This window comes from Aegilops tauschii, chromosome 1, assembly GCF_002575655.3.
Source record: "Aegilops tauschii subsp. strangulata cultivar AL8/78 chromosome 1, Aet v6.0, whole genome shotgun sequence".
NCBI classification, from domain to species: Eukaryota; Viridiplantae; Streptophyta; class Magnoliopsida; order Poales; family Poaceae; genus Aegilops; species Aegilops tauschii.
In genome coordinates, this window is record NC_053035.3 from 226,421,202 (window position 1) to 226,493,290 (window position 72,089).

The 72,089-nt window shown below is 45.8% G+C and overlaps 2 protein-coding genes and 1 pseudogene across 2 annotated transcripts; 2 read left to right on the forward strand and 1 right to left on the reverse strand.

Annotated features, from left to right (window-relative positions):
- The first annotated feature begins 13,597 nt into the window (after positions 1-13,597).
- LOC109771336 (uncharacterized) lies at positions 13,598-16,438 on the forward strand (annotated as a pseudogene).
- LOC141042548 (uncharacterized) lies at positions 16,428-18,881 on the reverse strand. The gene is made up of 2 exons (XM_073511297.1): positions 17,648-18,881; positions 16,428-17,575 (listed from the first exon to the last, which is right to left on the reverse strand). Exons 1-2 carry the CDS (start codon positions 17,881-17,883, stop codon positions 16,534-16,536), a joined length of 1,278 nt encoding a protein of 425 aa, XP_073367398.1. The 5' UTR covers positions 17,884-18,881; the 3' UTR covers positions 16,428-16,533.
- Positions 18,882-18,953: 72 nt separating this feature from the next.
- On the forward strand, positions 18,954-22,513 carry LOC109771322 (probable cytokinin riboside 5'-monophosphate phosphoribohydrolase LOGL10). Its single transcript, XM_020330008.3, has 7 exons — positions 18,954-19,249; positions 19,717-19,814; positions 19,927-19,957; positions 21,277-21,376; positions 21,749-21,819; positions 21,912-22,055; positions 22,148-22,513. Exons 1-7 carry the CDS (start codon positions 19,148-19,150, stop codon positions 22,226-22,228), a joined length of 627 nt encoding a protein of 208 aa, XP_020185597.1. The 5' UTR covers positions 18,954-19,147; the 3' UTR covers positions 22,229-22,513.
- Positions 22,514-72,089: the final 49,576 nt, after the last annotated feature.

A 72,089-nucleotide genomic window follows, 5' to 3' on the forward strand; every position in this document is an offset into this window, starting at 1 on the left:
ACCACAAGCACAAGCTCGGCACGAAGGAAGAGAGGCAAGAGACAACAAAGACAAAAAACGAGACACAATCTCTCCAAGGAGAGGGCGGTGGCCGGAGCCACCTATGTTTGAGTCAATTGGTATGGCACCGCGAAGAATTATCCTTGGGCCCATGACCAAAACTCGTCTTTGAAGCACAAGTACCATAAAAAATGGCTAATGTGAAAGAGTTGATCACTTTATGCATAATGGGGGGAGGGAGAGTTCATTGAGAGAACAACCCTCCCCCTATGTCCATGCCTACACCTAGATTAGACAACAAGTTGAGTGAGGTGGGGTGTGCAAGGGTTCAAGCAACATTGCTCGAATCAATGATATTTAGCTCATGCCTTAACTCGCGAAATCTTGCTTCATCCAAAGGCTTCGTGAAAATATCTGCAAGGTTATCATGGGTGTTGACGTAGTTGAGCTCGATCTCCCCTCGCCTAATGTGATCCCGGATGAAGTGATACCGAATCTCAATATGCTTCGTCTTGAAGTGTTGCACCGGGTTGAGAGAAATCTTGATGGCACTTTCATTGTCACACCAAAGAGGCACTTTGTCACAAATGACACTGTAATCCTTTAAAGTTTGCCTCATCCATAAGAGTTGTGCACAACAACTACCGGCCGCCACATACTCCGCTTCGGTGGACAAGAGAGACACACAACTTTGCTTCTTGGAGGACCAACTCACCAAAGAGCAACCAAGAAATTGCCACCCTCCGGAAGTGGACTTCCTATCCACTTTGTCTCCCGCCCAATCGGAGTCCGAATATCCTACAAGCTTGAAGTTTGCTCCCCTTGGGTACCATAAGCCAAAGTTTGGGGTATGAGCCAAATATCGAAAGATTCACTTGACCGCCACAAAGTGGCTTTCCTTAGGTGCGGCTTGAAACCGTGCACAAATTCCCACACTCAACATGATATCCGGTCTAGATGCACAAAGGTAAAGCAAGGAGCCAATCATGGAGCGATATACCTTTTGATCCACCGCTTTACCATTAGGATCAATGTCAAGTTGGCACTTGGTGGGCATTGGAGTGGAAGCCGGCTTGACATCACTTAGCTTGAATCTCCTGAACATGTCTTGAGTGTATTTGGCTTGGTTGATGAAGGTTCCTTCTTTTCTTTGCTTCACTTCGAACCCGAGAAAGAACTTCAACTCTCCCATGGAAGACATCTTGAACTTTGAGGTCATGAGAGCGGCAAATTCCTCATTGAGAGCTTTGTTAGGGGAACCAAAGATAATATCATCAGCATATAGTTGGCACACAAACAACTCCCCTTTGACCTTCTTAGTAAAAAGAGTGGGGTCGATTAGCCCAACTTCAAATCCACGGTCTTGTAACAACTCGGTAAGGTGGTCATACCACGCACGTGGGGCTTGTTTAAGGCCATAGAGTGCCTTATCGAGTTGATACACATGATCGGGAAAGTAGGGATCCTCGAACCCGGGGGGTTGCTTGACATATACCAACTCATTAATGGGACCATTAAGAAAAGCACTCTTCACATCCATTTGTTGCAACTTAAAGTTGTGATGAGAAGCATACACAATCAACAAACGAATGTATGCAAGGCGAGCAACAGGAGCAAAGGTTTCACCGTAGTCGATACCCTCGACTTGGGAGTAGCCTTGTGCCACCAATCTTGCCTTGTTGCGGACGATGGTCCCATGAGCATCTTGCTTGTTCTTGAATATCCACTTGGTTCCAATGACATTGTGGTTCCCGGTTGGCCTTGGCACCAATCTCCACACCTTCTTGTACTCGAAGTTGTTGAGTTCTTCATGCATAGCATTAAGCCAATCCGGATCTTCGAGTGCTTCATATACCTTTTGGGGTTCAACACAAGAGAAAAACACGTGATGTTCACAATAGTTTGCCAATTGTCTATGAGTGCTTACCCCCTTTTGAATGCTTCCAAGCACATTTTTCATGAGATGACCCTTGGTGGAGAGCTTGGATGCAATCTTGGCGGCACGACGCTCCAATTCCTCCTCGGTGGTGAGTTGAGGAGCGATCACTTGATCATCTTGAGCGCCGTCTTGAGCTTGTTCTTGATCTTGCACTTGCTCGGAGGAGAGAACTTGACCTTGGGCATCACTTGGTGTGTCAACACCGTCTTGAGCATGATCTTGCCCTTGGTCTTGTTCATGAGGTTGAGGGCGTTCACTTTGTTCTTCGGAAGCGTGTGGGCCTTGGGTTGGAGATGGCTCCACTTGAGTGGAGCATTGTCCTTCTCCTTCGGCCACAAGGGGTTCCTCAATGGGTAGGATAAAACCAACACCCATTCTTCTTATGGCTTGAGGAGGAATTTCATCACCTACATCACAAGTGCCACTTTGCTCCACTTGGGAGCTGTTATTCTCATCAAACTCCATGTTACACGTCTCCTCAATAAGTCCCGTGGATTTATTGAGGACACGGTAAGCATGAGAGTTTGTAGCATAACCAACAAATATGCCCTCATAAGCTCTACCCTCAAACTTAGACAAACGAACACCTTTCTTGAGAATGAAACACTTACACCCGAACACCCGAAAGTACTTGAGGTTGGGCTTGTTACCGGTGAGTATCTCATATGGAGTCTTGTTCAAGCCCTTGCGGAGGTAGAGCCGATTGGATGCATGACACGCGGTGTTGATGGCTTCGGCCCAAAAGTTGTATGGAGACTTGAACTCCGCCATCATGGTCCTTGCCGCATCCATCAACGTCCGGTTCTTCCTCTCCACTACACCATTTTGTTGAGGGGTGTATGGTGCGGAATATTGATACTTTATCCCCTCATCACTAAGAAACTCATCCAAGGTGTAGTTCTTGAACTCGGTGCCGTTGTCGCTTCTTATAGTCAAGATCTTTGCATTGTATTGACGTTGGGCTTCATTTGCAAAGTCAATGACGGTTTGTTGGGTCTCGCTCTTCCTCTTGAAGAAATATACCCATGTGTATCTTGAGTAGTCATCCACAATCACCAAGCAATACTTTCTACCCCCAAGACTATCAAAGGATGGAGGCCCAAAGAGATCCAAGTGAAGGAGCTCCAAAGGCCTCTTCGAGTAAATGATAGTCGTGGGAGGGTGAGCCTTCTCATGTAGCTTTCCTTCGATACAAGCACTGCAAGCACGATCTTTAGCAAAACTAACATTTGCTAGTCCACGAACATGGTCCCCCTTGAGAAGACTTTGCAAAGATCTCATATTGACATGGGCTAAACAGCGATGCCAAAGCCATCCCACGTCAACTTTAGCCATTAGGCATGTCGCGGTCTTAGTGGGTCGCTCCAAAAAGTTAATCACATATGGATCGTTCTCGACATGCCCAACAAAGGCTACTTTAAGAGTCTTGCTCCACAAGAGGGCCGCGGTATCAATATCAAAGAAAGTGGCAAAGCCCATGATTGCAAGTTGATGAACGGAAAGTAAATTGTATGCAAGGGGCTCAACAAGCATGACCTTCTCGATCGTGAGATCATGAGAAATGACAACCTTGCCAAGTCCCAATACCTTAGAAGACGAGGCATCACCCCACTCGACATTGGTGGGCATAGATGGAATTTTTTGCACGTCCACCACCAAGTCCTTGCTTTCGGTCATATGATTTGTAGCTCCACTGTCGAGCAACCATGATCCCCCACCGGAAACAAACACCTACAAGAGATCAATGCTTGGTTTTAGGTGCCCATTTTGTAATGGGTCCTTTGATGTTACTGACAAGGGTCTTAGGGACCCAAATAGACCATTCAATGTACTCATAAGGAGAACCAACAAATTTGGCATAAACATGTCCATCAGTAGCTCGGCACAACACATAAGAAGGGTTAAAGTCGCCGGCTTTGTTGGGAAGGGAAGTGTTGCCCATCTTGGCATCATCACCCTTCACAGTGTTCTTCTTCTTCTCCTTAGTAGCACCCTCTCCTTCCTTCACAAAGGTTTGCTTGAGAGGGGGAGGTCGTTTGGTCTTGTTATTCTTCTTCTTAATCTTGGACTTGGGTGCGTACCCAATCCCTTCCTTGACCACAACTTCCTTTTGATTGCTCAAAAGGTCGTTGAGGTTCTTCTCGCCTTGTATGCAAGACACAAGACCCTTCTCAAGCTGCTCCTTTAACTTAGCATTCTCCTCAACAAGATGCACATGCTCACAACATGGGTTAGTAGCATTTGCATTATCAATTAACACCATATGAGGAAATGTGGCTTTCTCCTTGGTTAGCTTTACTTGAAGTTGATCATGAGACTCCTTGAGGCTAGCATGAGCACCCTTCAAGACTTTGTGAGCCTTGTGGAGAATGTCAAACTCCTCTTTGAGTCTAGCAAGATCAAACCCAAGCTTGGCCTTCTCGGAGTTTAGCACACGAGAAACAACAAGAGCATGATCAAGATCTTTCTTTAACTTAGCATGATCATCGTTGTGTGACTCCTCAAGAGCCAAACGAAGACCACACTCTTCCTCAAGAGCATTAGAAAGATCCGAAATCTCATCGGCATAGTCACGACTATGCCCCTCCATCTTAGAGATGGTATCTTCGTGAGCCTCGATCATGTCATTGGCTTCACCAAGTTGTTCCAAGAGAGCAACGAAGTGCTTCTTAGATTTACCCTTGAGTTTTCCCATAAAGGTCTCAAACTCATTCTCCTCCACATTAGTTCCCTCATGTTCATCAATGCCATCCGTCAAAGAAGGATGATTAATGATGGTAGTTTTGATGTTGGGGGTTACCTTGTTGGTGGCTTTATCCATGAGGCACTTGGCGGTGATGCTCTCATTGGGTGAGTCGAAGAGAGACACCCGTGGAGTCGTCACAATGGCAATGGAGGCCATGGCAACCGACTCACCATCTTCATCATCCTCGTTGTACTCTTCTTGTACCACCAATGCCTTGGGAGGAGTCTTCTTGGTGAAGTTGCTCTTGTTGGGGAAAGACTTGGCCTTGTCCTTTCGGATGAGCTTGCCACCATTGTCTTCCCTCTTCTCATAAGGGCACTCCGCAACAAAGTGGCTCACATTGCCACAATTAAAGCAAGTCCTCACTCATTGCTTGCCCTTTGCGCCACTTGAATTGTTCTTGTTGAAGTTGGGCCTTGAGTTCTTCTTGCTCCAAAATTGCCTTGAAGCAAGAGCCATGTGCTCATGATAGGCATACTTCGTATCTTCAAGGTTGCTCTCCTCTTCTTCCTCTTCATCCTCTTCCTCCATACTAACCTTGGCCTTTAGTGCAAGGTTGGGCTTCTTTACTCTTTGAGAGCGAAGTACCGCATTGTCGGCGGTCTTGTCCAAGATGCTCATAGCAACAAACTGATCCAACACTTCACTTGAGGACAAGGTGTGGAAGCCCGGCCTTTGACGAATGACGGAGGACATGGCTTTGTGGTAGGGCATCATTGCCTTGAGGAATTTGCGCTTGATCCAATTGTCATCCGTGTCCTTACTTCCATGATCTCAGAGAGAAACCGCGAGTTTGGTTACCCTCCGATAAAGCTCACGAGGTTCTTCATCTTCTTTCATTGCAAACTCATCGGCTTCATCTTGCACCACTTCATAGTTGGAGCGTTGAATGCTTGCGCTTCCCCGATAGAGGGAAACCACTTGGTGCCAAGCATCTTTGGCCATGGAGTAGGGCCGGAGATGAGGAAGATCTTCGGGTGGGATTGCTTCTTGGATAATGAAGAGAGCATTCTCATTGAATTGATTATCCACGGCTTCTCTAGGAGTGAAGTTGCTTTGGTCATGCGGATAGAAACCTTCTTCAATGATTCTCCAAAGGTTAGTGTTCACATGGTTTAAATGACGCTTAAAACGATAGACCCAAGAATCAAATTCCACATTCTTCTCAATCTTAGGGGCCGGGCCGGCATGATTCAAATGAGTGGAAGGAAGCGGTCCACAGAAGACAAGTGGAGGTTCCACATGGGCAAAGATGCCGGTGCCATTTTTACCACTAGAAGAAGGAGCTTTCTAGCTAGTAGCTTCCCCCTTGTCGGAGGTAGCATCCGTCACCTTGTTAGCGGGATCACCCACTTTCAACGGTGCGGTGGAATGTTTAAGCCCTTCTATGAATTTATTAAACATGCTTTCGACCTCGGTCGTCATGGAGGTTCTCAATGTGTCCAACGCCACATTGAATTCCTCACGAGAGACCGCGGTTCCCCCATCTCCCGTAGACGAGACCGGATTCGCACCGGAGTGCTCCTCCACACCGTCTACAACGTCAACCATACTCTTCGGACGGTAAAGTCCTTAATCAAGAGACGAGGCTTTGATGCCAATTGAAAGGATCGATATAGTTGACTAGAGGGGGGTGAATAGGCAACTAACAATTTTTAGCTTTTCTTTACCAATTTAAACTTTGCATCAAAGTAGGTTGTCTAGATATGCAACTAGGTGAGCAACCTATATGATGCAACAACAACAAGCACACATGCAAGCAAGAGATATAACACAAATAAGCTTGCACAAGTAAAGGCACGAGATAACCAAGAGTGGAGCCGGTGAAGACGAGGATGTGTTACCGAAGTTCCTTCCCTTTGAGGGGAAGTACGTCTCCGTTGGAGCGGTGTGGAGGCACAATGCTCCCCATGAAGCCACTAGGGCCACCATATTCTCCTCACGCCCTCACACAATGCGAGAAGCCGTGAATCCACTATTGGTGCCCTTGGAGGCGGCGGCCGAACCTTTACAAACAAGGTTGGGGCAATCTCCACAACTTAATTGGAGGCTCCCAACAACACCACGAAGCTTCACCACAATGACTATGGCTCCGCGGTGACCTCAACCGTCTAGGGTGCTCAAACACCCAAGAGTAACAAGATCCACAAAGGATTAGTGGGGGATTCAAATTTCTCTTGGTGGAAGTGTAGATCGGGGCCTTCTCAACCAATCCCTAGAGAATCAACAAGTTTGATTGGCTAGGGAGAGAGATCGGGCGAAAATGGAGCTTGGAGCAACAATGGAGCTTGGAGGTGGAAGAGGTAGTCAACTAGAGGAAGAAGACACCCCTTATATAGTGGAAGAACAAATCCAACCGTTATCCACCAACTCAGCCTGCGTAACGCGGTACTACCGTACCTGAGGCGCGGTACTACCGCAGGGCCCCGCGGTACTACCGCCCACGCAGCAGAGACCAGAACAACCCAAAATGCACTAAAGCAGAGGACGGTAGTACTGCTGGTGCGGTACTACCGCGCCCCCTTGCGGTACTACCACAAGGCAGGGGCTGTCCAGAGATGGGAAGGCACGGATATAAAAAAATACATCCGTGGCTACTTCCGCAGAGTTGGAGTCGATGCAAAAACCCGACGCGGTAGTACTGTAAACCAGCGGCGGTACTACCGCGCGAGGCGCGGATGTAAAAAAATTACATCTGCCCCTTACTGCCGCGTACTTGCGGAACTAAGTCAGATACCACGGTACTACCGCGCCCTGTGCGCGGTACTACCGTGATGGGTGGCACCCACTAGGAAGAGGGTGACAACATCTGGACTACGGCCACAGTACTACCGCTTCCTAGAAGCGGTACTACCGTGGGCACTTGCGGTACTACCGCGCCAGCGGGCGGTACTACCGCAAGGGCCTGCGATACTACCGCTCTATGGAGCAGTACTACCGCACACCCTAGTTCAGCAAGCACGAGCAATATTTGCATAGACAAGGAAAACATAGGATGCTCCAAAGGCTAGAAGAAAAGGAGGTGCAAAGGAAGATGTGTACGTGATGAATCCACCCAACCTTTCCAACGCGGACCCCCTCTTAATAGTACAGCTTCCCTACGACTCAATACCACCGAAAAGAAATGTAGAGAAACGCCGTCTTCCATAGCCTTCGAGGGGAACCAAATCATCTTGTGCCTAGTCAATATATATCCAAAATATTCGATGCACATGATTAGTCCGCAAAAGTATTGTCATCAATCGCCAAAACCAACTAAGGGATAAAAATGCCCTTACAGGATCTTACCGAGCTTTCTGTTGAGTTTTGTGTGGATGAAGTGATTAAATATCGAGGAGGTCTCGATATAAGGAGAAGGAGGAGAGGTAAGAGTTCAAGCTTGGGGATGCCCAAGGCACCACCAGTAAATATCCAAGGAGACTCAAGCATCTAAGCTTGGGGATGCCCCGGAAGGCATCCAATCTTTCTTCAACATGTATCGGTATGTTTTCGTCTTTGTTTCGTTCATGTGATATGTGTAAATCTTGGAGCGTCTTTTTGTGTTTTTACCTTTTCTTTTATGCACCATGCTGGTATGAGATAGTCAATGGTTGATTTATAGAATGCTCATTGCACTTCACTTATATCTTTTGAGTATGGCTTTATAGAATGCTTCATGTGCTTCACTTATATCATTTGAAGTTTGGATTGCCTGTTTCTCTTCATAGAAAACCGTTATTTGTAGAATGCTATTTTGCTTCACTTATATTTGTTAGAGCATGGTCTTTTGTAGAAAGAATTAAACTCTCATGTTTCACTTATATCCATTTAGAGAGTCAACAGGAATTGGTCAATTGCATGGTTAGTCACGAAATCCCACATATTGCTTTTCATACACTAGTGGTAATTTTTCATTATAGAACTTGGCTTGTATATTCCGATGATGGGCTTCCTCAAATGCCCGAGGTCTTCATGAGCAAGCAAGTTGGATGCACACCCACTTAGTTTCCATATTGAGCTTTCATACACTTATAGCTCTTAGTGCATCTGTTGCATAGGAATCCCTACTCCTCGCATTGATATCAATGGATGGGCATCTCCATAGCCCGTTGGTTACCCGCGTCGATGTGAGGCTTTCTTACGTTTTTTGTCTTCTCTATATTTACCCCTATCATCATACTCTATTCCACCCGTAGTGCTATATCCATGGCTCGCGCTGATGTATTGCGTGAGGGTTGAAAAAGCTGAAGCGCGTTAAAAAGTATGAACCAATTGCTCGGCTTGTCATCGGTGGTTGTGCATGATAAATACTTTGTGTTAAGAAGACAAAGCATGAAAAGACTATATGATTTTGTAGGGATGGCTTTCTTTAGCGTTGATATTTTGAAAGACACGATTGTTTGTTGGGATGCCTGAGTATTGATGTCTTTATGTCAAATTATAGACTATTGTTTTGAATCACTTATGTCTTAATATTCGTGCCATGATTAGATATATGATCAAGTTTATGCTAGGTAGCATTCCACATAAAAAATTATCTTTTTTATCATTTACCTACTTGATGACGAGCAGGAATTAAGCTTGGGATACTGATACGCCTCTGTCGTATCTATAATTTTTTATTGTTTCATGCCAATATTATACAACTTTCACATATTTTTGGCAACTTTTTATATGATTTATTGGACTAACCTATTGATCCCGTGCCCAGTGCCAGTTCCTGTTTGTTGCATGTTTTTTATTTCGCAGAAAATCCATATCAAACGAAGTCCAAACGCAATAAAAGTTTACGGAGAATTATTTTACAATATTTATGATTTTGGGAGGTGGAATCAACGGAAACGGGGGCCCATAGCGAGCACAACCCATCAGGGCGCGCCGGGCACCCCCTGGCGCGCCCATGTAGCTTATGCCCTCCTCGAAGGTCGGTTCGGGCCCTTCTTCTGGGGCAAGAAAGATAATTTATGGAAAAAAATCGTGTAAAAGTTTCAGCGCAATCGGAGTTACGAATCTCCGGGAATTTAAGAAATCGTGAAGGGCCAGATTTGGGAAACACGAAACAGAAGAGAACAGAGAGGGAGATCCAATCTCGGAGGGGCTCCCACCCCTCCGCCACCGTGGAGGCTATGGACCAGAGGGGGAACTCTCCTCCCATCTAGGGGGAGGCCAATGAAGAAGAAGAAGGAGGGGGGCTCTCTTCCCCTCTCTCCCGATGGCGTCGGAGTGCCGCCGGGTCTAGGATCGTGACATCGATCTACATCAACAATATTGCTACCGTCAACACCAACTCTCTCCCCCTCTATGCAGCGGTGTAACCTCCCTTCTCCCCGCTGTAATCTCTACTTAAACATGGTGCTCAACTCCATATATTATTTCCCAATGATCTATGGTTATCCTATGATGTTTGAGTAGATCCATTTTGTCCTGTGGGTTAATCGTGATCTTGGTTGGTATGATTGTATATTTTATTTATGGTGCTGTCCTACGGTGCCCTCTGTCTCGCGCAAACGTGAGGGGCCCCCGTTGTAGGGTGTTGCAATATGTTCATGGTTTGCTTATTGTCAGTGTTGCGGGGGATGACAGCAGTCTAAACGCAGATAAGTGGGTTATGGCGTATGGGAGTAAAGAGGACTGGATACTTAATGCTATGGTTGGGTTTCACGACCTTAATGATCTTTTGTAGTTGCGGATGCTTGCTAGGGGTCCAATCATAAGTGCATACGATCCAAGTAGAGAAAGTATGTTAGATCATGCCTCTCCCTCATATAAATTTGCAAGAATGATTACCGGTACTTGTTATCGATTGCCTAGGGACAAATGACTTTCTTGTTGACAAAAGCTATCTACTTTTATTACCTCAACATTTATTCGTAGTTTTATTCTAGCAAAGTACTTCTAGTTTTATTCTTGTTCTAGGTAAAGCAAACGTCAAGTGTGCGTAGAGTTGTATCGGTGGTCGATAGAACTTGAGGGAATAATTGTTCTACCTTTAGCTCCTCGTTGGGTTCGACACTCTTATTTATCTAAGAAGGCTACAAACGATCCCCTATACTTGTGCGTTATCACATATTTCTCAAAGTGTCGATGTATTTCATTCATTTAATCATTTGTCGAAGCATTGATCTATATGTTGTCATCAGTTACCAAAAAGGGGGAGATTGAAAATGCAACCAATCCCCGGGTGGTTTTGGTAATTCATAACAACATATAGCTCATTGAACTAATATCCATTCAAGATAAATATTTCAGGATGTTCAATGATGGCATGGCATGAACTAGAGATGTGGACCCTTCAAAATGCTGAGGACAAGGATTGGCAAAAGCTCAAGACTCTTCTTTGTTTAAGTGTTCCAAGATCACATTGAGTCCATAGGAAAGCCAATACTATTAAAAGTGGATGATGTGTTGCTTAATGGTCTACTTGCTCAAATGCTTAGTGATATTGCTCCAAAACCCTCAGCCACTTTCTCTATCCAAATATGTCCAAAAACTAAACTCCAATTCGGCCCCACCGATAATTCCCATCCAGAGCCACCTAGTTCATCTTAACATAACCACTGCCAAAAACCCTAACGATTCGGTCACACCGATACGGATCTCGGTCCAATCGAGATGACCGTGCCAACTCTCTGTTGCTTTTTGCAATTATTTCGGTCTCACGGAGAATTGTAATCGGTCTCACCGAGATGGCTTGACTGATTCTCTGTTGCTCATTGCATTCACTTCGGTCTCACTGAGATGATGCAATCAGTGCCACCGAGATGAAGTTTGCCCTAAGCCCTAGCACATCGGTCCCACCGAGTTGATCCAGCCGGTCCCATCGAGATTCCCAACGTCCATATTTTTGCACAGATCAGTACCACCGAGTTCACAAACGTGCCACCGAGATTGGTCAAAAGTGTGTAACAGTTGGATTTTCTTTGGAGGCTATATATACCCCTCCACCCCTTCTTCATTAGTAGAGAGAGCCATCAGAACGTGCTTACACTTCCACCATTCATTTTCTGAGAGAGACCTACTCATGTGTTGAGATCAATAGATTCCATTCCTACCATTTGAACCTTGATTTCTAGCCTTCCCCAAGTTGCTTTCCACTCAAATCCTTCTTCCACCATAGGCAAATCTGTGTGTGTGTGTGAGAGAGAGATGAGTGTTGGTGAGACTGTCATTTGAAGCACAAGAGCAAGGAGTTAATCATTAACACACTGTCTATTACCTTTTGGAGAGTGGTGTCTCCTAGATTGGTTAGGTGTCGCTTGGGAGCCTCTGACGAGATGTGGAGTTGAACCAAGAAGTTTGTAAGGGCAAGGAGATCGCCTACTTCATGAAGATCTACCCGAGTGAGGCATGTCCTTCGTGGGTGATGGCTATGGTGGGATAGACACAGTTGCTTCTTCATGGACCCTTCGTGGGTGGAGCCCTCCGTGGACTCGCGCAGCCGTAACCCTTCCTGCGTTGAAGTCTCCATCAACGTGGACATACGATAGCACCACCTATCGGAACCACACCAAAAATCTCTGTGTCTCCATTGCGTTTGCCTTCTCTAAACCCTTCCCTTTACCTTCATGTGCAATGTTTTACTTTCCACTGCTATACTCTTAAAATTGCATGTGTAGGTTGATTGCTTGACTTGTCATAATTGCTAAAATCTACCCACAACTAAAATTGGGAAACTGATAATTTGGTCAAGTAGTCTAATCACCCCCCCCCCCCCGCTCTAGACATACTTTCGATCCTATAGGTGTGTTGGGGACTTCATTCCCTCACATAGGTGTTCGTCTCTCTCGATGAAAGTCTTGTTCGACCTTGGTCGGGGCTGGTAGCGAATGATGCCTTTGGGTATGGTTGTCCTTGTTGGGGGCGTCATCAAAGGGATCCACCACCTCTTCCATCCTCAAGATCTCCCTCGTGATGAAAACTGTGATTCGCTTGATTGGATCGATGATGGTGGCGCCCGTGGCGTTGTTACTTTGTTGGAAGCATCGTGTTGGAGTCAAGTCTTGGACTGGGCCTCGGGTTAGTGGTGATGTGTTTGGTCATGAGCGGGCATCGATTTGGTGAGCGTGGAGTCGATGGTGGTGCATCCCGCTAGGACTTGTTGCTTGGCCGGCGGTGGTGGACTGCAGGAGCACCGTTCACATGCAAGGGGCGCCAGGTGAGTTATGTTAGCCATCCTCTTGGGATCGGAGCGGCACATGTTTTGCTCTATCGGACATATCGTTCCTCTTCGATGTCGTCGAGGTTGCAGATATGCTTGTGGCAACCCGGACTAATACGACAGTTTTTGTTGCGCACTCTGGTAGCAACGAAGAAGCTCGAGTGCCCGGCTGGGTATGTTCTAGGGTGTTGACCTTTCCGGCGTTTTGTATGTTTATGGTGCTTTAGACCTAGTCTGGCTAGGTGTTGTTTATGTTTTCGCCCGGTTTTCCTTGATAAACCGACTAGTCCTTTTTTCTCTTCTTTTTGGCGCTCGTCTTTTTACGGTGCATTCCTCCTTTGTGAGTGTTTCTGTGATACTCATTTCTGACCAATGGATTTGGTAGCTCTTCAGCCGACATTTAAATTATTATATTTTGGGTGGAAGCTTGAAAATTTATCTGTCAATTGGTCATACGATTCTATTTCTACTCCCCTTCGTATGCGAGCCTAAACGACCCAAGGAGGATAATCCCCGTTCCGCTTTGACGCGGCAAAACTGATAAGGCGAGTTACCCATGCATTGCATCAATAGGCAGACAGCCCATCCTGTCCATTTCACGGAAAAGCCCTTGCCATCGTCGCTACGCTGGGTGGATCCGTGGATGGATGGAGTGTTGTTCCTCCACGTGCGCGCATTTATTTTGCTTCCCTTCCGTAGCATCCGTCCCTTTCAGCTCCCCATTCTATCTTCTCTCTCCCCTCCCCACTATTATATAGCCATGGGTGGCGCACTCCCTCCCTCCAACGACAAGGCTTCCTTCCTTCCTTGTGTTTGTGCTAGCAGAGCACGCACCTCACACCACCACGACAATCACAAGCGCGACTCCTGCGTGCTTGCTTGCTAGAGTCAAGCACCACCTACCCAGGCAGCTATCTAGCTAGTGAGAGGAGATAGAAAGCGATGAGGCAGTCGAGGTTCAAGAGGATGCCACATAGCCAGGGCAAGAAGAGGAGCTACCATGACGCCGCCATTGAGCTCGGCAACGAGCTGGTAACAATGCTTTACTAGCCACAGTCACTCTACCTACCTTGGTTATTCTGTCCGCGGCTTCGTGGACACATCATGCGCGTGCGTAGTCACACCATATTTCTGAACCGGCCGGGCCGGGTAGTCACTCACACCAATATGAACTTGCAATTTACTTTGAGCCATTTGCTGCACAACTTTTGTCAAAATTCGCCCGGTTTCCTTCCTCCACCGCAATTCCACAAAAGTCATTCCTCCCCTGTGCTCGTCAAACATCGCCGGCCCCACCGCATTCACGTCTCCGTTAAATCGAAAATTGAATTATAGCTATACTAGCTCTGTTCTGTCCCCGTACGTCCTCTTGATCGATCGCGTTCAAGAAGCATATTTCATAATGTACCGGCCGTTGAGGAGGAGTTTAACCGCGCGGTTTATTTGAATTTATTTACTGGGTGGTGACTGGCGTTGGCGTTGGCACGTTGTTGTCGCAGGTTGCGAGGGGCTTGGACCTGGTGTACGGCGGGGGAAGCATCGGGCTCATGGGCATGGTGTCCCAGGCGGTGCACGACGGCGGCAGGCACGTCATAGGGTACGTAAGAGCATCTCTAGTGGATCATCTATATGGACGTGTATAGCAAATATACACGATGCGAGCTGAAAAACAGCTCCCAGCGACTCGTGTAAAAGGGCGTGTAAACATCCACGCCCAGGCCACGACGGTACGAGGCGTGGAAATATACACGAGCAAGCCACGCTCGTGAGCTCGCGAAAAGGAGACCGCTGCTTCGTCCCGTGCCCGCCCGGAGGAAGGATCGAAGGAGCTCGCCCCCAGGTCGCCGTCACGTTTCTTCTCCGGCCGTCGCCCAAGGTAACAATTTCTTCCTCTCCGGCCTTGCTCACGAGCGGGAGGGCGGGGACGGGGGGGCGCACGCCCTGCAGCTAGATCTGGCGGTGGCGGGAGGTCGGCCGCGTGGGGTGGCTGTGCGGGCGGCGGGCGTCGCTAGCTGCGGGCGACGCTAGCTGCGGGCGGCGTGGTGCAAGATGCGGGCGGCGTGGCGCGAGATGCGGGCGGCGGGTGGCGCTGTGCGGGCGGCGGGGTGCGGGATGCGGGCGGCGCTGTGCGGGCGGCGGGGTGCGGGATGCGGGCGGCGGAGTGCGGAGTGCGGGCGGCGCTAGCTGTGGCCTGGGGAGAGGTAGGAGGTCGACGGGCGGGCTGGGGAGGCCGGCGGCCTGCGGCCTTGGGAGAGCAGTGAGGTCAACGGGCAGGGGAGAGGCAACGTTGCTTGGGTGGGGAAAAGCAGGAAATTGCAATGCTTTCTCCATCTGGTGTTGATATTTGGTATTTGTCTATTGCAAATTGTTGCTTGGCCATGTCAATTTGATGTCAGATTGTGGTCTAAAATAGCTATGCATTGGTTGCTTGCAGATGGATGGTGACCAAAACTTCTTGGACACCATTGGTTTTGGTTACACACAAACACAACCAGATAGTCCAATTGGAGAGCAGGCAACTCCATCAACTCAACATCGTTCTGCAATAATAGAGAAAGGAAAATCCAACAAACGAAAAAATTGGTGTAGTGATGAGGACAAGGTTCTCATAGCAGCATGGGCAAATACAAGTTTGGATATTGTTGGGACAGATCAAAACCGAGATGCTTATTGGGCTAGAATTTCAGAGTACTACAACACACACAAGGAATCGTCATGGTCGGAGCGTAATCCTAATGCAATCAATTGCCGTTACACATTGATTAACAGAGAGACCTCCAAATTTTGTGGTTGCCTTCAGCAGATTTTAAATAAGGAAGAAAGTGGAAGGACTATAGCAGAAAAGGTATGCGCAATATTCTACTTCTATATGTGCTGTGCAATATGTGATGTGCAATATTCTATATGTGTTGTGCATTTGTTAACAATATATTTATATGTGCAGACAAACGATGCACACATTCTGTTCAAGGAAATGGATGTTAAAAAAACGGCCTTTCACATTGATGCCTTGCTATATAGAGTTTGCAAAGTATCCAAAGTGGCAGACAAAAGAACTTAAAACTTCTCTTAAGAAACAAAAGAAAACCATTGATGGAAGTCCAGGCACAGCCACCAATGATCCGTCCGATGCATCCTCGGTACGCATTGATGCAACCTCGATACACACTGATGCTCTTGAACATGAGAAAAGACCTGATGGTGTTAAGAAGGACAAGAGAGGTAAAGCTGATGAGAATGCTTGCAAGCTGTCATTAAAAACTGTGTGGGCAGCAAAGCAAGAGAAGGATGTGATCAAAGAAGCGGCAAGAAATGCTCGCTATGCACAGCAATTTGAATTGTGAAAAGAGGAGATTGCACTCAGAAAGAAGGAGGATGCACGAAACGAGAGGGAGGATGCACGGAGACAGTTTGAATTAGATGAGAGGGTCATGCTGATCGACACTAGTGGTATGACTGATGTGCAAAAGCAGTTCTACCAAGCTAAGCAGAATGAGATCCTTGCTCGAGGCCTAGAGTAATGCGAGCTATTTGATATGTGAGCTATATGAACTATTTACTGCTTTCCGCTAGTTGCTGTATGAACTATTTGATAACATCACTCATTGCATAAATATTTTATTGATAGCTATAAATTCATGGATTACATCACTCATTGCATAAATTAAAACTAGATGAAAAGAAATGGATTACAGACTTATAACTAGGACATCACTCGTTTCCAAACTTTTGCCACACATGGTCAATTAGATCAAGTTTAAGCTGATCATGTTCACCTTGATTTCTAATCCGGTGAGTCATCTGAATAAAAGAGCTCAGTTGTTCCGCATGAGTACGAGAGACCGTGACTCTTTCTCCCATTGCCTCAAAAGTGCAGCTTTGCCGACCAGTTTGTCGCTCCTCTTCAACTATCATATTGTGCATGATGACACAAGCTTTCATGACATCACCGATTTCTTTACGTTTCCATCCTTTAGCAGGTCCACGAACAATGGCAAAACGGGATTGAAGAACTCCAAAGGCTCGTTCCACATCTTTCCTAGCCCCCTCTTGCCTCTTGGCAAAAGTTTTATGTTTTCTGGTATCTGGAGCTGGTATGCTCTTCACAAATGTTGCCCACCGTGGATAGATACCATCTGCAAGATAATACCCCATTGTGTACTGATGGCCATTGATGCTATAATTCACTGGAGGAGTTTGGCCTTCAGCTAGCTTTGTAAAAACAGGAGAACGTTGAAGAACATTTATATCATTCAGAGACCCTGGTAAACCAAAATAAGCATGCCAAATCCAAAGATCTTGTGAAGCAACTGCTTCCAAGATCATAGTGGGCTCGCTGACATGGCCTTTAAACATGCCATGCCATTTTTTGGGGCAATTTTTCCAACCCCAGTGCATGCAATCTATGCTCCCTAACATACTAGGAAATCCTCTTTCATCCCCTATTGCAAGTAACCTAGCAATGTCTTCTTCATTTGGAGATCTCAGGTACGTTTCCCCAAAAACTTCACAAACTTTGATCACAAATTTCTTGCAAGACTCTAAATTAGTAGCCTCGGCGGACCGGATGTACTCATCAGCACCATCAGCTGCTATTCCATATGTTAGCATCCGCATTGCCGCGGTCATCTTTTGCAGAGGATGTAACCCAAGAGCTCCAGAAGCACTTCTTTTTTGAGTAAAATAACCATCATAATCATGCTCAAGTATACCATCGGCTATGCGTTTGAACAAATTACGGGACATCCTAAATCTGTGCATAAAAAGTAAATGAGACAGGGAAATGAAAAAAGGGCTAAAGCAGAGAAGTGTAGTAATTACGAACCTTCGTCGAAACAAATGTTCGGGATAGCGAGGAACTTCTTTGAAGTAGTCGTCCCACAGAAGAACAAATCCGGCATCTCTTCCTCGATTGATTGTTTGACGTCCATGCTTGGAACCGCCATGGCGTCGAGCGTTCATCCTCTCTTCCTCCTCGCGCTCGGCGAATGCTGCAAGTATGAGTTCATCGTCGCCAGATGAAGATGACGAAGAACTCATGTCCAAAGTGGATGTGTTCATTGTGTTGCGTGAGAGACGATAGAGAAATCTAGGCGAGAAGAGAAGTCACAGATAGAAGTGCTAGAAGAAAGATGGTAGGGGTGGTTTATATAGACTAGAAATACGACCGTTGAAAATATAGCCGTTGAAAATATAGCCGTTTGAAAATATAGCCGTTGGAATATACACGTCCAAATTTACACGTTCCACTGAAAAACTGAGAGGTGTATATTTTAGCAAGGTGTATATGGACGTGTATATGAAGATATACACGTCCAAATTTACACCATCCACTAGAGATGCTCTAACAATCTCAGCTTAGCTCTTCTTCTTTTTCTCATTTTGCTAGCTAGCCCGCCTGGTGGATGCATGTGCTGATCACTTGTTTTGTCATCTTCTTGTCCATGCGCAGTGTCATTCCCAAGACCCTCATGACCCCAGAGGTATGTCCGCTACTCATGCATGTCTACAACTACTAGGAGGGAATATCCTGTGTAGATGCATGCTTTTAAATAAATAAATTAATTAACTGGAGATTCGCTAAAAAAACCTGAAAGAACGTAGTAGTATCTCGACAATTTTGAAGCTGAAACTTGATTTGCTTTTCGAGATAATCAGACAAAATTGGACAGTGCGGAAACCAGCAGCAGCATGTACTACTAGGAACTTCCCACGCGTACCAAACAGACCGACATTCTCCGCCGTCCATGGCCTGCCGTGGCTCGTCCGAAAGATCTTGGACATGCCATGACAGTTGGGTCCCTGACCTGCAGCTTGCAAACGCTTGCTTCTGTTGGAGCCAATCATGGCAACGTGCTCACGTTCGGGAGTTGTTTATGTCGCCGCTGTTAGTGTTAGGGCGTAGAGCCACTAGTAATAATCAAATGGGCTTGGGAGTTTGAAGCACTCCTGCCGGTGCTGCAGTCCCAGGGCACATTTCACGGAAAAGCCCTTGCCATCGTCGCTACGCTGGGTGGATCCGTGGATGGATGGAGTGTTTTTCCTCCATGTGCGCGCATTTATTTTGCTTCCCTTCCGTAGCATCCGTCCCTTTCAGCTCCCCATTCTATCTTCTCTCTCCCCTCCCCACTATTATATAGCCATGGGTGGCGCACTCCCTCCCTCCAACGACAAGGCCTTCCTTCCTTCCTTGTGTTTGTGCTAGCAGAGCACGCACCTCACACCACCACGACAATCACAAGCGCGACTCCTGCGTGCTTGCTTGCTAGAGTCAAGCACCACCTACCCAGGCAGCTATCTAGCTAGTGAGAGGAGATAGAAAGCGATGAGGCAGTCGAGGTTCAAGAGGATCTGCGTCTTCTGCGGCAGTAGCCAGGGCAAGAAGAGGAGCTACCATGACGCCGCCATTGAGCTCGGCAACGAGCTGGTAACAATGCTTTACTAGCCACAGTCACTCTACCTACCTTGGTTATTCTGCCCGCGGCTTCGTGGACACATCATGCGCGTGCGTAGTCACACCATATTTTTGAACCGGCCGGGCCGGGTAGTCACTCACACCAATATGAACTTGCAATTTACTTTGAGCCATTTGCTGCACAACTTTTGTCAAAATTCGCCCGGTTTCCTTCCTCCACCGCAATTCCACAAAAGTCATTCCTCCCCTGTGCTCGTCAAACATCGCCGGCCCCACCGAATTCACGTCTCCGTTAAATCGAAAATTGAATTATAGCTATACTAGCTCTGTTCTGTCCCCGTACGTCCTCTTGATCGATCGCGTTCAAGAAGCATGTTTCATAATGTACCGGCCGTTGGGGAGGAGTTTAACCGCCCGGTTTATTTGAATTTATTTACTGGGTGGTGACTGGCGTTGGCGTTGGCACGTTGTTGTCGCAGGTTGCGAGGGGCGTGGACCTGGTGTACGGCGGGGGAAGCATCGGGCTCATGGGCATGGTGTCCCAGGCGGTGCACGACGGCGGCAGGCACGTCATAGGGTACGTAACAATCTCAGCTTAGCTCTTCTTCTTTTTCTCATTTTGCTAGCTAGCCCGCCTGGTGGATGCATGTGCTGATCACTTGTTTTGTCATCTTCTTGTCCATGCGCAGTGTCATTCCCAAGACCCTCATGACCCCAGAGGTATGTCCGCTACTCATGCATGTCTACAACTACTAGGAGGGAATATCCTGTGTAGATGCATGCTTTTAAATAAATAAATTAATTAACTGGAGATTCGCTAAAAAAACCTGAAAGAACGTAGTAGTATCTCGACAATTTTGAAGCTGAAACTTGATTTTCTTTTCGAGATAATCAGACAAAATTGGACAGTGCGGAAACCAGCAGCAGCATGTACTACTAGGAACTTCCCACGCGTACCAAACAGACCGACATTCTCCGCCGTCCATGGCCTGCCGTGGCTCGTCCGAAAGATCTTGGACATGCCATGACAGTTGGGTCCCTGACCTGCAGCTTGCAAACGCTTGCTTCTGTTGGAGCCAATCATGGCAACGTGCTCACGTTCGGGAGTTGTTTATGTCGCCGCTGTTAGTGTTAGGGCGTAGAGCCACTAGTAATAATCAAATGGGCTTGGGAGTTTGAAGCACTCCTGCCGGTGCTGCAGTCCCAGGGGACATGGCACTTGGTTGTGCAAAAGAAAAGAATACCCTCTACTACTACTCCTACCTGGAGGAGGAGCAGTTGGGATCAAGAGCTAGTATGCTTTTGGCACAAATCCAGATCTCGGCGTGAGGATAAACTACTACTGGCAGTGCAAAAAGGCGCAGCTGTACAGTAGAGCAATCTCTTGCCACCAAAAGCCTTGCCATGGCAGCATACTGGGTTATTGGCATCATCTCCTTTCTAATCTGCCTGCTAGGGGAAAAGAGATATTGCCTTCTTTGGCTGCCCGGCCCTCATGTTTTCTTCAGAATAATGCGTTTCCATGATACGCACTAGGGTTGCCGTATTGTGGTCTATCCTGTACTACTACTATGTCACATCACTGGTACAGTAGATGGTTACTCACAAACAATTAAATCGTGGTTCAGAGGACTCTCATGTTCATGCATATCCAGAGGCATTTTTCTTTTGTGCTGGCTGTGGTCCTCCGCTTCCTGCTTGTCCTTTCACCCTTGCCCAAGGAGGTAAAAGGAGAGTTGATATTTGAACCATCCATCTAATGGCATTTTTGGTCCCCTTCGAGCACAATCATGCCCATCTTGGGAATGTGATACTAGTAGATGTATTTTAGTTCTAGATATATTCATTTCAGCGACGAGTAATTTGGAACGGAGGGGGTACGTAATATAGTGTACTATCACCAAACACAAAGAGACCAAGCATCATGGCACGACAGAGCCTCATTTCTCGTGTTCCCTTTGCAGCATAGCATGGCTGATCAGGTCAGGAGGTGAGCTGAAAAACAATCTTAATGTTTTCTCTGTCTCTCTCTGTTTCAGATAAGCGGTGAGACGGTGGGGGAGGTGAGGGCAGTGGCGGACATGCATCAGAGGAAGGCAGAGATGGCAAGGCACTCTGACGCCTTCATAGCCCTGCCTGGTGAGTCAGACAAACTCAGCACACACATGTAACCATATTAGCCTGCATCTTTACCTCGCCTGGATCAGGATCAGGTGAATACATAGAACATTCATTGCTCTGCAGAAATCAATGGCAGGTTATAGTCAAGTGGTAGATCCGGCTGTAACTTGGCGTTTTTCACATGTCTATCTAAGAAATGAAAGCTAGCTCCAGATCCCATGCATGAATCTGGGTCCAGCTAGCAGGTGTAAATTCCCAATAATTGGTGCAGACGTTCTAGTAGTAGCATCACCCCCACCGAGTTGCTGAGAGCTGCTCGTGTTGCACGTCGTGTTGTGCGATGTACAACGAACCAGTAGCAGATTATTCATGTGAGTTGTGTCAATGCAGGAGGATATGGTACCCTGGAGGAGCTGCTCGAAGTGATTACATGGGCGCAGCTCGGCATCCATCACAAGCCGGTACGGGCTGCCACTGTCCTTTTTGTCTATCCTTCCTTCAGATTGAAATTGAAAAATGTCTGAACGAACGCAATGCTCCTTGCTTGCTTCAGGTTGGGCTGCTGAACGTGGACGGGTACTACAACTCGCTGCTGACCTTCATCGACAAGGCCGTGGAGGAAGGGTTCATCAACACCAGCGCGCGCCGCATCATCGTGCTCGCCCCCACGGCGGAGGAGCTCATGGAGAAGCTCGAGGTACATACATATTTTCTGACCCTGAACCTGAACCTGAACTCGCGCGTGTAAAACTCTGCATCTGACCAATGAGACTGCTTGTTTCTGCTCAGGACTACGTGCCTTACCACGACAGGGTGGCGTCGAAGCTCAACTGGGACATAGCGGCGGAGATAGGGCACCTAGGGTACTGACCAGGACGTTGTGGCTGCAGCCAAGGGCGACGCCGGCCAGCCGGTTGCCATGCATGCATGTGTTTAACTCTGATGATGATGATGATGCGGATTTGGAGTTCATGATTGATGAAGGGGTTTCCGTTGTTTGATTGTTGTTGTAGTAGCAACTAGCAAATTATGCGAGCGTGCGTGCGTTTTGTATATGTTGTGCTTCCATCGGGGACAGCTCAAGGATATTGTAAAACCTGACCGGTTTCAAGGTCCCTATTAGAGCATCGGCGTCCATCTCTGCCTGCTTAATTAGTACTACTGCTGCTGCTGGTATCAGTCAATATAATGTTAGTTTTTCAAGGTTGTGAGTCCATTGACAACAACATGTACTATAGCAGTGTGCACAACTTTGGTAGACAGACTGAGCATTGAATCGAGAGGTGTGGGTGTTTCTCTAAACCCATTACCCCTACGCTATGGTTCGTTTTGTGTCTTTCATCGTAAAAGAAACTACGTCGAGCTCACAAAGACCTCGTCACAAAAAAAGGCCATATAGCCACAACCGGCTGGCAGAAAAATAGGTATGGAAACTAATTGCCTATCCTATTACATGACCGCCATCCAAACCGGTTGAATATATCTCGCGCTACCATCTCCCACCGGGCAGATCCAGTAACCAAACGCTCCCCGGCCTCCGTCGGAGTGAGTAGGGACCACATACGGATCAACGCCGTAGCACGGAATACAACCTGCAAAAAATGAATAGTAGTTATTCTGTTAAAAACCAAATCATTTCTGCAGTTCCAAATTGCCCATAACAACGCACAAACTCCTACACGAATGTGTCTAGCTGTACCGGACTCTATCCCATCCAGCCACGTTCCAAATAACGACCCGACCGAACTCGGAGGAGTAATGTTAAAAGCAATTTGCACTGAGCGCCACAAAATTCTTGCCAACGGGCACTCAAAGAATAGATGCTTAATGGTTTCATCCCGATCACAGAAGCTACACCTAGTAGATCCTGTCCAATTGCGCTTAACCAAGTTGTCCTTTGTTAGAATGACCTGTTTATGGACAAACCACATAAACACTTTGATTTTCAAAGGAACTTTGACTTTCCAAACATGTTTGGATTTAGGAATGACACTCGAGTTAATAACATCGATGTACATCGATTTAACGGTAAAATGTCCAGACCTAGTAAGCTTCCAACATAACTGATCGGGCTGATGTCGTAGCTGAACCTCCATCAGTCTACGCACCAGATGAAGCCAAGCTTCCCATCTATTACCAACAAGCACCCTCCTAAACTGAATATTAAGGGGGGTGGCCTGCATAACCGTTGCCACAAGCGCATCACGTCTATGCACAATACGATACAGAGTTGGGTATTGTAGTGCCAAAGGAGTCTCACCAAGCCAGGTGTCCTCCCAGAAGCGAGTATCGTTACCATCGCCGACTATGAACTTTGTTCTATTAAAGAAGGCTGTCTTAACTCTCATAAGCCCCTTCCAAAATGGCGAATCAGTTGGTCTCATTGTCACCTGTGACAAAGTTTTGGATTGCAAATACTTGTTACGAAGTATCTGTGCCCAAGTCGCATCAGTCCCGTCTGATAACTTATTTAGCCACTTACTAAGCAGGCATCTGTTCTTTACCTCAAGATTCTCGATACCCAACCCCCCCTGATCCTTGGGACGACAAATAATATCCCACTTTGCGAGTCTATACTTTCTTTTTAGATCATCACTCTGCCAAAAAAATCTTGACCGATAAAAGTCCAGCCTTTTCCTAACCCCAACTGGAACCTCAAAGAAAGATAGTAGGAACATCGGCAAACTTGTAAGCACCGAATTAATAAGAATCAACCGGCCTCCATAAGACAGAAGTTTGCCCTTCCAGCAACTAAGTTTCTTTTCGAACCGGTCTTCGATACATTTCCACTCTCTGTTCGTGAGCTTACGATGATGTATGGGATACCTAGGTAAGTAAAAGGTAAAGCCCCTAATTCACAACCAAACAATTGCCTATAAGCCTCTTGTTCCTCCTTGGCTCTACCAAAGCAGAACAACTCGCTTTTATGAAAGTTAATCTTTAAACCGGACAATTGTTCAAATAAACACAACACCAGCTTCATGTTTCTCGCTTTTGCCAAGTCATGCTCCATAAAAATGATTGTATCATCAGCGTACTGCAAAATGGACACACCCCCATCAACTAGGTTGGGCACCAAGCCACCTACTTGACCGGCGTTCTTTGCCCTACCTATAAGAATGGCCAACATATCGACTACAATGTTGAACAAAATAGGGGACATTGGATCTCCTTGCCTCAGGCCTTTGTGTGTCTGAAAATAATGACCTATATCATCATTGACTTTAATTCCAACACTACCTTTTTGCGTAAAGGATTCTACCTGGCGTCGCCAGGCCTCATCAAAACCCTTCATACGTAAAGCCTGTTGAAGGAGAGGCCATTTGACTTTGTCATACGCTTTTTTGAAATCCACTGAAAACCACCCCATCCAGCTTTTTCGTGTGGATTTCATGGAGCGTTTCATGTAGGACCACAACACCCTCGAGAATACTCCTGTCCGGCATGAAGGCCGTTTGGGTAGGCTGCACAACAGCATGCGCGATCTGTGAGAGCCTATTGGTCCCGACCTTGGTGAAAATTTTGAAGCTAACATTAAGAAGACAGATTGGCCTGAATTGCTCAATTCTCACAGCCTCTGTTTTCTTAGGGAGAAGGGTGATCGTTCCAAAGTTTAGCTGGAAAAGATGAAGCTGCCCAGCAAACAGATCATTGAACAAAGGCAACAAATCTCCTTTAATGATAAACCAGCATTTCTTATAGAACTCCGCTGGAAATCCATCTGGGCCAGGCGCTTTGTTAGTTTCCATTTGTGAGACGGCATCAAATACCTCTTTCTCGGTAAAAGGAGCCATCAGAACATCATTCTCCACAACTGTGAGCTGAGGAACATCCTCAACCCTGGACTCATCCAGAGACACACAGTTATTGTCTGAAGGACCAAACAACTGCTTATAAAATTCAGTAATGTACAATTTTAGGTTCTCCTGTCCTACAATTGTACCCTCATCTTGCTCAAGCTGGAAAATCCTCTTCTTTCGATGCTTACCATTAGCAATCATATGAAAAAATTCAGTGTTCGCGTCCCCCTGAACTACTCTCTGGACCTTGGCCCGCAACGCCCACTTCAACTCTTCTTCCCTAAGGAGTTCCTTCAGCCTCAATTCCGCATCTAACTTGGCTTGAAGCTCCGCGACTGGCAGAAGCGTGGTTTCGGCCTTCACATCTAGAGACTGAATAAGGGAAAGAAGCCTTTCTTTTTCAACCTTATAAATCCCGCTAAGATGCTTAGCCCATCCACGCAGGACACTCCTCAAGTGCCTGATCTTATTCTGCCATCGCTGAAGCGCAGTCTTTCCTCCTGAATCCTTAGCCCACTCTCTAGCCACAAGATCCAAGAAGCCTTCACGTTCAAACCAAGCCATCTCAAAGGAGAACACATTCCTGTTCCCCACGTGGGCGGGTTGACCAGAGTCCACAAAAAGCGGCGTGTGGTCGGAAATACCACGGGATAAGGCCTGGACTGTTACTAAAGGAAACTTCTGTTCCCAATCGACACGGTTTATGATATATTAGAAGAAAGTAACCAAACAGTACAAGAAAGACCGAAAATGCTGAATGGAAGATGAGCACCATGGAGGCCGAATTTGAAAATTTTGAAATTCGTACTTTTGCATTTTAAAATCTTTTTTAACACACATACACCCTAATGTATATGTGTGTAAATTTTCATGATGAAATACGTTAAAATGAGAGCTACAAAAAATGTGGCTTTTCAACACATACACTGTTCATTTTCAAACTCCTTTATTTTGTGGCTCACGTATTTCATCATGAAATACATGAATATACATTACATCCTCGTATATGTGTATAATTTTTAGAAATTTTTAAAATTGCAAAGTTTGAATTTTAAAATTTTTCGGCCTCCAATGTGACCTACTCAAGAGTCAAGAAAGACAAAATCAATAGGTGCCAGGCCCGAGGGATCAGAGCCAGGCCTCCGTGATCATCACTGGTTACAGGGCGCTGCATTAACTACAGGACATCTCCGATGCAAAACAAATACTAAAAGCCTATCTCTAAATGTGGCACAGCCCGCATCGAAACAACTCAACCTCAAAGGCAATCTGATGGCACACCTTGCAAGCAATCTTGTTCCTTTCCTTCCAAAGCATCCACACGGTGAGGACGATGACGGTCAAAACCTTTTTGTGCATGTCAAGGAACCAACGAGCGGGATGTGGCCCACCACTAGATGAGAACGCAGGCCGGGCTCGGGGTGAAGTGGGTAATGCCACAATGGGAGAGGGTGGAGTGCCAGACCTCACGAGCAAAACACAACGTTCTTAGTACTCACCCTTTCTTAATAGTACGGTTGTCATGTGACTCAAAAGAAACCAAAACAAAACTCCCGGGTCTTGGGATAACCACGCCTTTTCCCATTTTGAAAAGTGGGGTGGTCAACCATCTCCATATAAAACATTCAAAAGGCCAATGAACATAGATAAACTTTAATAATCATCATTAGCTAGTCTCACTAACCACATGTCATCACATCAAAATACCACTAGGGATTAAATGCACTTTCAATAACTCACCGCCAAAAGACCTGAATTTTGGGTAGGACTTTTTGTTTCATAGAGATTTCCAAACTTTTTCAACACTGTTCAAACAACCAGCCATATCATTCACTATTGATGCATTTGGTTACTCGCATCGTTTTTTGTCACTTTGCATACTTGTTCCAAGTGAGCCTAGTTGAGCTAGCGCAGGCAATAAACCAACATTTGCATGTTGATTTTTTGCCTGCATCCCTTTACCCTGCATCGTAGCAACGACTCTACGCACTGTGTTTTGCTTGCTCGCATTGGCTGGGCTCATACTACTGCACGTTGTTTGGTTGCATACAGACATCAAGGTCTAGCTACCTTGTACCCTACCCGATGAGCTTTCCAACTACCTCTTACACACGGTCACACCAGTAGAACAACACTGCAATCATGATAAACTGAATGATGGCGATGAAGTTCTTCAACCCAAATTGTCGATCCGACTTGCCAAGTTCAACACTACATGCCTACTTGAGCACGACCTTGGAGTAAGCATCAGTTGCTGCCTGCTTACTCTTAAACCCTCTGTGGCGGCTATTTTTGTAACTCGCCACTTGTTCACCGCATGCTTCCTGTGACGCCCCCGATTCAATCGTACACTAATCATACAAGCAAATGTGTACGATCAATATCAGGGACTCACGGGAAGATATCACAACACAACTCTAAAAAAAAGAAGTCATACAAGCATCATAATACAAGCCAGGGGCCTCGAGGGCTCGAATACAAGTGCTCGATCATAGACGAGTCAGAGGAAGCAACAATATCTGAGTACAGACATAAGTTAAACAAGTTGCCATAAGATAGCTAGCACAAACTGGGATACAGATCGAAAGAGGCGCAGGCCTCCTGCCTGGGATCCTCCTAAACTACTCCTGGTCGTCGTCAGCGGCCTGCACGTAGTAGTAGGCACCTCCGGTGTAGTAGGAGTCATCGTCGACGGTGGCGTCTGGCTCCTGGGCTCCAACATCTGGTTGCGACAACCAGGTAGAATGGAAAGGGGGAAAAGAGGGAGAAAAGCAACCGTGAGTACTCATCCAAAGTACTCGCAAGCAAGGATCTACACTACATATGCATGGGTATATGTGTAAAGGGGCTATATCGGTGGCTGAACTGCAGAATGCCAGAATAAGAGGGGGATAGCTAATCCTATCAAAGACTACGCTTCAGGCCACGTCCATCTTGCAGCATGTAGAAGAGAGTAGATGGTAAGTTCACCAAGTAGCATCGCATAGCATAATCCTACCCGGCGATCCCCTCCTCGTCGCCCTATTAGAGAGCGATCACCGGGTTGTATCTGGCACTTGGAAGGGTGTGTTTTATTAAGTATCCGGTTCTAGTTGTCATATGGTCAAGGTACAACTCCAAGTCGTCCTGTCACCGAAGATCACGGCTATTCGAATAGATAAACTTCCCTGCAGGGGTGCACCACATTACCCAACACGCCCGATCCTATTTGGCCAGACACACTTTCCTGGGTCATGCCCGGCCTCGGAAGATCAACACGTCGCAGCCCCACCTAGGCACAACAGAGAGGTCAGCACGCCGGTCTAAATCCTATGGCGCAGGGGTCTAGGCCCATCGCCCATTGCACACCTGCACGTTGCGAGGCGGCTGGAAGCAGACCTAACCTAGCAGGCGTTCCAGTCCAATCCGGCGCGCGCCGCTCAGTCGCTGACGTCACGAAGGCTTCGGCTGATACCACGACGTCGAGTGCCCATATCTTTCCCACGTAGTTGGTTGGTGCGTATAGACCAAATGGCCAGACTCAGATCAAATACCAAGATCTCGTTAAGCGTGTTAATTGATGTAACTGCGGACACTGGCCAGGGCCAGGCCCACCTCTCACCTAGGCGGTCTCAACCTGCCCTGTCGCTCCGCCACAAAGATCCACCCAGAGGGCCGTCGGGACAAAGGTCCTTTCAGCCCCCAATCCGTGAATCACTCGCGGGTGCTCCACGAGCCGACCCGACTTTAGTCACCACACGTATCATGTATAAAGTATATAGTATAAACCCGTGATCACCTCCCAAGTGATCACGGCCCGATAATATAGCACAGCAGACGGACAAGAATGTAGGGCCGTAGATGGAATACTAGCATCCTATACTAAGCATGTAGGGTTGCAGGTAAAGGTATCAATAGTAGTGACAAAGGCAGGCTATGCAGCAGAATAGGATTAACGGAAAGTGGTAACATGCTACACTATTCTAATGCAAGCAGTATAGAGAAGAATAGGCGATATTTGGTGATCAAGGGGGGGGGGGCTTGCCTGGTTGCTCTGGCAAGGAGGGGTCGTCAACAGCGTAGTCGGACGGGGCACCAGCAGCGGCGTCGGTCTCGTAGTCTACCGGAGAGGAGAGGGGGAAGAAACAATGAATACAATGCAAACAAATGCATAACGATGCATGACAAAGCAAACAGCGGTGTTAGGTGTGCCCTAACACGGTAAGAGGTGATACCGGCGAAGGAGGGAAACATCCGGGAAAGTATCCCCGGTGTTTCGCGTTTTCGGACAAATGTACCAGAGGGGGAAAGTTGCGTGTTCGATATGCTAGGGGTGTGTGGCGGACGAATGGGCTGTGTATCCAGATTCGCCTTGTCGTTCTGAGCAACTTTCATGTACAAAGTTTTTCCATCCGAGTTACAGATAATTTTATATTAATTTTTAAAGATTTAATTCATTTTAGAATTTAACATAATTAATTTAATTAGAATAATGTAATTATGACATCAGCATGATGTCAGCATGACGTCAGCAGTCAAGCAGTCAGTTGACTGAGTCAAACTGACAGGTGGGGTCCGCATGTCATAGGTTGTTTAATTAGGAGGTTAACTAAACAGAGTTAATTAGTTTACCTAATGATTAGGTTAATCTAAACAGATTAATTAAGTTAATTTATTTATTTATTTTAATTCCTTTTTTCTTCTTTTTTTTAACGTTCTCAGGAGCGGGGCCCCACTGGTCATTGACCCAGAGGGGGCCTTAATGGGCGAGTGGGCAGACGGGTGTGGGCGCTGGGTGTCGGGCCCCAGGTTAACGGGCGAAACCTGGCTGGGCACCCGAGCGGGCGCTTCGGCCAGCGAGCGAAGGGACGGGCGCGCGGCTCGACGCCGGCGGCGCGGCGAGGGATCAACGTGCGGGGGAAGAGGCGGGAGGCGCGACGTGGCCATGGTGAGCGCGCGGTGGCACGGGCGCGTGCACAAGGGGCTGGCGAGTCCGGGCGCGACGCAGCGGGCGCAGAGGCGGGCAGCAGAGGCGCGGGTAGAGGGACCAGGGGCGTGCGCGCGCGGGGCGTGCGGCAGGGTGGAGAAGAGGGTGCACGGGGCGCAGGGCGCGGGCATCTGCGGCGAAGGGGCTGTCGGCGGGCGCGTGTGCGCGCGGTGGCGCATCGAGCATGGCGAGCAGGGGAGGCGCGAACGGCGCGGGGACAGGGGATGCCCGGCGAGCCACGGGCGGGCGCTGGAGCGCGACGGAGATGGGGGGAGGGCGAGGTGTGGGCCGCGGCTCCGAGCGGCGCGACGAGCAGAGGGCCGCGACGGGCGTGGCGCGTGCGTGCGCGCAGTAGAGGAGGCCGAGGCATCGCGAATGGCGCCGGCGACAAAGGGAAAGGAGGAGAGGAGGGGTCCTCACGACGGGTCGTAGGGGACAAGGTAGTGGTGCTCGAGGTGGGGGACGGGGACGACGCACGCAGGGGAGGCAGTCCGGCGAGGGAGGCGAGGTCGAGGCGGCGTTCCAGGCGACGGCGACATGGTGCAGCAGCGTCGAGGGTGCGGTCGCCGCGGCGAGGGGCGCCGTCGAGTGAGAGGGGGCGGTGGCACGAGGACGGCCTCGCCGGCCCCGCGCGACGGCCACGAGGCCAGCCTCGATCCGATCAGGATCGAGTGGGAGAGGGAGAGACGAGGGAGTGGGGGGTTGAGTGGGGGTTACGGGTTAGGGTTCCCCCGGAGTGGGGTTATGAAGGTGGGGAGTGGGGCGCCGGCTGGGCCGGCCTGGCTAGCCCAGTGGCGAACTGGGCCGAGGCCCAGCAAGGGAGGGGGGCTTTTAATTTCTTTTGTCTTTTTTTTATTTGTTCTTTTCCTTTTATTTATCCTTTTCTGTTTTATTTTAGTTATACTTTACTTTCAGTTTAGTAAAATATGACAATAGCTCCTAAATTAATGTCTCAGAATAACCCACCGTCCTAAAAAGTTTGGTGACTAAATAAACTAGTTTAACATTTGTTTACTATTTTAAAATCATTTAAATAATTGTATTTGCTACTGTTTTGTTTAGTTTAGTGCATTTAAACCTTTTATAAAGACTTGGTTTATTCACCAATATTACTTATGAATTATTTGGCACATCCCGAACATTATAGTTTTAATATTTGAAAAGCTTTATTGTGACTTGATTTTGAATTCGAATTTGAGTCGGTTTCGAACCAACGTGAGTTTAACAACAGTAACCGTGGTGACGTGGCACCATTAGCAGGGAATTACTGTAGCTTAATCATCCGGGCGTCACACTTCCCATGAACTATAAACCCCTCGAACCCTCCCTCGGAACACCACATACCACTTGTCTTAGCATGGCAGAAGAGCAGCAATTCTAGCAGCAAGCAGTGGAGCCCTAGGTTCCCCTCGTGATCAACGTGGCTCATGATACCAAGATGATGTAGGGTAGAACCCTGCCCGATCTTTCACGAAATGGAGGGGATCCCGCGAAGAACATGAAGAACACGAGGAGAAACACGAGGGAAATCACGAGGGGAAACGAGAGGAAACACTCAAATTGACAAGAAACGATCACACATGTGCTAGATCCATGAACAGAAAGAGAGATACACGATCCAAAGTCAACAAAGGGCAATACAAACGATAACTAGTTCATCTCCGTGAGGAGGCCTTGAGTCCGCGAGGAATCTTCCCATGAGGGGTCTTGAATCCAAGCGTGGATCTTCTCCGTAGAGGCCGCGGTCTCTCGATGGAGGAGAACCACATGGATGAGCAAAGCTCTATATCTAAAATGAGCTAAACCTATGCTAACCCTAAAAATGGGGAGGAGGAGGTCTATTTATAGTCTAAGCCACGAAGGGGTAAGTGAGGGGGCGGAATGGGTACATGGGCCTCAGCCCGAGTCATGCGCGCAGGCAAGGCCGGATGATCCGGGCATGTCCGGATGATCCGGGTCTTCGTCCGGATGATCCGGGTCTTCGTCCGGATGGTCCGGCTTCACGTAGAGGTATCACGGGCTCTCTGACTTGCGATCCGGGCGGGGGCCCGGCGGATCCAGGCATCGGGGATCCGGACGGAGTCCCGGATGATCCGGTTTCAAGTGAAGCCTTCGGGTGTCTTCGGCGCAGTCCCGGATGATCCGGGGGACGGTCCGGATGACCCGGCTGAGCCCGGATGATCCAGACGGGGGGTCCGGACGTCCGGCCTGGCTCCAGTGGCCGTTCCGTCTTCTTCTTATCCTTTCTTCCGTCTTCTCTTCCATGCCTCCCTCGCGGATGGTGTAGATGTACACTTGTGCTCGCACTCCTCCTCGACATCCATGAAGCTCTGACAATACCTATGCAGGCACACAGGGAGAAGTGTCAAGTAGTATACTATCCTCCAAAGGGTCAAGTGAACAACGTGTAAAGGAGATGATTCACCTTTGTGTATGTGAAGTAGATGTCACACGTGTAACTTACCAAACGGACTCTTGACATGGTGATGTCCGTAGGATGCTCCGCATCACCCCCCCCCCCTTGGGAAAAATCCGACCTCGGATCAAAAAACAAATCACCATGGGAAAGAGATGGCGTCGCCGTGTAGAAGTGGACGATCACCAAGTACTCGTCATCTTGAAGCTCGAAATGGACACTCTCCAATGTCGCACCGTCCAGTGATTCCTTCAAAAGGAGCAAGAAGAACAAACACTTGGAAAAACAAATGTGGTTAGCATTAGTACAAAACCAAGCATTCAAGTGGTGATTCACCCAACAAGTGTCGTCATCAAGCATATCATGTGGTGTAACAAAGGATTGTGACATGGCATGTAAGCACATAAATTGAGCACAATCAAGGACATCATGGAAACAAGCATGTAAATGTGAGGTAGAGATGCACATATGTGTGACAAGAGAATAAGCATCTACCCCAAGGTCATAGCGAGCATTCACAAATCGCTCAATGAAAGGTCTATGGTAGGCATAGGAATCATTCACAACACCAAATAAAATGGAGTGTCTAAGCACATGCTCAAGTGCAAGACAATCCAAGCATAACATGCATAGGGTGTAGTGAAAGTAGTATGGCGCTCAACACAATAGAAAGAGCAATTGTTCGTCATGTGTGAGGCAATCAAGTCAATCATGTGACAAGCAATGGGACATGGCATATGTGAAATAATGATATTGGTGCAACCAACCATCTGATAGGCGCAAGTAATGCACAAGTCGCACGCAACACACAAGGCATATATATCATGATGCATGGAAATGTGAAAAAGGCAAGTCGAAGCAAGATCTCTAACATGTTGATACGTCTCCAACGTATCTATAATTTTTTATTGTTCCATGCAATATTATATTCTGTTTTGCACTACAAAAAAAAGACACATCCGTGATTTTGGGCCGAACGAATTTTTTTTCTGTCATACATATGACACTTCTATGACGATAATTGTGACAAAACCCGGTATCATCATAGATGTGGTGGGCTCCTACTTCTATGACAAAAAATCATGACAGAAAATGGGCTTTTCGTCCTGGGCGGGCCGGAGACGCAGCTGCATGACATTCTTTGGGCCGTCCATGACGGAAAAAACCGTGGTAGAAGCGATGGGGAGGAAAATTTTGGGGAGTTCCCGATTACGGTGGGAGGTCGGGGGCCGAGCGATGCGCGTTTCTCTCGTACACGTACGCGCGTGTGTGCGAGGCGTTGGCTCTAACTGAACCCGAGCAAGGCGTTGGGCTCTAACTGAACCCGAGCGATTGCACTGCAGGCTACGCGTTACTGAACCCGAGCGATCGATCGATGGCTGTTAACTGAACCTGATCGAGCGATTCCTTCGCTACTGCTGCTAACTGAAGCCGATCGATTGGATGAATAGTGAGTGTTGCGCCGGGGGGGGGGGGTTGGATGAACAGTGAGCAGTGGCGTTGCCTCTGGATGAACAGGACCCCGTGGTGTGGTGGAGGGCCGGATGAACAGTAGACGGTGGAGGGTTGGTTGAACAGGACCCCGTGGTGTAGAGGGCTGGATGAACAGTAGACGGTGGCGGGGTGCCCGTGGAGGGATGGTTGAACAGTAGCCGGTGGAGTAGCGCGCGGTGGAGGCTGGAGGAGGTCGACGGTAGCCCGTGGAGGCTGGAGGAGGTCGACGGTGGAGATGAACAGTATCCCGTGGAGTCCCGTTTTGCGATACGCCACACCCCTCCCGATGAACAGGACCCCCGTTTCGACCGTAGGAGGTCCGTTTTGTCCGTTTTGCGGTACGCCACACCCCTCCCGATCAACATGAAGGAAATATGCCCTAGAGGCAATAATAAAGTTATTATTTATTTCCTTATATCATGATAAATGTTTATTATTCATGCTAGAATTGTATTAATCGGAAACATAATACATGTGTGAATACATAGACAAACAGAGTGTCACTAGTATGCCTCTACTTGACTAGCTCGTTGATCAAAGATGGTTATGTTTCCTAGCCATAGACATGAGTTGTCATTTGATTAACGGGATCACATCATTAGGAGAATGATGTGATTGACTTGACCCATTCCGTTAGCTTAGCACTCGATCGTTTAGTATGTTGCTATTGCTTTCTTCATGACTTATACATGTTCCTATGACTATGAGATTATGCAACTCCCGTTTATCGGAGGAACACTTTGTGTGCTACCAAACGTCATGACGTAACTGGGTGATTATAAAGGTGCTCTACAGGTGTCTCCAAAGGTACTTGTTGGGTTGGCGTATTTCGAGATTAGGATTTGTCACTCCGATTGTCGGAGAGGTATCTCTGGGCCCACTCAGTAATACACATCACTATAAGCCTTGCAAGCATTGTGACTAATGAGTTAGTTGCGGGATGATGTATTACGGAACGAGTAAAGAGACTTGCCGGTAACGAGATTGAACTAGGTATCGAGATACCGACGCTCGAATCGCGGGCAAGTAACATACCGATGACAAAAGGAACAACGTATGTTGTTATGCGGTCTGACCGATAAAGATCTTTGTAGAATATGTGGGAACCAATATGAGCATCTAGGTTCCATTATTGGTTATTGACCGGAGAGGTGTCTCGGTCATGTCTACATAGTTCTCGAACCCGTAGGGTCCGCACGCTTAACGTTACGATGACAGTTATATTATGAGTTTATATGTTTTGATGTACCGAAGGTTGTTCGGAGTCCCGGATGTGATCACGGACATGACGAGGAGTCTCGAAATGGTCGAGACATAAAGATTGATATATTGGAAGCCTATGTTTGGACATCGGAAGTGTTCCGGGTGAAATCGGGATTTTTCCGGAGTACCGGGAGGTTACCGGAACCCCCCGGTAACTTAATGGGCCTTAGTGGGCCTAGGTGGAAGAGAGGAGAGGAGGCCAGGGCAGGGCCGCGCGCCCCTCCCCCCCAGTCCGGAGGACAAGGAGAGGGGGGCGGCGCCCCCCCTTCCTCCCCTCCACCTCTTCCCCCTCTCTCTCCTAGTCCATGGAAATAGGGGGGAGTCCTACTCCCGGTAGGAGTAGGACTCCTCCTGGCGCGCCTCTCCTCTAGGCCGGCCGAACCCCCCCCTTGCACCTTTATATACAGGGGCAGGGGGGCACCTCTAGACACACAATTGATCATTGATCTCTTAGCCGTGTGCGGTGCCCCCTCCACCATATTACACCTCGATAATATCGTAGCGGTGCTTAGGCGAAGCCCTGCGTCGGTAGAACATCATCATCGTCACCACGCCGTCGTGCTGACGAAACTCCCCCTCAACACTCGGCTGGATCGGAGTTCGAGGGACGTCATCGAGCTGAACGTGTGCTGAACTCGGAGGTGCCGTGCGTTTGGTACTTGATCGGTCGGATCGTGAAGACGTACGACTACATCAACCGTGTTGTGTTAACGCTTCCGCTTTCGGTCTACGAGGGTACGTGGACAACACTCTCCCCTCTCGTTGCTATACATCACCATGATCTTGCGTGTGCGTAGATTTTTTTTTGAAATTACTACGTTCCCCAACAGTGGTATCAGAGCCTGGTTTTATGCGTTGATGTTATGCACGAGTAGAACACAAGTGAGTTGTGGGCGATATAAGTCATACTGCTTACCAGCATGTCATACTTTGGTTCAGCGGTATTGTGAGATGAAGCGGCCCGGACCGACATTACGCGTACGTTTACGCGAGACTGGTTTCATCGTTGTGAGCACTCGATGCTTAAAGGTGACTGGCGGGTGTCTGTCTCTCTCACTTTAGTTGAACCGAGTGCGGCTACGCCCGGTCCTTGCGAAGGTTAAAACAGCACCAACTTGACAAACTATCGTTGTGGTTTTGATGCGTAGGTAAGAACGGTTCTTGCTAAGCCCGTAGCAGCCACGTAAAACTTGCAACAACAAAGTAGAGGACGTCTAACTTGTTTTTGCAGGGCATGTTGTGATGTGATATGGTCAAGACATGATGCGATATTTTATTGTATGAGATGATCATGTTTCGTAACCGAGTTATCGGCAACTGGCAGGAGCCATATGGTTGTCGCTTTATTGTATGAAATGCAATCGCCATGTAATTGTTTTACTTTATCACTAAGCGGTAGCGATAGTCGTAAAAGCAATAGTTGGCGAGACGACAACGATGCTACGATGGAGATCAAGGTGTCGCGCCGGTGACGATGGTGATCATGACGGTGCTTTGGAGATGGAGATCACAAGCACAAGATGATGATGGCCATATCATATCACTTATATTGATTGCATGTGACGTTTATCTTTTATGCATCTTATCTTGCTTTGATTGACGGTAGCATTATAAGATGATCTCTCACTAAAATTTCAAGATAAAAGTGTTCTCCCTGAGTATGCACCGTTGCGAAAGTTCTTCGTGCTGAGACACCACGTGATGATCGGGTGTGATAGGCTCTACGTTCAAATACAACGGGTGCAAAACAGTTGCACACGCGGAATACTCAGGTTAAACTTGACGAGCCTAGCACATGCAGATATGGCCTCGGAACACGGAGACCGAAAGGTCGAGCGTGAATCATATAGTAGATATGATCAACATAGTGATGTTCACCATTGAAACTACTCCATCTCACGTGATGATCGGACATGGTTTAGTTGATATGGATCACCTGATCACTTAGAGGATTAGAGGGATGACTATCTAAGTGGGAGTTCTGAAGTAATATGATTAATTGAACCTGAATTTATCATGAACTTAGTACCTGATAGTATCTTGCTTGTCTATGTTAATTGTAGAGAAATGGCCCGTGTTGTTGTTCCGTTGAATTTTAATGCGTTCCTTGAGAAAGCAAAGTTGAAAGATGATGGTAGCAATTACACGGACTGGGTTCATAACTTGAGGATTATCCTCATTGCTGCACAGAAGAATTACGTCCTGGAAGCACCGCTAGGTGCCAGGCCTCCTGCAAGGGCAACACCAGAAGTTATGAACGTCTGGCAGAGCAAAGCTGATGACTACTCGATAGTTCAGTGTGCCATGCTTTACGGCTTAGAACCGGGTCTTCAACGACGTTTTGAACGTCATGGAGCATATGAGATGTTCCAGGAGTTGAAGTTAATATTTCAAGCAAATGCCCGGATTGAGAGATATGAAGTCTCCAATAAGTTCTACAGCTGCAAGATGGAAGAGAATAGTTCTGTCAGTGAGCATATACTCAAAATGTCTGGGTATAATAATCACTTGATTCAACTGGGAGTTAATCTTCCGGATGATAGCGTCATTGACAGAATTCTTCAATCATTGCCACCAAGCTACAAGAGCTTCGTGATGAACTATAACATGCAAGGGATGAATAAGACAATTCCCGAGCTCTTCGCAATGCTAAAGGCAGCGGAGGTAGAAATCAAAAAGGAGCATCAAGTGTTGATGGTCAATAAGACCACTAGTTTCAAGAAAAAGGGCAAAGGGAAGAAGAAGGGGAACTTCAAGAAGAACAGCAAGCAAGTTGCTGTTCAGGAGAAGAAACCCAAGTCTGGACCTAAGCCTGAAACTGAGTGCTTCTACTGCAAGCAGACTGGTCACTGGAAGCGGAACTGCCCCAAGTATTTGGCGGATAAGAAAGATGGCAAGGTTAACAAAGGTATATGTGATATACATGTTATTGATGTGTACCTTACTAATGCTTGCAGTAGCACCTGGGTATTTGATACTGGTTCTGTTGCTAATATTTGCAACTCGAAACAGGGGCTACGGATTAAGCAAAGATTGGCTAAGGACGAGGTGACGATGCGCGTGGGAAATGGTTCCAAAGTCGATGTGATCGCGGTCGGCACGCTACCTCTACATCTACCTTCGGGATTAGTTTTAGACCTAAATAATTGTTATTTGGTGCCAGCGTTAAGCATGAACATTATATCTGGATCTTGTTTGATGCGAGACGGTTATTCATTTAAATCAGAGAATAATGGTTGTTCTATTTATATGAATAATATCTTTCATGGTCATGCACCCTTGAAGAGTGGTCTATTTTTAATGAATCTCGATAGTAGTGACACACATATTCATAATATTGAAGCCAAAAGATGCAGAGTTGATAATGATAGTGCAACTTATTTGTGGCACTGTCGTTTAGGTCATATCGGTGTAAAGCGCATGAAGAAACTCCATAATGATGGACTTTTGGAATCACTTGATTATGAATCACTTGGTACTTGTGAACCGTGTCTCATGGGCAAGATGACTAAAACACCGTTCTCCGGTACTATGGAGAGAGCAACTGATTTGTTGGAAATCATACATACAGATGTATGTGGTCCGATGAATATTGAGGCTCGTAGCGGATATCGTTATTTTCTCACCTTCACAGATGATTTGAGCAGATATGGGTATATCTACTTAATGAAACATAAGTCTGAAACATTTGAAAAGTTCAAAGAATTTTAGAGCGAAGTTGAAAATCATCGTAACAAGGAAATAAAGTTTCTATGATCAGATCATGGAGGAGGATATTTGAGTTACGAGTTTGGCCTACATTTGAAACAATGCGGAATAGTTTCGCAACTCACGCCACCCGGAACACCACAACGTAATGGTGTGTCCGAACGTCGTAATCGTATTACTAGATATGGTGCGATCTATGATGTCTCTTACTGATTTACCGCTATCGTTTTGGGGTTATGATTTAGAGATGGCTGCATTCACTCTAAATAGGACACCATCGAAATCCGTTGAGACGACGCCTTATGAACTATGGTTTGGCAAGAAACCAAAGTTGTCGTATCTTAAAGTTTGGGGTTGCAATGCTTATGTGAAGAAACTTCAACCTGATAAGCTCGAACCTAAATCGGAGAAATGTGTCTTCATAGGATACCCAAAGGAGACTGTTGGGTACACCTTCTATCACAGATCCGAAGGCAAGACATTCGTTGCTAAGAATGGATCCTTTCTAGAGAAGGAGTTTCTCTTGAAAGAAGTGAGTGGGAGGAAAGTAGAACTTGATGAGGTAACTGTACCTGCTCCCTTATTGGAAAGTAGATCATCACAGAAACCAGTTTCTGCGACACCTACACCAATTAGTGAGGAAGTTAATGATAATGATCATGAAACTTCAGATCAAGTTATTACTGAACCTCGTAGGTCAACCAGATTAAGATCCGCACCAGAGTGGTACGGTAATCCTGTTCTGGAGGTTATGTTGCTAGACCATGACGAACCTACGAACTATGAAGAAGCGATGGTGAGCCCAGATTCCGCAAAATGGCTTGAGGCCATGAAATCCGAGATGGGATCCATGTATGAGAACAAAGTATGGACTTTGGTTGACTTGCCCGATGATCGGCAAGCCATTGAAAATAAATGGATCTTCAAGAAGAAGACTGACGCTGACGGTAATGTTACTGTCTATAAAGCTCGACTTGTTGCGAAAGGTTTTCGACAAGTTCAAGGGATTGACTACGATGAGACCTTCTCACCCGTAGCGATGCTTAAGTCTGTCCGAATCATGTTAGCAATTGCCGCATTTTATGATTATGAAATTTGGCAAATGGATGTCAAAACTGCATTCCTGAATGGATTTCTGGAAGAAGAGTTATATATGATGCAACCGGAAGGTTTTGTCGATCCGATCTAACAAAGTGTGCAAGCTCCAGCGATCCATTTATGGACTGGTGCAAGCCTCTCGGAGTTGGAATAAACGCTTTGATAGTGTGATCAAAGCATTTGGTTTTATACAGACTTTTGGAGAAGCCTGTATTTACAAGAAAGTGAGTGGGAGCTCAGTAGCATTTCTGATATTATATGTGGATGACATATTGCTAATTGGAAATGATATAGAATTTCTGGATAGCATATAGGGATACTTGAATAAGAGTTTTTCAATGAAAGACCTCGGCGAAGCTGCATATATATTGGGCATCAAGATCTATAGAGATAGATCAGGATGCTTAATTGGACTTTCACAAAGCACATACCTTGACAAAGTTTTGAAGAAGTTCAAAATGGATCAAGCAAAGAAAGGGTTCTTGCCTGTACTACAAGGTGTGAGATTGAGTAAGACTCAATGCCCGACCACTGGAGAAGATAGAGAGAAGATGAAAGATGTTCCCTATGCTTCAGCCATAGGCTCTATCATGTATGCAATGCTGTGTACCAGACCTGATGTGTGCCTTGCTATAAGTTTAGCAGGGAGGTACCAAAGTAATCCAGGAGTGGATCACTGGACAGCGGTCAAGAACATCCTGAAATACCTGAAAAGGACTAAGGATATGTTTCTCGTTTATGGAGGTGACAAAGAGCTCATCGTAAATGGTTACGTTGATGCAAGCTTTGACACTGATCCAGACGATTCTAAATCGCAAACCGGATACGTGTTTACATTGAACGGTGGAGCTGTCAGTTGGTGCAGTTCTAAGCAAAGTGTCGTGGCGGGATCTACGTGTGAAGCGGAGTACATAGCTGCTTCGGAAGTAGCAAATGAAGGAGTCTAGATGAAGGAGTTCATATCCGATCTAGGTGTCATACCTAGTGCATCGGGACCAATGAAAATCTTTTGTGACAATACTGGTGCAATTGCCTTAGCAAAGGAATCCTGATTTCACAAGAGAACCAAGCACATCAAAAGACGCTTCAATTCCATCCAGGATTTAGTCCAAGTGGGAGACATAGAAATTTGCAAGATACATACGGATCTGAATGTTGTAGATCCGTTGACTAAGCCTCTTCCACGAGCAAAACATGATCAGCACCAAGACTCCATGGGTGTAAGAATCATTACTGTGTAATCTAGATTATTGACTCTAGTGCAAGTGGGAGACTGAAGGAAATATGCCCTAGAGGCAATAATAAAGTTATTATTTATTTCCTTATATCATGATAAATGTTTATTATTGATGCTAGAATTGTATTAACCGGAAACATAATACATGTGTGAATACATAGACAAATAGAGTGTCACTAGTATGCATCTACTTGAGTAGCTCGTTGATCAAAGATGGTTATGTTTCCTAGCCATAGACATGAGTTGTCATTTGATTAACGGGATCAAATCATTAGGAGAATGATGTGATTGACTTGACCCATTCCGTTAGCTTAGCACTCGATCGTTTAGTATGTTGCTATTGCTTTCTTCATGACTTATACATGTTCCTATGACTATGAGATTATGCAACTCCCGTTTACCGGAGGAACACTTTGTGTGCTACCAAACGTCATGACGTAACTGGGTGATTATAAAGGTGCTCTACAGGTGTCTCCAAAGGTACTTGTTGGGTTGGCGTATTTCGAGATTAGGATTTGTCACTCCGATTGCCGGAGAGGTATCTCTGGGCCCACTCAGTAATACACATCACTATAAGCCTTGCAAGCATTGTGACTAATGAGTTAGTTGCGGGATGATGTATTACGGAACGAGTAAAGAGACTTGCCGGTAACGAGATTGAACTAGGTATCGAGATACCGACGATCGAATCTCGGGCAAGTAACATACCGATGACAAAAGGAACAACGTATGTTGTTATGCGGTCTGACCGATAAAGATCTTCGTAGAATATGCGGGAACCAATATGAGCATCCAGGTTCCGCTATTGGTTATTGACCGGAGAGGTGTCTCGGTCATGTCTACATAGTTCTCGAACCCGTAGGGTCCGCACGCTTAACGTTACGATGACAGTTATATTATGAGTTTATATGTTTTGATGTACCGAAGGTTGTTCGGAGTCCCGGATGTGATCACAGACATGACGAGGAGTCTCGAAATGGTCGAGACATAAAGATTGATATATTGGAAGCCTATGTTTGGACATCGGAAGTGTTCCGGGTGAAATCGGGATTTTTCCGGAGTACCGGGAGGTTACCGGAACCCCCCGGTAACTTAATGGGCCTTAGTGGGCCTAGGTGGAAGAGAGGAGAGGAGGCCAGGGCAGGGCCGTGCGCCCCACCCCCAGTCCGAATAGGACAAGGAGAGGGGGGCGGCGGCCCCCCCTTCCTTCCTCCCCTCCACCTCTTCCCCCTCTCTCTCCTAGTCCAACATGGAAAAAGGTGGGGAGTCCTACTCCCGGTAGGAGTAGGACTCCTCCTGGCGCGCCTCTCCTCTAGGCCGGCCGAACCCCCCCTTGCACCTTTATATACGGGGGCAGGGGGGCACCTCTAGACACACAATTGATCATTGATCTCTTAGCCGTGTGCGGTGCCCCCCTCCACCATATTACACCTCGATAATATCATAGCGGTGCTTAGGCGAAGCCCTGCATCGGTAGAACATCATCATCTTCACCACACCGTCGTGCTGACGAAACTCTCCCTCAACACTCGGCTGGATCGGAGTTCGAGGGACGTCATCGAGCTGAACGTGTGCTGAACTCGGAGGTGCCGTGCGTTCGGTACTTGATCGGTCGGATCGTGAAGACGTACGACTACATCAACCGCGTTGTGTTAATGCTTCCGCTTTCGGTCTACGAGGGTACATGGACAACACTCTCCCCTCTCGTTGCTATACATCACCATGATCTTGCGTGTGCGTAGGAATTTTTTTTGAAATTACTACGTTCCCCAACACAACAGGACCCCCGTTTCGACCGTAGGAGGTCCGTTTTGTCCGTTTTGCGGTACGCCACACCCCTCCTGATCAACAGGACCCCCGTTCCGAACGTAGGAGGTCCGTTTCCTCCGTTTTGCGGTACGCCACACCCCTCCTGATCAACAGGACCCCCGTTTCGACCGTAGGAGCTCCGTTTCCTCCGTTTTGCGGTACGCCACACTCCTCCCGATCAACAGGACCCCCGTTTCGACCGTAGGAGGTCCGTTTCCTCCGTTTTGCGGTACGCCACACCCCTCCCCATGAACACGACGCATTCCGTTACCTCCCCATGAACACGACGCATTCCGTTGGCTCCCCATGAACACGACGACGACGCTGTTTCTCCGTTCCGACCCAGCCATGTACACGAGCCCTCGCCGTACGTATGCGTGAGTAGGCGTTCGAGACCCTGCCCGTATGTACGTACGTGGCCGTATTTTCTTTCTTGCACCCTGGCCGCTGTACGTACGTGTACATGCTATGTGCGCGCCTCTACTACGACACGTACGCGCCTCTACTACGACACGTGCGCGCCTCTACATCGACCAGTATATATGTGCGTACACGTTCGCGACCAGAATGACAACACTACGTACGCTTCGACCAGGTGGGTCCCGACTGTCAGGCATTTCCTTGCTTGCGAAGATGTAGCTGGTGGGTCCCAGCAGTCAGGGGGGCGAATCGTTTTGGTTTTTTTTTGCCCGGATGCACTTCCTTGCGTGCGAAGATGTAGCTGGTGGGTCCCAACAGTCAGGGGGGCGAATCGTTTTTTTGCCCGGACGCACTTCCTTGCGTGCGAAGGTGTAGCTGGTGGGTCCCAGCAGTCAGGGGGGAAACGTTTTTTCACGAAATACGGTGGCCCGTCTGGTGTGTCCTTGCTGTCAGGTGGAGGAATCATTATTTTCCGCGTAATAAGGAGGCACTTCCTTGCGGCCGCCGTGGACCCAGCTGTCAGCCTCTCCACGTACAGTACTCTTCCGATGGAAGTCGGTCGTTGACCACGTTGACCACGCCGCGCCGAGAGCACCAGGGCGGTGGACGACGGCGAGGCCTAGGAAGGGGACGACGCGGAGCCGGGGAAGACGCAGCAGTGGAAGCCCGCGCGGAGAGGAGTACGAGGGTTCACTGGTTCGGCTGCGGTGTGAGGCTGCCGTTGCCGCAGAATAACAGGGGGTGTGGGTGAGTGGAGGGATGGCCTGGCCAGCGGTGGGAGTAGTATGCGGGTGGTGAGGCCTCCGCGATAGCACAGCCGGCCACAGGAGGCAGGAGCAGGCGGCACGACCGGCGCTGCTTTGGGCGGCTGGACCAAGAAGACCAGAGGTTGAAGAAGCACTACCCATCCAACGGTCACTGAAGCTAGAATCGTTTATATTGACTAAGTTGACAAAGCCCTAGGTACGCTCCAACTTAGTAGGCCCACAGGTCAGCCTCCGAAACGGTGCGCCCCAGATGTCAGGGGGAGGAATCATTTTTTGGGCGGCCGAAGCTAAGAATATCCGAGATTGAAGAAGAAGCACGACATCCGTTGGATAGACATCCAACGGCCACTGCTGCTAGAACCGTGTGTTGACTATAATAAGTTGACAAAGCCTTGCATACGCGTCAACTTATTTTTTTAGGGGACGCGTCACTTAGTAGGCCCACAAGTGTGTGGCAGAGAACTTATAGCCCATTTGCGTTTTGTAAGAATGTATAGCCCATTTTTGAATTCTAATGGAATTTACAACAGCCCATTTACAGTTTGTTAAAAGTACAGCCCATTTTCTAGCTAGGACAACAATTAATAATTTCAACCAACCGTTGAAGACGGAATTCAATAAAATTTCCCACATTTTGATGGGATCCGAAATATTTTTATCCCAAAATTTCTAGTCAGATTAAATATAAATTTGTATTACGTAAAAATCCAACGAAACATTGCACGCGCAACAATGAAAATTTAAGATTTTCAAAATCCATAAATAATATTTTATAAACTAATTTCGTGTTTGGTGCATTTTTTTATAGTTACTGCCCAGTTTTTATAATTACATCCCATTTATTATTTCTTAAAGCCCATTTTCCTGTTAAGCCTAATGCATCCCTCCTAGGAAAGATTTGCAGCCCAGCGGGGCGGGGAATAACAAGTTGACCTTGCCTGGGTATTCCTCAAAAAGACGTATAGCTGGGCTAGCCATTTTCATCTTGAAAAAATTAGTATCTGGGCTGGATATCTGGCCTGGGCTAGATGGGCCACAGCCCACCCAGTTAATACCCTGCTCTCCTCTGAACAACAACGAAATCATCGCCAAGAAAAACTCTGCAGTGCTCACGCCTCAAAAACACAAATACTACTCGAGCTGCTTGGTCCCAGCTGTCGGCCGCACCTTGTGCAATTCTCTCGTTTCTATTGACTACATAGGTTGACAATGGTGTGGGACCGTGATGTCAGGAAACTAGGAGCAAGCAAAAAAAAATAGTTGTACATAATAAGGAGGCACTTGCGTACGTACGGCTATGGCCCTAGTGGGTCCCTAGTGTCATCCAGTCAAAATAAAGTCATCTCCTGAATCCTCATGTTCGTTGACGATGTTAACAATGCTCGGCGCCACGGCGAGCGCAACAACTCGAAGGACAACGGAGAGGGCCTCGCGGGCCCTACGGATGGTCTGATACATCGCCCGCTGCTCATTCAGGAAGCCAGGATCATCGGACACCTATGAGCACCTTCGAGAAACTGAGACGGCATGAAACGGTAAGGCCGCGCTTGGGAGCTCTGGTTTATTTCAAACCTGTATTAACATACAAGTGTAATTTACTCGTCATCGGAAACAACGCATAAAATACAGGCGTAATGAAACCGAGGGCCCGAGGTCTGTAAGTAAAACTGGCGGGTTACGCGTGTAATTTGAGAGACCCATGTATATTTTACGAGCACTGCTATATGGAAGACATTACCAGACGATACATGCATGACGTGCGTATCATGCCATCCATGGGCAAGGCTCAAACAGCGGCTAACGGCTGGATTAGCAATCGTCCGAGTGTCGTTCAGTGTTTTTATCGTGTGTGAAGTACTTCCGATATTTTACTAGTCGAAATTGACCAACCAAGCGCCTTCGCCCGAGACCATCTGCTTTAATTTGCAAGCGTCAATTTTACAAGCGGTTTTGGTTGGAAAAGGACGATCTAATCACGGCCTAATATCATGAGTTGGTCGGAAGATCATATGGTTTCACGTCTAACCTACCCGACTTGTCGTATAGGCTATGAATGAAACATCAGATGATGAACTTCTTAAGCACGGAAACAACAGAAGAGGATGATCTTCTTAACAAGCAAATCACTGGCATTAGATCGACATGCAAAACAATACGAATCATTATTCTCAGGAGGCACGGTGAACAGCTCGTGATGCCGCATGCCACAACATTCCAAGCTCAACTTTGCAATCAAACACAAGGCCTGGCATTACATAGACAATATTCAGAACAAACTCTTAACACAGGAATATCTCAGCAGAGTAACTATTTACTTCTAGACTGAACACAGGAATAGGAAAAAACACTCGACGCTGCTCACAGCAAGGGCGTCCCACTCAAAAATATCAAATGCATGTCTTCTGGCTAACATCAATGAGCAAATTTTGACAAGGTTTTCCAATTCCAATATATTAAACTAACGTCTTCTTGCTAACATCAATGATTAAACTTTGACAAGCTTTTCCCATTCAAAATATGTAATGCCTATGATCGTGGAGTCCTGTCGTAGCTTCTTGTACTTGTTTGGGCACTTTTTGCCCAAGGCACTCCACGTGTTGTTAAATTGCCAATGGTCTCTGCAGACTAGTCATGTCACCAGTGTCTAATAATACTCTGTAAAGCTTCTCGGTCATTCCTTCTGTAATGTAGCGCAAACAGTGACTACTTCTTTCTGCAAAGTGGAACGACCAACTGGACCCAGTAATGCAGCAGTTTGCCTTGGACACATTGGCTCCTTTTGTGCAGTTCAACTAAAATCAAAGTCGGAATAAAACCGAGCTTTAATTTTGATATCCTGTAAGCAACAATAGGTGTAAGGGAAACAATTACTGAGAAATAACGGTTGATGACTTGTACTCCCAGAAGAAAAGCATCTACTGATCTACTTTATCTTAATGGGAAACAAAGCAGGAGAGTAGTAATTCTCCATCAGTGTGATTCATTCATATTGACTGAGACATTATCTTAACAATGCCTTGTTTCAACATGTATAAAGAATGACAAAGCAGAAAAGTACGATTCCTAAAACAATGCAACTGATTCATTTTAACAGAGATTATCTTAACAATACCTTGGTTAAACATGTAGAAAGAACTACAAAGCAGGATAGTACCATTCCTAACAAGTGTTGCAGTTTTGAACTAAGATTCAGTAGTTAATTAATTCTGAGAGTGGCATTGCTTAATTTTAGCAGCGGCATTAGATTAACGAAAAGCATAAACAGTTCCAGGGGAGAGTGGGCGCAACAACAGTATGTGCTTCCATCTACTTATAAAGGGGGTGATGCAGAGTTTGTTGTAACAAAGCAACAAGCATCATGTCTGGGTTGGTCCCATTTTTGTTCACTACTTAATGGGAAAAGACCGCAATACAATAGCTTCAATTCAACATTTATTTAAAACAGTACCAATACAAGTAGCACAACATCTCAAAGCACACTGCACAATCATGTGGATGAAGGCCTGTACTGACCTTTCATGAGACGGACAAGATAAAATACGAATCTGCCAACACGAATAGGAAATCCAATCTCGTTTTGTGCAGTTGCATTGAAATCAAGCAAAGTGTTTCGCGTAGCGAAGCAAAATGTCGCAATAGCAACAAGTTGAATAGATATCCCTGTTTAAACAGAGGCAAAAAAGGAATCAATTACTGGCTAATAAAGGAGGATGAAACATGCGGCCACAAAAATGGTAATCCCGCCAATCCCTAACAAGTGTTGCAGTTTTGAAATAAGATTCAGTAGTTAATTCTGAGAGTGGCATCAATTACTGGCTTATAAAGGGGGTGATGCTGAATTTGTTGTAACAAAGCAACAAGCATCATGTCTGGGTTGGTCCCATTTTTGTTCACTACTTAATGGGAAAAGACAGCAATACAATAGCTTCAATTCAACATTTATTTAAAACAGTACCAAAACAAGTAGCACAACATCTCAAAGCACACTGCACATCATGTGGTTGAGACCAAGATTTGAAACAACTCGCCACGAAGACTGGAAACAAATCTCGATCTCCTTTTGTGCAGTTCCACCAAAATTAAGCAAAGTCACAGGTGTGACATTCAAGTTGAACTGCACAAAACACTCTTAAAACATAAGTGTTTCGAGTAGCGAAACAAAATGTCGCAATAGCAACAAGTTGAATCGATAGCCCTGTTTTAACAGAGGCAAAAAAGGAAACAATTACTTGCCGATAAAGGAGGATGAAACAAACGGTGACAGAAAGAAGCATCTAACTTATCTTGGATGGAAAACAAAGTAGGACAGTAGCATTTCTAAAATGGTTGCATTGATTCATATTAACAGAGACATTGTCTTGAAACAACATTCGTTAAAAAATGTAATTTACTTTTAACAGTGGCATTGCTTCAATTTTCCGGCGGCATTCTTACATTAACAACAGCAAAATAGCTGTATGGGACATGCCAGCACCATGTGCGTCCACACGTATAAATGGGTGATGCAGAGTATGTAGCCAAGCAGCATATATGCACTGGTCCCATATTTGTTCTCTTTGAACCTTCTTCCTATGTGAGGGCAGCAAATCTAGTCCTGCATAAACTACCCGACCTCCTAGTTTCTTTCCCTTTTCAACAAAGAGATCGGTTCCTTACAGATGTGTGTACTGGGTTACCCCCTTTTTCCCTTTTCGACCTACAAAGCGGCTGGATAGCCAGTCTATACTACTTTCCGCCCCTCCTTTCCTCATTGAACCACGTCCTAGATTCTTGCTCTAGCCCACCGCACCCTTCTTTCCTCTTTGAACCAAGACCTAGATTCGACTACAGATCAAAAAAGATCCACATGCAGCTAGAGCAACGACGGTTTCAAAGAAACTTATACCTTAGGGTCGTCGGGATGTGGCAAGGCGTGCGGCGGGAGGCCGGATCTGCCCACACTACGTACGGCAGCGAGGAAGAAGGGGTCGGTGGCCCTCCCGCACAGGCGCTGGGTGAAAGAGAACAGCGCAGCCGGCAGTGGATTGCCTCCCTCGCCGAAGGCGATAGAGTGAACGCTGCACCTCCTCCCCTTCCCGGTGCGACGGGATATGGACGCCTCCTTCACCAGCTGTGAGGGGGGAGAGAGATACAAGAGGCCAACGCAGTCTTGTTTAGATCTGGTGAAGAGAGGGTGAGAGACTGTGAATATAGCAAACCCTAGCAAATGAACGCTGAGCCTCCAACGTGTAACATATATGGAGAGGGTGAGAGAGCGAGACGCGAGAAACTCTATCAAACAAGAGGCTATAATGGAGTAAAAAAATCTCTCCATAGCAGTGGTTTTAAATAGAATACGCGCGTTCCCGAAAAAAAGAAACGAAAACTGGCGGACAATTTTTTAAGGGTCTGTCTAGGACACATCTAAGTTGATGTCCACTCTGTTTGTGGTGTATTTTTTTTCCTTTTTTTTGTTTCTTGTTGCTACATTATATACTTGTGGGAGCTTAGATGTGATATCCTTAAATAACATCTAGATGTGAATTAGACAAACTGATTTTCTAACATACCAAGAAAGAAAACTCGATCAAAAACACGCCCCCGCTTCCAGGTCGCGAGAGTCGTCACGCACACACACATAGACATAGACATGCATATCCGTGTTTACGTAAAATTCCATTTCCATCTCCATCTCCAATCATATTTGTCCAACTGGCATATTATTTACGTTGTTAATTATATACGCAGCAATATTAACGTACAACATCTCTTGTTTGCGCACGTCCGGACCGCTGCCACGGCCGGTCCTGACCAACCCAAACCCTCTTCATCACCCGCGCGTGCTTCCCGCCCGAAACGGTCTGTGCCGCATTCATGCCTGGCCAGAGCGGACGCGACCTCTCACTGGCGCCTGCATTGAAGCGGCGCGCCGGCCGAGAGAGTGTCGCCCGCGCCGCTTTCGGGTGCACGCGCCTGCTCCGCATTCAAAGGTCGCAATAGCCGGCTACAACATGCATGTAAAAAGTTCTTGGGAGTCCGTGCTACAGCTAGCTGTCCTCCCCCAACTCGTCAATATCTTCCAGTAGTGCTAGTACTCCATGGCGCGATCCATCGACAAGCAGGCGGGAAAGTTATCGTATACTCAGTTTGCGGTGAGTGGCATGCCGAGCGACCGTGTGGGGTCGAGCCATGGAGGAGGGTGAGACACGAACACAACAGACGTGATTTAAACGTTGGTTTTGCTCGATGGCGCGATCCAACGAAACGAAACGTTGGTTTCTCTCCGTTTCCATTTTTTCTCCGGAAAAGAAAAACGGAAACTTTCCACTCCATTTTCATTCCTATTCCAAGGTTGCCCCGTTACAACATTCCATCAAATACAAAGGAAAACTAACACGCATGCTGATGCATCTCAATGATTCACAGATCATAGCAAATATTTACTTCACAACTAAAGAAAAAAGTTGTGAGAGCGTGTATGAAAGAAAAAACTACTGATGGGGTCACTACGACTTAAACCCTAAACCCTAAACATGATTTAATTTCCTGGCCAGGTAGAACCTGTCGAAGGAAAGACGGCTGGCACCCTCGGATCATACGATGCTTTTTTGCAGTTCCACTAAAATCGACCTGAGCATCCCTGATGGCAAAGATATTGAAGAAGTGTGATTAGAATAATAGTACCGGCACTAGTTCATGAGACATAAACTCATCACAAGTAGAAGCCGGTAGAAGTAGAGAAAGATCCACATGGAGATGGAGCTACGACAGTGGAGCAAGCCGGCTCCAAAAGGAAGATGGACTACCTGGGACGTCGGGCTGTAGCTAGAAGGGCAGTTGGGACGCGACATCGGCCCATACCGCGGTGACCCCCGATTGGGACGCACCGACTGTGAGTTTTCTCCCTCGCCGATGTCGACCGCGTCTACGCAGAACATTGTTCCCTTCCCCCAGCTGCGGGATCAGGCCGTCGTTCTATGCTTGTGAAGAGAGCAACCTAAGCAAGCAGGCTTGTAGCTTAGGCTCCTGCTAGTGTATATATAGTGGTTTTCTTTTTCTCTCCATATCAACCATTTTATATTGCGTACGTGTCATTCAAGAGTGAAATGATGGTTGCTTCTTCCGACTAACTTACTGTGTGATTTGACTGCTCCTTAGTGGCCCCTACACGTACTCCCCCTACGTGTATATGCAACAGTCACACATACACATGGACGCAAAAACGCGCGCGACGCCCTAATGCATGCATGTCCGAGCACACGACGGAACACACACGGTCACGCTCAAGTGCTCAACCTACACGTGCATGCACACACATACTTGGTCAGGGTGAGCTAGTGACTGTATAAACACTGGAAAATATATATATTGAGTGCAATGAGCGTATTATGAAGTCCACTGACCATATTTTTACAAATATACAGTGATAGACAGTGTATTTATCTCGTTTGAAATTAAGCCATATTAACCGGAGAGGAGGCAGTATGGACTAGCATTACTTTGCTGTGTCCCGTCAACTTGCCGAACGAGGAGAAGGTTGCAGGACGGGAGAAGCTTGCGCGCGGTGGCTCGCAGGACAAGGAGAAACTTTTGACTAATGCAAGCTCTCCCTCGCTCAGGCGGTGGACGTGCATTAGTTAATTCGGTGTCATATTGCCAGAAGCATACAGTATACTACTAGTGCTATTATTGTTCGACTTCACGAATAGGCGAACAACCAAGCGCAAAGTTTACTAGTACTACTACTATAGTCTATAAAGGTACGTACTATACTAGTACTAGGAACCGGATGGAGGAGCGTCTGCACTCTTATTATAATTTTAAAATGTGATAAAGCAATCTTCAACACATTTGGTTCTCTTCGAGGGTTCTCGCATGTGATAATGGAAGTTGATTGCATGGAACACTCGCCACAATTCTCGCTTAATTCTGGCTCATATCTTGTTACAAATAGTAGCGCTCGGTAATATTTCCTGTTTTTTGTTATTCAGCATGTAAACAGGTCAGCAAACCTTGCGGCGCATCTTCGTGCGAACCGTGCTTGCTGCACTTTGAATGTGGCCGAGAGCTGGCTTGATGAAACACCTCGCTTCCTACTTCTTTTTTTGCGGGGTACCTCGCTTCCTAGTGACCAGTGTCTTGGCTGATCGTCCTAAGAATGCTTATATATGAATAAAGCTCTCTCATTTACCCGCAAAAAAGATTAAGCCATATTAACCGGAAAGGAGGGAGTATGGACTAGCACTACTTTTTGGTGTGTCCCGTCAACTCGCAGAACGAGGAGAAGCTTGCAGGACAAGGTGAAGCTCGCTTACGCCTTTTGACTAATGCAACCTACCATCGGTGGACATGCATCAGTCCATTCGGTGTTAGATTGTCAGAGGCATACACTGTAGTACCCAACATGCGGAGTACCATCATTGTTCGACTTCACAAAGAGGCGAAGAGCCAAGCGCAGTAGTACGAGTAGTACTACTACTAGAACCGCATGGTGGAGCGTCTGTACTCTTTTTTTTATCTTTGATAAAGTACACGTTTATTCCGGAGAAGGGCGGAAAACGGAAGCCCAACATGTAATGAATGATATCGATCAACCAACCATGCTCGAGTATATCTTGGCCTCCGTGCGAGCCCGTCTGTGTGTTCTCGCTCCTCGTCTCTCTCAAGGAACGGCGGGTTGGCTCTTTGCCATCAATTGAGATCGGTTTGCTCACACTCCTGTCCCACATGTCAGTGATATGCCAAGAGGAGGTGCGTTGACCGACTGGCCATACACGTACTTGGTTTTGCACCTTCATACTAATCCTCCCTCCGCCACAGTTTACAGGGCGCGCTTCATTATGATGCATTTCTCTCAATGCATTTCCACCACCAGAGAGACTTTAGACGCGTTTGGTTTAATGCTCAATTAATTAGGGCATGGTAACCGCAATCAAGTCCACAATTTTCTCTCCATGTACTGTACTACTACGGAGTGGAGTAAGTGCATGCATATGTGTACCCGGGGTGGAAGCACTGCATGCATGTGTGTACGCATTATTCCCTCTAGTAATAGACGCCGTGCTATAACTACCAATGCTATTTTTCAGGCAGATCGCTAGTCGCCTTGGTCCCACAGATGTTTTTTTCTAAAGCGCGTTGTATAAACAGTGACGGATGGAGTAGTATGAGCGGATTCAAAGAATAGCGTATTGATGGTTGCTTCTTCAGAGCAACTTACAGTGGGAAAGGTGGGGCTTATGATTTGACTGCTCATTACTCACTATTAATGTGGCGCAACGACCAGGCTGAGTCTCCCATGCGGTTGTGCACTACCCCCTCGGTTCTTAAATATACTCCGGAGTATTTGTCTTTCTAGAGATTTCAACGAGTGACTACTCAAATATTTGTCTTTTTAGAGATTTCAAATGGAATGGCACATACGGATGTATATAGACATATTTTAGAGTGTAGATTCACTCATTTTGCTCCGTATGTAGTCACTTGTTGAAATCTCTAGAAAGACGAATATAATATTTAGGAACGGAGGGAGTACACATACGAAGCAAAATGAGTGAATCTACACTCTAAAATATGCCCGTTTGAAATTTGTAAAAGGACAAATATTTAGGAACGAAGGAGTATAATTTTGTGCATGGCACATGGACCCGGATGATGAAGAGGCTTCTCGCAATGCTATCAAGCTTCCATCATTTGTTTACATAATTGACGTACTATACAAATAATTTTCCAGCGACATGAAATTGTACAATGGTGTGAGCTTTCAGCTTTTGTTTCGCGTGTCTTGCCATCGATGCTCTTTCGGAAACAATAAAAAACTAACTTCCTTGCTAATGCATGTCAATTATTAGCAGATCAGAGCTAATAATTACATCACAACTGAAGACAGAGTTGTGAGAAGGTGTTAAATTAAAATTGATCCATGCTTTCATTGGCAGCAACGTCCCCCCAGCTCTGTCTAAATCAACAAGGCATGTTGGGAAAAAAGTAGCTGTCTGGAGCATGCAACATTCCGATCATTTTGTGCAGTTCCACTAAAATAGAGCTGAGCGTCCCTGTTCCAAAGATATTAAGTGTGATTACGATAATAGAGGACTGCTGATGAAACAATAAACACACAAATAGAAGCCGGTCACCTTTGCAGTCTCTCTTAAGACTAACTAGTTGGAGAAGATTAGGCTCGGAGTTGGATGAGGAGGATAGAGCAAAACCAATGTCCCTTTGTGCAGTCGCACTGAAATGTAGAGACGTTGCCCGTGTGACATTTTAGTACAACTGCACAAAACACTCTTAAGAAAAAAGTGATTTGTGCAGTTCACCAAAAGGTCGCAATAGCAACGAGTAGAAAGGAAACAATTACTGGCCAATAACAGTTGATGACACATGCGACGACAAAAAGAAGCATATTCCTTGTCCTAAGGGAAGATAACAACACGGTTGTGTTTGTCTAAAACGGTGTGAGGACGAGAATGCAATATGGAAAGTACGCCGGATGAGCTACGTTTTGGGCAAAGAACTATGGAAGATCCACATGCAGCGACGTGGGAAGAGGGGCAGTGGAGCAAGGCCGGAGGGGATACCTGGAGGTCGTCGGGATGTAACTAGGTGAGCGGCGGCGGGCGGAATCTGCGAGTAGGTGGCGTAGGCCCTGCCGCGCCGGAGCTTGGTCAGAGAGAACGGCGTGTACCGCAGATCGGGACGTGCTGCCTCGGCGCCGTCAAACGGAGAAACGATGCACTTCCTCCCTTCCCCCGGCGGAGGGGATGTGGCCGGATCAGTGACCAACGGTGAGAGAGAGAGAGGCCACCGCACTCCCTTTCCCCCGGCGGACGGGATGCGGCCGGATCAGTGACCAACAGTGAGAGAGAGAGAGGCCACCGCAGCCTTGTGTGAGATACTCTGAAGAGCGACAAACCAGGCAGGCAGGCTCCATTGTATATAGTGAGCGGACTACCTTTTTCTCCATAAAAATCATTTTATATTCTGTGTACGTGCCATTGAGCGCTATAAATTTATTTAAAAATAACGCGACAACGCGTCAAGTCGAACTTTGTTTCGTGCACGCGTGGTACACGACCTCCCTAGGTAAACAACTGCTACAGGCGTTCAAATTAGCACGTGGGCTGCCATTTCGTAAAGAAATGAGCTCCACCGTGTACCCGCGTGGGTGTGGCTGGGCACGAAGCGTGAGTACGTGCACGGTGCACCTATTCTCTTCTTGTATACGTACACCACCTACGTGGGGTTGTGTGAGAGAGATACAAACCTAGAGAGATATAGTGTGTGGGTTCTTGAGAGTTTTTTGGTGGGGGGGGGTCAATCAAAAAATGTAACATATGCAATGTGTGTGAAATAGAGTCCTGGATATAACATATATATAGAGGGGGCGATCCACGAGAAGAGAGTGGAGGTATCATCGGCTTGAGGTGTCCATAGAATCGAAGAGAGGGATGATGTGTGTGTGTGTGCGTGCGCGTGATCGATAAAGAGTGCCATCGAATTTGTGTGTGCCCACGTCAAAGATATAGAGTGGCTGGCCTACTGGAACGTGAGATGGGACATGTGCAGTTTGTCTCTGTGGCATGGATACCTACCTCCAGCGCTCGACTATCGGTGTGTGGTGGGGGAAGAGGGAGGCCCAATTAACTATAGAGGTACAATGGCTGGTATATGTGTGGAGGAGGAGAGAGGCCTACCTCATGTATTAAGGAGATCGATCTGCCTCATGTATTAAGGGAGATCGATCGGCATCCATGCATATGTGCAGGAGAGGAATAAGGTTGGGAGAGAGACAGAGCTAGAGTGTTGGAGGGGGTGGTAGTGGAGTTGCTTCTAACAAATGGTGGGATAGGCTTGCTAGACAAACGGAGGGCACGCCCGCAATATCAATAAGAGAGGAGATGGCTGCTTGTTGTCTGTGCACGTGCGTGTGAGAGACGGGTCAGGAGGCATGCACGAATGATGAGGGGGGACGATGTGGCTGTGGTAAGCAGACGTAACTACATAGGAAGATCAATCGCCCTTTGTTAGAGAAAGGAGAGACATAACTTGTGAGGTACGTCGATCGATGGGAGGGGTAGTTAAAGTCGATCTAGGTATATGTTGGGAGATCGATCGGTATACATGCATGTGTGTGTTAGAAGCAAATGAGGCACGAGGAGAAGGATAGAGAGAGAGGGATGCATGTAGGAGGTGGTACGAGAGGCATACTATATCGAGGGGGGAGGAGTGTGCGAGTACGAGAACGATGAAAAGAGTGGTGGGAGTGAGGCATGGACGGTGACAAGAGAAGAGGGGAAGCTTGTGTTTGTGCTAGGCACACCTGGCTAGAGAGGCATATCGATCGATGTGTGCCGTAAAGAAGGAGCTGGGGGGCCTACACACACCGTGGGTGAACGACCTAAAGTGAAAAGACGAATTTGCGCGATGGAGCTAGAGAATGCTGAAGGAGGGTGAGAGGGATGCGGGCGTGTGCATGCACAAGAGAAAGTTAGCGCTAGCTACAAAGATAAGAGGGTTGTGTGGGTGTAAAAGACAAATAGAGATCATATATACTTCATTATAAAAAGCGAATTCGGATATTTGAAGAATTTATCATAGTGTTTCAAACCGACGCATGTGTGAATATATATAACGGTGATACACATGGTGTGGTTATGAACATGTTATACTACATTTAATATATTTTATCTCTACTCTTATAAAAAACGGAGTTGTTGATGATGGTGTGCCTGCCATCCTGCATTATAGGCCGTCCGATTTATATCTGGCGGATAGCAAGGAAACTATGACGGTTGAAGTTGGCAACAATCATGATTGTAGATTCTTATTGAAATAGAGAAACGAATTCAAATTTAGTTCGAATTGCAGCGGTAGTATAGACATTTGGAATGCACTAAAATGTTGGTATGAGTAGGTTACATGCATTATAAAACAAGCGAAAAATTTTAATCGGACATAACATGGATTCATACTCCCTCCTTCCATCTATATAGGGCGTAATGAGATTTTTAAGACCGCCTTTGACTATTGACAAGATTAATAGTACATGACATGCACAATGTGAAAATTATATCATTGAAAGAACCTTTCACAGACGAATTTAACGGTGTGCTTTGTGTAAGTTGCATGTCATATATCATTGCTCTAATATTTGGTCAAAGTTAGCATCGAAACACGCATTAGGCCCTATATAGATGGAAGGAGGGAGTAGCTTTGAATAGCATTTGTATAGTAAAACGGGGCAAGACTCTCTCTTTGTGTGGTGTGAATAGTTTTTTTTATTTTCTTTTTGGTTGAGGGAAGTGCGAATTGATTTGGTACGTACAAGTACAATATTACTACACGTTAGGCTTGTCCCTAAAATTCAACCCGCGTCTTGTTATACCCCGAAAATTCAGATATCGTGCTCCCAAAACTGGCGCCTTCACAACCTGCGCCTTGCTATCCCGAAATTACAACGCGCGCGAAAACTCCCTCCAGCTGCCAAATCCCGACACGCGAAATCCCCCTTCTAACCCTGAGCCGAAAGGGCCGCTAGTTCAAATCGATGGGGGGTGCTTTTGTAACACACCCTACATTTTGGACAAGCGCGTCCCTAAGTCATGCTTCACCCCCTCCCATCGCCCCCTTTTCGCCATTCAAAATCCCAGGCTGCCATAACCTCTCCGCTCTAGCCGCGAAACCCCACGCTCCTCCGTCCGCCACGTCACCGCTGCCCAGCTGGAGCCTCTTCCCCGACGACGTCGTCCACCGCAACAGCTCGACGTCCCTCGCCCACCTCCCCGGATGAGGATCCGTCGTCCATCTCGCCGTCCCGCCAGTTCAGCCGCCCCGTCCTCCACCTCCAAGGAGCTGCTCCGACGATTGCCTCGTCTATCGCGGCTGCTCCATCCCCACAGCGCCGCCTTAACCTGCTCCACCGGAACCGCAGCATCCTCACCGACTCCTCGGACGAAGCCGAGGCCTACTCGGTGCCACCAAAGAGGTTGTACACTCATCGCATCGCACCTTCTCCTTAACTCAACCTCCCGGCGCCGACGGTGCTCCATCCCGCACCCCCATGGAGCGGCTACCTTGAAGCCGGCGCCGCAGGCGACATCTCCACGGCGGCTCTCCCCCAGTGCGAGGCCCCTTCGGCGGCGGCGTCCATACCAGCCGGATCTGCTGCTGCTGCTCCGGCTCTCGCTCGCTCGCGCTGCTGCTGCTGCTCCGTCTCTCGCTCGACCGCTCGCTCGCCCAGCTGCTGCTGCTGCTGCTCTCCCCCTCGCTCGTGCTGCTGCTCTGCTCCGATTAAGTCACACTTCAGTCGACTGAATCGACTTTTGGGTCAGTCAATTTTCAGGGGTTGGGGGGGGGGCTCGCCGGAGTTAAGGAAGAACCACCCGCAGCGGGGACGGGGGCTCGCCGGAGAGGTACCCCGCTATCTATCTTAGGGTTCAGGGTGGGGGCGAGGGTCTAGAGGGCTGGCCGGGGCCGCGGTGGCGAGTTGTTTCCGGGCGGCGAGGCGGCGCTGGGGCCGGCGGTTCGGCCGATGGTGGCTGGCGGCTCAGGGGGGTGCAGGTTGAAGATGAACTGCATGCCCTCCCTAAACTACATGTCAAGTGCCTCTCTGCTACCATTGCGTTCAGTTTCGACAGTAGCATTCAGATTCCACAGTAAATTTCAGTTTCGACAGTTAAGTTCAGAGTCAACAGTTTTTAACTCATCTGTTGTAGTCAGGTGGTTTTTGGTGATGTTAATTTTACATCCATTTTACATCATCTATTGGAGATGCTATTAGAATCCCACTTGAGATTGACGATGTCTGTCTTGTGCTGCTTCAGCCTTGACGTCTTATGGCTCACCGGAGCTGCTCCAATGACAGAACGATCCATCACAACAAAGCAGTGCCCTGGACGCCGTCTACATATTCCTCAGATCTTCCTCCACACCTCCGACAGCCACCTCTGCCTCAACTGCTTCAGCGGCCAACCCAATGATGCTGAGGTCGACACGGCTACGGCAAAGAGGTTGTACACTTGTTGCATCACTTATTACTATACATTCACTTCGATCCATTAGGGCTATTTTGGTTCAACGGAAAAACGTCGATCCACTGGTTGTTACCATCACTCTAAATTTCTGCATGCTCTTCTTACATAATCTCACCATATTTTTTTCGTATGCATGTCAGATATTGTACACAGACATGCTGAACATGTAGAGAAAAAGAGAAGAGTTTTGCGCGGCAATACAATGTCATGCAGACATCGCTCCATGGTGGGTTCAATGGCAAACCCTCCCCACCCCTCTCCAGATTGTAATCCAGAGGAAGATATCTGTTCTGAGGCGGATTCAGACGCCGCTGAGCACTCCTATTTACCCCCAAGGTGTTTGCTCTACCTTGGCATGATGATGTTAGTCATATCATGCATATGTTGCCTTGCAGTGCCTACTTTTGACATCATATATCTCATCTGCTTAGTTTAGACATGTTCTGTAATGCCACATGTTTAGTTTTATATCATATATGGGAATTATGCAGTCTCATGTCTTTTAGCCAGCCATAATATATGTGAAATGTGCAATGCCATCCTGTTTAACCAGGCATCATATATTTGAATGATATCTTGCCCATCCTTTTCTTCATTACATTTCCATTTGTCGACAATGTTTCTACATTAAACTACTCTTCCTGTGAATCAGCCATTTGGGTGGGAGATGGAAAAATCTGGAGTGAAAACAAGGCCTTCAGAGCAAACAGTGCTACCTGTCGAAGCAGATCTCTTGTTGGATCCCGATAGCTCCTCGGAGATGGATTCAGAGACAGATGACCAGTCTTATTCCCCCACTGAGGTGTATGCTCTAACTTGGCACGGTTATACTGCTCATATCATGCATACGGTGTCTTGCATTGCATAGTTTAGACATCATATACACAATATTCAACACCATGTTCTTAGTTCAGACATCATATCGAATGCCCTCTGTTTAGCATATAAATCACATATGTGAATTAAATGATGCGATCCTGATTACTTAGATAACATGTAGGTGAATTATGTCATGCGACCCTGTTTAGTTATTCATCATATCTTTGAATTATGTTATGCTATGCTATCCAGTTTAGATAGACATCATATATGTGAAATTATGTCATGCTATCCATTTTAGTTAAACAATATACATGTCAACTATTTCATGCCCTCTTTTTTCCACACTATCTATTGCATCTGTCTCTCATACAATATTTGTACATTCAACTATGTTTCCTGTTTATCAGCCATTTGAATTGGAGCGGGTGATGCCAGTATCTAGCGGACTAAAAACATGGTCTTCAAATAAAATAGTGCTACCTCTTGGTGGAGATAGCACCCCAGTTGTACATGCACAAGAACCAGCCCTACCACACATAACCCAAACTCTCGCAGATTGTACCCGTACTGCGATGGACAGAGAACCAGCTTCACCCAATCTAACCCCAACCCCACCCGATACTAACCCAGTTCCTTTTGACACAGCACCATCTCCACCACAGAGCTCCGAAACAAGAGCAGTTAGTAAGGCAGCTCCAGTGCCCAAAGGGCCAGTACTATCACGGCGAACCCCAACTCCACCAGTTAGTACGCCTATTCCTGTGGAGGAAGCACAACCAGCTAGTTGTAGTTTAGCATCTATCACATTTGATGTTGTTAAATCGTAAGTGCGTATCTTCCCATCTTGGAAATATTATACTGAAGATGAAGGAAAATGCCAGTTGCAGGTGTTTGTCCAGGAGTTATGTCTAAGTAATGTTATTCATGGCAATTACTTTGCTTCGTCCCATACATCCTACCTCCATGATGGTTATAATACAGCAAATTTTCCCATTTTTCTCTATAGAGAAGGACCGATTTGGAAACTCAGGATGAGGTAACCTGTGCTAATACCTCTGCTATCTTCAAGAATGCTTGGTGGCAGTATCGAAATTACCTGAAGAAAACGTACTTCACCGGCAAAGAAACTCATCAAATTCCCTTACGTTCTCCTGAGACACATTTACTGGACGATGACTGGGAACGCCTTGTTCTATACTGGTCCCGAACCAAGAATGTGGTAAGGTCTATGAGCTCATTTTCTATTTTTAAGTATTATATTCTTGCGTCTTACTGTACTCTGTTCATGTAGAACAAGTGCCTAAACCTGAAGAACAACTGTTCTAATTTAAGATTCCATTGCTATCATAGTTCAAAAAAGCGCTAGGCGTTAATTGTGCGTTTTGCCACCGCCTTGCGCTTTACTGACCAAAGCGCATGCTTATGCGCAGTTATGCATAGATTATGTGTAGTTATGCGCAATGCGTTTTGCCAACGCCTAGAGCCTAGGCGCGCTTAAGCGCTCGCTTAGGCGCGCCTTTTTTAACTATGATTGCTTTGCTCTTGTATCACTGTATTTACTCATACAAACTTATTTTTAAATTGAAGGATCCAATCGAAACTCCAATGGCACAGCAGGTATGTTCACGCATGTTTCTTTAACAGGTTTGCTCTTATCAATAGCTCTGTTGATTTCAATTTCAATTGTGTATACAGTTGACTTTCATATCATGCACATTACTAGCATCACAACAGAGCCAATAGTGTTGTTGTACATGTAGACCCGTGGTACCCATCTGAAATCTTGTTGTGCCGTGTAGTTTCCCACGCTTTTTATTGTTTCACTGCTGCTTCATCTTGAACTGATATGATTTGAACCGTGTCTCTATTTTGATTTGGCAAGACAATGCAGTGACCATAGGACATAGATATATGTTTGTTTGATGCTTTTATTATGTACTAGTACTTGGCAATAGAAGACTTGGTAGTTTAATCCTGTCCACCTTACTAATGAACTGGTTCACCGAAATGAGTTTCATATACTAGTACATGCTAAACTTGTTATGTGTCTGCTTGTTTCTTCTTTTAGAATGCTGACAAAATATTGGGGAAGAGTGCCTTATTAAGCAATGGTAAAGGAAGTAATGCAGATAAGGTTCAGGATAGTGACACATCCTTGTTGGTCTCCAACAAAGCTGATAAAACAGCTAAGGAAGACTATCTTGAAGACAGTGAGACAACCCCAAAGTCCTGTCTTGGTTTAGTGTTCGAGTTACTGGCCACTACCGCTTGCACAAGCTATTCAAACTCACTGTCTGAATCAGTTCGGTTTTTTGAGTCTCAACTACAAGCTAAAAGACATCGATCAGCTGTGCTGTGACAAGAAGCGGAAGGACTGTGGAAGTCCGTGGAGCATTCAGATGCATACTTTCTGGTGCAACAACAAGCATTGGAGGATTTTAGCGCCAAACAGGACAAAGCTAATCAGCTTGCTAAGCTTATTGCCAGCATGGTGGATACCCAGGATAACGTTTCTTGAGCTCTTCTGAAGTTGTTTCAGTTATGCTCTTGTTTTGCTGCCGCGTTTATTTGCACTGGTGGCCAATTTTGACGGCCAGTGTATGTAATGTGCTGCTTTGTTCCCTATATTTGCACTGGTGGCGAACTTTGATGCCCAGTGGATGTAATATGTGTAATAGCGGTAACAGGCTAGCGTTAATTGCTTGCTTATTTATTTCCTTATTGTCTTGTTTAGTTGTTTGCTTGTAGTCACTGCAGTTCTTTTTCTGTTTTTTTCTAGTGGCCACAATAGCCTATTTTTGGTAACTAGGCCAAAATATTCATGGCAACACACGGACTATTGTAACCATGGGCCTCCTGCAGGCCGTATGATCCATGGGCCTTCGTCCGGCCGTAGGATCCATGGGCCTTCTATACGGGCCTTAGGGTCCATGGGCCTTCTACGGGCCGTAGGGTCCATGGGCCTTCTACGGGCCGTACGATCCATGGGCCTTCTACGGGCCGTACTATCCATGGGCCTCATACGGGTCGTAGGATCCATGGGCCTTCTACGGGGCGTACCATCATTTCGCCAATCATCGGCCGTACTATTCATGGACCATAACAGGCCGTTAATAGGCCGTATTTGATAACTCTATGAAAACAGCCCAACGGGTTTTTTGACAAGAAAACGGCCCAACATATTAACGGTCCGCAAACGGGCCGACTGTAATGACGGGCTGAATTTGGCCCACAAGCAGAAAATGACAGTAACGGGCCGAATGTAACCGAATTCTGCAAATGAGCCCAAGAATCAATGGGCCCTGAGAAGGCCGAAAGATAACTTGGGCTGGAAACGGCCCAATGGAATAACGGGCCGTTAATGGGTATAAAGTGATACACTGTTCATTACGGGCCAGTTTCACCACGGGCCGTTAATGGGCCAAGAGTTACAAAGGTCCTCATATGGGCCGAAAGAAGTCATGGGCCACACATGGGCCGGAAGTTAAAACGGGCTGAATCATATTGGACGGCCCAGATGACGCTATTGGGCCTAATTCGGATAGGGTGTAACGGGCCCTGGGTTAGCGGGCTGTAAATGGGCTATATGCGAACAGGCCGTTAACAGGCTTTCCGTGGGCCGGCCCGCCACCTTTTGACCAAGTCAAACGGGCCGCCCTTTTCACAGGAATGGGCCTCTGTTGGGCCGTGCCACGTGTCGCCGTATTATAGGCGCCTTCGGTCCAATGAGTGGATGACATCTGTCCGAACGGTGAGCCGACACGTGTTTCCTCCAGCCAATGATGATTTTACACGTGGAAAATACCCATTGGTCGGGGCTGTTAACGGTTTATCGGATCCAAAACCCGACCTGATAGCTTAACGGCGTTCCGTTACGGTGGATGCCACGTGTCGGTCACCCATGACGAAAGCACTTCTGTGACGCGCGATTTATCGTCATGGAAGTGGACACTTCCGTGATGATAATTTTGGTAGTGTCATGGAACACTTCTACGACAGCCAGGTATGACTATCTTGATTCTGTCATAAAATCGTCATGGATGTACATGCATGACAAAAAACACAACCTACTGTGACAAACACGTATCATCACGGAAGTGTATTTTTTTGTAGTGTTGGATGTTTAATGGGCTTTATTATACACTTTTATATTATTTTTGGGACTAACCTATTAACCGGAGGCCCAGCTCAAATTGGTGTTTTTTGCCTATTTCTGAGTTTCGCAAAAAAAGAATATCAAACGGAGTCCAAACGGAATGAAACCTTCGGGAACGTGATTTTCGGAACAAACGTGATCCAGAGGACTTGGAGTCCACGTAAATAAAGCAACGAGGAGAGCACGAGGTAGGGGGGTGCGCCTAGCCCCCTGGGCGCGCCCTCCACCCTCGTGGGGCCCATGTTGCTCCACTGCCATACTTCTTCCTCCTATATATACCTACGTACCCCCAGACCATCAGAGGCATCCACGAAAACCTAATTCCACCGCCGCAACCTTCTGTACCCATGAGGATCCCATCTTGGGGCCTTTTTCGGCGCTCCGCTGGAGGGGGCATTGATCACGAAAGGCTTCTACATCAACACCATAGCCTCTCCGATGATGTGTGAGTAGTTTACCTCAGACCTTCGGGTCCATAGTTATTAGCTAGATGGCTTCTTCTCTCTCTTTGGATCTCAATACAAAGTTCTCCATGATTCTCGTGGAGATCTATTTGATGTAATCTTCTTTTGCGGTGTGTTTGTCGAGACCGATGAATTGTCGGTTTATGATCAAGTTTATCTATGAACAATATTTGAATCTTCTCTGAATTCTTTTATGTATGATTGGTTATCTTTGCAAGTCTCTTCGAATTATCAGTTTGGTTTGGCCTACTAGATTGATCTTTCTTGCAATGGGAGAAGTGCTTAGCTTTGGGTTCAATCTTGCGGTGTCCTTTCCCAGTGACAGCAGGGGCAGCAATGCACGTATTGTATTGTTGCCATCGAGGATAACAAGATGGGTTTATATCATATTGCATGAGTTTATCCCTCTACATCATGTCGTCTTACTTAAAGCATTACTCTGTTCTTATGAACTTAATACTCTAGATGCATGGTGGATAGTGGTCGATGTGTGGAGTAATAGTAGTAGATGCAGAATCGTTTCGGTCTACTTGTCACGGACGTGATGCCTATATACATGATCATACCTAGATATTCTCATAACTATGCTCAATTCTATCAATTGCTCGACAGTAATTTGTTCACCCACCGTAATACTTATGCTCTTGAGAGAAGCCACCAGTGAAACCTATGGCCCCCGGGTCTATTTTCCATCATATTAATCTTCCATCAACTAGCTATTTCTATTGCCGTTTATTTTACTTTGCATCTTTATTTACTCTTTATCATAAAAATACCAAAAATATTATCTTATCATATCTATCAGATCTCACTCTCGTAAGTGACCGTGAAGGGATTGACAACCCCTTTATCGCGTTGGTTGCGAGGTTCTTATTTGTTTGTGTAGGTGCGTGGGACTCGAGCGTGGTCTCCTACTGGATTGATACCTTGGTTGTAAAAAACTGAGGGAAATACTTACGCTACTTTACTGCATCACCCTTTCCTCTTCAAGGGAAAACCAACGCAGTGCTCCAGAGGTAGCAAGAAAGATTTCTGGCGCCGTTGCCGGGGAGTCTACGCACAAGTCAAGACATACCAAGTACCCATCACAAACCCTTATCCCTCGCATTACATTATTTGCCATGTGCCTCTCGTTTTCCTCTCCCCCACTTCACCCTTGCCGTTTTACTCGCCCTCTCTTTTCCGTTCGCCTCTTTTTCACTTGCTTCTTGTTTGCTAGTGTGTTGGATTGCTTGCTTGTCATGATGGCTCTACCTAGATTTGGTGATCTTCACCTTAAAAGGTTAGAAGATATCGAAAGCAACGTTAGAAGTTTTATGACTTTACAATTTGAGCATAATAATTTCTTTAGAAACGAGCTTAAGGAACAAAAAAAACTTAATGGGATACATGAATAAAGAGCTCGATGACATGTCTAAGGAATTTTATGGTTTGAAATCTCAGATTGCTCATCTCGAAAAATTAATAGCTAAAATTTCGGATAAGCAAGCCACCTTAGTTAATAAGATGGATGCTAAACCAGATTTTTTTTTGTGAGATAAAGACGAAGATCTAAAAGTTATTGATGTGTCTCCTATTAAATCTTTGTTTTGCAATATGAATCTTGATAATGATGGGGCTGGAGTGAGTCACCTTTACCTAGAAGGCGTTCCAAAAATTCGGAGTTTTTAGATCTTGATGAAAAAATAGGTAAAAGTGGGATTGAAGAGATCAAAACTTTAGATATTAATGAACCCACTATTTTGGATTTCAAGAAATTTAATTATGATAATTTCTCTTTGATAGATTGTATTTCCTTGTTGCAATCCGTGCTAAATTCTCCTCATGCTTATAGCCAAAATAAAGCTTTTACTAAACATATCGTTGATGCTTTGATGCAATCTTATGAAGAAAAACTTGAGTTGGAAGTTTCTATCCCTAGAAAACTTTATGATGAGTGGTAACCTACTATTAAAATTAAAATTAAGGATCATGAATGCTATGCTTTGTGTGATTTGGGTGCTAGTGTTTCCACGATCCCAAAAACTTTGTGTGATTTGCTAGGATTTCGTGAATTTGATGATTATTCTTTGTACTTGCACCTTGCGGATTCCACCATTAAGAAACCTATGGGAAGAATTAATGATGTTCTTATTGTTTCAAATAGGAACTTTGTGCCCGTAGATTTCATCGTTCTTGACATAGATTGCAATCCTTCATGTCCTATTATTCTTGGTAGACCTTTCCTTAGAACGATTGGTGCAATTATTGATATGAAGGAACCGAATATTAGATTCCAATTTCCATTAAGGAAAGGCATGGAACACTTCCCTAGAAATAAAATAAAATTACCTTATGAATCTATTATGAGAGCCACTTATGGATTGCTTACCAAAGATGGCAATACCTAGATCTATCCTTGCTTTTATGCCTAGCTAGGGGCGTTAAACGATAGCGCTTGTTGGGAGGCAACTCAATTTTATTTTAGTTTTTTAGTTTTTGCTTCTGTTTAGGAATAATCTAGCCTCTGGTTAGATTTGTTTTTATGTTTTAATTAGTGTTTGTGCCAAGTTAAACCTATAGGATCTTCTTGGATGATAGTTATTTGATCTTGCTGAAAATTCCAGAAACTTTCTGTTCACGAAAACAATTGTTAAAAATCACCAGAACGTGGTGAAATACTGATTCCAATTTCAGAAGATCAATAAACAAATTGCCTAGGCTTTCCTATTTTGGTAGATTTTTCTGAGTTCCAGAAGTTTGCGTTAGTTACAGATTACTACAGACTGTTCTGTTTTTGACAGATTCTGTTTTTCGTGTGTTGTTTGCTTATTTTGATGAATCTATGGCTAGTAAAAGAGTTTATAAACCATAGAGAAGTTGGAATACAGTAGGTTTAACACCAATATAAATAAATAATGAGTTCAATACAGTACCTTGAAGTGGTGTTTTGTTTTCTTTCACTAACGGAGCTCACGAGATTTTCTGCTAAGTTTTGTGTTGTGAAGTTTTCAAGTTTTGGGTAAAATATTTGATGGATTATGGAACAAGGAGTGGCAAGATCCTAAGCTTGGGGATGCCCATGGCACCCCAAGATAATCTAAGGACACCAAAAAGCCAAAGCTTGGGGATGCCCCGGAAAGCATCCCCTCTTTCGTCTACTTCCATTGGTAACTTTACTTGGAGCTATATTTTTATTCACCACATGATATGTGTTTTGCTTGGAGCGTCTTGTATGATTTGAGTCTTTGCTTTTTAGTTTACCACAATCATCCTGGCTGTACACACCTTTTGAGAGAGACAGACTTATCTCTAAGTATTTTCCTCCCGCCAAGATCATCTCTCTTAGAAACGATATTATGAATTTTAAGCAACTTGATCATGAACATGTTGCACAAGCTTGGGAGAGGATGAAATTAATGATACGTAATTGCCCTACGCATGGTTTGAATTTGTGGATGATTATACAAAAAAATTATGCCGGATTGAATTTTGCTTCTAGAATCTTTTAGATTTGGCCGCGGGAGGCCCTTTTATGGAAATCACTTTAGGAGAAGCTACTAAACTCCTAGATAATATTATGGTTAATTATTCTCAATGGCACACTGAAAGATCTACTAATAAAAAAGTGCATGCGATAGAAGAAATTAATGTTTTGAGTGGAAAGATGGATGAACTTATGAAATTATTTGCTAATAAAAGTGTTTCTTCTGATCCTAATGATATGCCTTTGTCTACTTTGATTGAGAATAATAATGAATCTTTGGATGTGAATTTTGTTGGTAGGAATAATTTTGGTAATAACGCGTATAGAGGAAACTTTAATCCTAGGCCTTATCCTAGTAATTCCTCTAATAATTATGGTAATTCCTACAACAATTCTTATGGAAATTTTAATAAGACGCCTTCTGAATTTGAGATTATTGTTAAGGAATTTATGAATTCGCAAAAGAATTTCAATGCTTTGCTTGAAGAAAAATTGCTTAAAATTGATGAATTGGCTAGGAACGTTGATAGAATTTCTCTTGATCTTGATTCCTTGAAACTTAGATCTATTCCACCTAAGCATGATATCAATGAGTCTCTCAAGGCCATGAGAATTTCCATTGATGAGTGCAAAGAAAGAACCGCTAGGATGCGTGCTAAGAAAGATTGCTTTATAAAAGCGTGTTCTTCTAATTTGTATGAAAACAAAGATGAAGATCTAAAATTTATTGGTGTGTCTCCTATTAAATCTTTGTTTTGCAATATGAATCTTGATAATGACGGGACTGAATATGATCCACCTTTACCTAGAAGGCGTTCTAGAAATGCGGAGTTTTTAGATCTTGATGCTAAAATTGATAAAAGTGGGATTGAAGAGATCAAAACATTAGATATTAATGAACCCACTATTTTGGATTTCAAGGAATTTAATTATGATAGCTGCTCTTTGATAGATTGTATTTCCTTGTTGCAATCCGTGCTAAATTCTCCTCATGCTTATAGCCAAAATAAAGCTTTTACCAAACATATCGTTGATGCTTTGATGTAATCTTATGAAGAAAAACTTGAGTTGGAAGTTTCTATCCCTAGAAAACTTTATGATGAATGTGAACCTACTATTAAAATTAAAATTAAAGATCATGAATGCTATGCTTTGTATGATTTGGGTGCCAGTGTTTCCACGATTCCAAAAACTTTGTGTGATTTGCTAGGTTTCCGTGATTTTGATGATTGCTCTTTAAACTTGCACCTTGCGGATTCCACCATTAAGAAACCTATGGGAAGAATTAATGATGTTCTTATTGTTTCAAATAGGAACTTTGTGCCCGTAGATTTTATTGTCCTTGATATAGATTGCAATCCTTCATGTCCTATTATTCTTGGTAGACCTTTCCTTAGAACGATTGGTGCAATTATTGATATGAAGGAAGGTATTATTAGGAGGCATGGAACACTTCCCTAGAAAGAAAATAAAATTACCTTATTAATCTATTATGAGAGCCACTTATGGATTGCCTACCAAAGATGGCAATACCTAGATCTATCCTTGCTTTTATGCCTAGCTAGAGGCGTTAAACGATAGCGCTTGTTGGGAGACAACCCAATATTTTTCCTTGCTGTTATTCAATAAATATTTGTTCTAGCCTCTGGTTAGATGTGTTTTTATGTTTTAGTTAGTGTTTGTGCCAAGTTAAACCTATAGGATCTTCCTGGATGATAGTTATTTGATCTTGCAGAAAATTCCAGAAACTTTCTATTCACGAAAATAATTGTTAAAAATCACAAGAACGTGATAAAATATTGATTCCAATTGCTTCTGATCAATAAACAAATTGTCTAGGACGTCCTATTTTGGCTGAATTTTTGAAGTTCCAGAAGTTTGCGTTAGTTACAGATTACTACAGACTGTTCTGTTTTTGACAGATTCTGTTTTTCGTGTGTTGTTTGCTTATTTTGATGAATCTATGGCTAGTAAAATAGTTTATAAACCATAGAGAAGTTGGAATACAGTAGGTTTAACACCAATATAAATAAAGAATGAGTTCATTACAGTAACTTGAAGTGGTATTTTGTTTTCTTTCGCTAACGGAGCTCACGAGATTTTCTGGTGAGTTTTGTGTTGTGAAGTTATCAAGTTTTGGGTAAAAGATTTGATGGATTATGGAACAAGGAGTGGCAAGAGCCTAAGCTTGGGTATGCCCATGGCACCCCAAGATAATCTAAGGACACCTAAAATCCAAAGCTTGGGGATGCCCCGGAAGGCATCCCCTCTTTCGTCTACTTCCATCGGTAACTTTACTCGGAGCTATATTTTTATTCACCACATGATATGTGTTTTGCTTGGAGCGTCCTGTATTATTTGAGTCTTTATTTGTTAGTTTACCACAATCATCCTTGCTGAACACACCTTTTGAGAGAGTCACACTTGATTCGGAATTTATTAGAATACTCTATGTGCTTCACTTATATTTTTTGAGCTATATAGTTTTTGCTCTAGTGCTTCACTTATATCTTTACGGTGGTGGATTTGTTTTATAGAAACTATTGATCTCTCATGCTTCACTTATATTATTTTGAGAGTCTTGAAATAGCATGGCAATTTGCTTTAATTAATATCATGAGAAATTTGATTCTTGATAATTGTTTTGAGATATAAAGGTAGTAATATCATAGTTGTGCTAGTTGAGTAATTGTGGAATTGAAAAATACATGTGTTGGAGTTTGTGATTCCCGTAGCATGCACGTATGGTGAACCATTATGTAACAAAGTGGGAGCATGAAGTATTTGTTGATTGTCTTCCTTTGTGTGGCGGTAGGGATCGCGCGATGGTTAACTCCTACCAACCCTTCCCCTAGGAGCATGCATAGTAGTACTTTGCTTCGAGGGCTAATAATTTTTTGCAATAAGTATATGAGTTCTTTATGACTAATGTGAGTCCATGGATTATACGCACACTTACCTTTCCACAATTTTCTAGCCTCTTCGGTACCACGCATTGCCCTTTCTCACCTTGAGAGTTGGTGCAAACTTCGCCGGTGCATCCAAACCCCGTGATATGATATGCTCTATCACACATAAACCTCCTTATATCTTCCTCAAAACAGCCACCATACCTACCTATCATGGCATTTCCATAGCCATTCCGAGATACATTGCCATGCAACTTTCCACCGTTTCATTTATCATGACATACTCCATCATTGTCATATTGCTTTGCATGATCATGTAGTTGACATTTTATTTGTGGCAAAGCCACCGTTCATAATTCTTTCATACATGTCGCTCTTGATTCATTGCATATCCCGGTACACTGCCGGAGGCATTCATATTGAGTTATATTTTGTTCTAAGTATTGAGTTGTAATTCATGTGTTGTAAGTAAATAAAAGTGTGATGATCATCATTATTAGAGCATTGTCCCAAGTGAGGAAAGGATGATGGAGACTATGATTCCCCCACAAGTCGGGATGAGACTCCGGACTAAAAAAAAAGAGGCCAAAAAAAAGAGAGAGAAAAGGCCCAAATAAAAAAATGATGAGAGAAAAAGAGAGAAGGGACAATGTTACTATCCTTTTACCACACTTGTGCTTCAAAGTAGCACCGTGATCTTCATAATAGAGAGTCTCTCCTTTTGTCACTTTCATATACTAGTGGGAAATTTCATTATAGAACTTGGCTTGTATATTCCAATGATGGGCTTCCTCAAATGCCCGAGGTCTTTGTGAGCAAGCAAGTTGGATGCACACCCACTTAGTTTCTTTTTGAGCTTTCATACACTTATAGCTCTAGTGCATCCGTTGCATGGCAATCCCTACTCCTCGCATTAACATCA

Bases quoted from the DNA above. Each gene is read 5' to 3' on its own strand.
- LOC141042548 (XM_073511297.1), bottom strand. From the start codon at position 17,883: ATGAACACATCCACTTTGGACATGAGTTCTTCGTCATCTTCATCTGGC. The intron at 17,576-17,647 runs GTTCGTAATTAC...TTTTATGCACAG, and splicing joins GAACATTTGTTTCGACGAAG to ATTTAGGATGTCCCGTAATT.
- LOC109771322 (XM_020330008.3), top strand. From the start codon at position 19,148: ATGAGGCAGTCGAGGTTCAAGAGGATCTGCGTCTTCTGCGGCAGTAGC. The intron at 19,958-21,276 runs GTATGTCCGCTA...TCTCTGTTTCAG, and splicing joins AGACCCTCATGACCCCAGAG to ATAAGCGGTGAGACGGTGGG. The intron at 21,820-21,911 runs GTACGGGCTGCC...TGCTTGCTTCAG, and splicing joins TCGGCATCCATCACAAGCCG to GTTGGGCTGCTGAACGTGGA.